The sequence below is a fragment of the Mesoplodon densirostris genome, chromosome 6 (assembly GCF_025265405.1).
Source record: "Mesoplodon densirostris isolate mMesDen1 chromosome 6, mMesDen1 primary haplotype, whole genome shotgun sequence".
Classification (NCBI taxonomy): Eukaryota; Metazoa; Chordata; class Mammalia; order Artiodactyla; family Ziphiidae; genus Mesoplodon; species Mesoplodon densirostris.
Window position 1 is genome coordinate 111,314,821 of NC_082666.1, and position 70,620 is coordinate 111,385,440.

Here is a 70,620-nt window from a genome sequence, read left to right on the forward strand (position 1 = left end):
TACCACACTTCACTTATTCATTCTCCAGTTGGTGGCCATTTGGGTTTTTTCCAGTTATGAATTATTATGAATAGAGCTGCTATAGACATTTGTGACCAGGTCTTTGTGTAGACAGATGTTTTCTTTTCTCTTGGGTAGACTCCCTAGGAGTGGAATTGTTGGGTCATAGGACAAATGTATGTTTAACTTCATAAGAAAATGCCAAGCAGTTTTCCAAAGCAGTTGTACAATTTTATGCTTCCACCAGCACTGTATGAGTTTTGTTTGCTCAGCATTCTTGTCAACACTTAGTATTGTCAGTCTTTTTCATTGTAGCCATTCTGGTGGGGCATGGTGTTATCTCATTGTGAATTTAATTTGCCTTTCCCTGATGACAGGTGATGCTGAGCACCTTCCCATGTGCTTTTTGCCCATTTAGATAACTTTTCTTAGTCAAGTGCTTCGTTTAGTCTTTTCCTCAAAATTTTTTTTTGTTAGATCATTTGTCTTTTTTCTTATTGATTTGTAGGGATTCTTTATATATTCTGGACACAAGTCCTTTGTCAGATAGATGTATTACAAATATTTGCTTTCAGTCTGTGGCATGCGTTTTCATTTTCTTAATGGGCACAGGTTTTTGATGAGCACAGGTTTTTCATGTTGATGAAGTTCAGTTCAGCAAGTTTTTCTTACATGGCTAGTGCCTTTTATAGCCTAAGAAATCTTTGCTTACCTCGAATGCATGAATGTTTTCACTTATTTATTTTTAGAACCTTTTTAGTTTTATTATTCACAGTTAAGACTGCGATTCATTTCCAGTTATTTTTATGTGTGTGGTGTGAGTGGAGGGTCAAGGTTCATTTTTCCATGTAGATAACCACTTATTCCAGCTTGTTGAGAGGGTTTTCCTTTCCCATTGACAAGTGTTGGCACTTTCACTGAAAATCAACTTGATCATGTGAATGTGAGTCCATTTCTGGACTCAATTCTGTTCCATTGATCTATTTCTCTATCCCTATGCTAATATCACACTGTCTTGATTTTTTATTTAATTTAATCTTATTATTATAGTAATGATTTTACTTAATAAATTAAATCATTTTATATTTTATAGTAAGACCTATGCTATGGTAATCTATTGAACTAGTTCTCTATTGTTGGACATCCAGAACACTTCCAATTTTCCCCTATTACAAATATGACTGTACTGTATGTCCTTGCTCATCTGTGTGAACATGAAGGATTGACACCTGGAGGGGCCAGAGCTGTATGGGAGGGGGTGACCTGTGTATTGTCATCCTTGTTTTGGTCGAGGCTCCAGACTGCCTCCCACCAGGTGGTGGGGGGTGGGGGAGTGGTGCACCTCAAGCACTACTCTGACCCTTTCCAAGCCAACCTCCAGTGTTTGGTGCCTGTGGAGTGCTATCTCATGTCTTGGCTCTGTGCTTTGTCACGGAGACAGCCATGAGAGGAAGTAGCATTTTTTTGTTTGTTTTAATTATCTTAGTCTTACAAAATGATTAAAATAAAATTAGGTAATATAGTTATATGGCTAAAAAACAAAAAGCTACAAGAGAAATCTCACTCCCACCCCATCTTCATTCACCCCTTTCCTCTTGTCCTTTATAGATAACCATTTTAAACTGTTTTTAAACATTTTCAAACTTACAGAAAAATTGTAAGAATTGATTCACCAAGTGTCAATATTTTCCCATATTTGCTGTCTCTCTCTGTATATGTAGGCAGATTTTCTTTTGTCAGAACCACTTGAAAAAAAAACCTTTCAGAGCTCACGGATGGAACGTTTTGTGGCTAGGTACTTCCCATTGTGTCACTCGGGCTCTGGTCATCTCATTTTAGTGACTAGCTGCATCATCCTTTGAGTTGGCTTTGCCAGATCCCCCCCATTGTGTAAATATCCCTCTGCAGTTAGCAGGTGGCCATGTGATTTATCAGCAAGTCCCCCCTAGGTGGGTCTTTGTTGTTTCCAGACTTGCTCTTACCAACCCTGATGCAGGGAAACACCAGGCACACTGTTGTTGTGTACCCGGGCAGGTGTGCCTGCAGAACTGATTTCCGGAGAGTTGAATTCAGGGCATATGTGCCCTTTCACCCTCCCATCCTCCATGTGGAAGGAACCTCTTCCCACAGCCTCACCTCCCCCCTCCCCCAGTCATTGCCAATCTGACGGGGAGAAAATGTATCTCAGTGTGGCTGTAATCTGTAGTTCTCTCATTATGTGTGAGGTGTTTACGAACCACTCACATTTCCTTTTCTATGATTATCTGTTCCTGCCCTTTGCCCAGAGTTACTGGCTTCTGGATCATTCCACAGTTCCACTCACCACCCCCCATGCCCAACACCCTTACTTGGACTAAATGATGGAGAGTGACTCATCTGATGGCAGATCAGCCATCTGAATCTTAAAAAAAAAAAAAAAAAACTGAACCATTTTGGAATAAAACCAAATTTAGGTTGTGTCAGATTAACTCATCTAACTCCACATGTATAAATCTGATAAACAGCAAACCAATTACTTTACATTTGGTAGCTGTTTTTATCATCCTTTTGTCCCTCATGCTGCCTCACTGATTGACACATGAGCCAGGAAGTTATTTAGAATGTGAAATGCTGTAAGAGACAAGATGTTAAGAGAAAGCCTAACTTGCTCATGGCCTCGCAACAGGACTGTTCCATCTCATTAAAATATTCAGTACTGAATTTATAATCCCTTTATTATGGAGTAATTTTAGATATACAGACAAGCTGCAAAGATAATACAAGTTCCTATACCCTTCACCCAGCTTGCCCCAGCGTGAGCATCTACAAAACTAGGTTCCATTTGTCAAGAAATTGGCATTGGTAGAATACCATAAACTGCAGTCTGTAGTCAGATTTCACAGCATCCAATCTGGGGTACCATATTATATTTAGTGTATTGTATTTAAAAAAATTTTTTTTAAGCTTTTATTTTTTAAGAGTAGTTTTACTTTCACAGCAATGTTAAGAAGGAAAAGGGATATTCCCATATACCCCTTGCCCCTACACATACATAGCCTTCTCATTAACAACCCCCGCACCTCCCCCAGAGTGGTACATTTGTTGCAATTGACTAACCTACATTGACAGATCATAATCATGCAAAGTCCATAGTTTACATTAGGTTTCACTCGTGGAGTATATTGGATTTTAATGTTATACATGCCCAGAGTTCTAAAAGATAGAAGAGAGAATTAGGTTCTCTCTGTATAAGTTTTTATGCAAGGAAATAGAACACCTTGTCTTAATGTTTCTAATGTCTTGTCACAGCATATTGAATAAATGTTGGTTTTACCATTTTTCATCTTTCTATATTTATAGCAACAGTGAGAGATTTTCAATGATCTGAAAAACATTTCTAAAGGTCCTGGAACAATGGTAGTTTTCTCCTTTGGTCAGGACCACTTTGAAGGCCATTTTCTTGGTTCCACACTGCTGTGCAGTGGGGACTGCCTGCTGCCTGGCCGGTGAGGAGGGATTTGTTGATGCCTGCTCTGGGTCATTGTGTTGGCACAGGATACCCCATCAGGGACACTGAAGCGGTGTTGGCCTGTGGTTTTGGCCTGATCCCCAAGGACACAGAGAGGACCGTGGGGCAGGGAGTGCATGCAGGGGCCAGCAGCAGTGCTGAGGGGCTCTGATGGGAGACCAGTGGGCTGACAGCTCTTGGAGGATCCAGAAGAGTGGCTTCTCCGTGTGTCTCCCAAGTTGCCCAGTACTGAAGCAGCGATTGCCCAACACCCTTGGTCCAGAGTGTCCACCTGATGGTTCACAAGAGTGTCCTGGGAGAGGTCGCTGGCACCTACAGTACTGAAGGACAGAAAGAGCTAGGTCATCTCAGATCAGCACAGGCAAGAAGACAGGACTACCCCCAGCCCTGCCACTTCCTGGTGACAAGGAAACTGGAGGCTCTGTTCTCTGCTCTGCTTAGAGCCAGAGGATTTGATGGGATCTCTGAGCATCCACTCAGAATGTACACAGGTGGGTTAGGCACCCCCTTTTCTAACAGGGGCTTTTCCATTGCTGGCGGCTATGAGTAAACTCTGAATTTGTCCCCATGGGAAAGAGTCTTAAACATCAGAGTCTCATACGGGGCTTAGATATGATCGCAAAGCTCAATGACACATACAGTATAAGTGAGAGGTGACTTTTGCCCAGAGCTAGTGCTTCTGATGTCCCCTGGCCTCTATGTCTGCAGGGAAACCTCAGTGAGGACTGGCCACACATTTGATTCTGCACATTCTGGGGCCATCAGATGTCCACGGCCAGGGACACCCTTGCATGACCAGAGGATGTACCCTGGTGGTTAATCTTATTCTGAGCAGCATTTGGGGTGGGCCTGTGGGTGCCAAGTTACCCCACAAATGCAGCCCAGGCATGTGCTTACTAAATACCAGCTGGGAAAGAAGCGTCCTACCAGCAGACCAGAACCATGAAGGGAGACTGGTGGAGATACTCAAGGAAGGCTGTGACCCTGCTTCTGGGGCTGGGTTGATGGTGGTTGTTGGGAGATGCGGAGTGCGACAGAGAGCAGAGGGGAATGGGGATGAGCTGGAACCTGCTAGCACTCCTGTTTGGGTCTCTCTCATCAAATCACAATGATTTTCAGAAAGGGAAGCACCACTTCACTTTCATCTCCCAGATCATGGGCAAATTTCCCTTGTGACCAGCCCTAACTCAGGTCCCCAGGGAGAATGGGCTCTGGGGGACAAAGGTCCAGCTTAGCTCATCGACAGTCTGGGGTCCAGGCCTCTCCATCTCGTGGCTCCTGGCCTGACTTCCACACATTTGCCTGGCAGATGGGGAAGAGGGAGCTGGAAGATTGCGTGGGCATTTTTTGAGAGGCCAGGCCTGAAGGGGGCATGTCGCTCCCATTGTCCAGTGCTGACAACATGGCCCACCATCATCAGGGGAGGTCGGGAGTGATAAGATGTGGTCACTTCACTCTCCAGAAGAACTTGGAGGCGGTACTCTCCTGTACTCCTCCTCACACTCAAGGAAGTGCAAATAAGAAACAACCAGATGTGGCCATTTCATGTTCAATATTTTATACTATAAAAATACTCATTTTGGAGCTTCCCTGGTGGCGCAGTGGTTGAGAGTCCGCCTGCTGATGCAGGGGACGTGGGTTCGTTCCCCGGTCCGGGAAGATCCCACATGCCACGGAGCGGCTGGGCCCGTGAGCCATGGCCGCTGAGCCTGCATGTCCGGAGCCTGTGCTCCGCAACGCGAGAGGCCACAACAGTGAGAGGGCCGTGTACCACACACACACACACACACAAAAAAAAAACCTCATTTTGGATGACCTCTGTTCCTCAAGCTGGGACACAGCACTCTCGGAGTGAATGGAGCACCAGGGAGTTCAGGGTTGGGCAGGAAATTAACGTACAGATGTACAGAGAGACAAACAAATTTATAGAGAGACTCCATAAACCCTGGACTTAACCCCCAAGGCCTCTTTCTTCACGCTTTCCACTGTTCTTCGTGCAGACCTGTTTGTGGAAGGGCACAACAGTAAAGTCAGGTAAGAATCACGGGATTGGAGATACACGAAACGTAGCTAACATTCAATTGGCGAATCACTCGGTTTATTGCACGCAATCGACACACAACAGAGCTTAGTCAAAGTAGGGAGAAAATAGGAAAGGGGGTAATGAACCATTCCAGGGACAAGTCCCAGAAGGAGGCACCAGCAACAGTCTCTGGTCCAGCAACGGGTGTCTTGACAAGTGTGAGTGGAAAGTCGCTTCTGCTCCAGCAGAGCCTCCGGCAGGTCCGTCTGGAACAGCTCTCAGCAGCGTGGAGCCGGGTCCTCCAGCAAAGAGCCTTTAAGTCATTTGGCTCAGTGGTCTCAACTTTTAAGGAGTCAGTAAGGTGTAATGGTTACACCCCAGGGGGTTTTGTCTCTGTTAGTCACCCCTTCTGTTCCCAAAATCTTTCCAAGGATGTTGCCATACAAGTTCCTTCTCTATATTACACTCTCAGTGTATTACCCGCACAGTCCTGTATTGGACATTTCAAAACAACTAGTATGGAAGTTCACATTCACCACTGTGACTCCATCTTGAATTACTTAATGTAGCTTAAATCTTATGTGTTTCACACAAGATGAGTAGGAATCATAACACAAAAGAAATCATATCACAAGACCTTCCTGGCTTCCGCGCCAGCCTGTCCCTTATTCCAAGAGACTGTCCCATACTCTCCTCTGTGAGGGCTGAGAGCTAGGCAGCAGCCCTACCTCGGGATGTGGGCTCTGCCCGATTCAATGTCCCCAAGACCAGTTTCTTATGGCTGGCCTGGGGCGCTCTCCCTTTGGATCACCTCCTGAGTGAAATGAGTGAACATTCCCCCAGTAGAAAGGTCTCTGCTCACCCGTTCTCTCCAGCCTTTGGTTCCACACAAGCCCCTTTTGGTGACTGCTTTCAGGGTTCTTCTGCCTTCCTCAGATGGGCTGCCCCTAGGTCCTTGCCAGCTGTCCTGGTAGGTGGGGCTGGGGGTTTCTGGGGCAGAGCAGGGGCCGTGGGGGGAGCCCTCCTGATCAGTGTTGCCCCGTGTGCAGTGAGCTGCTTTGGGGGAGGAGTGAGCATCCCCTTTGGAGGATGGATGGACAGAGGGATGACGGTTTGGGGCACTTGGCCTCCCCCTGAAGAGCCTCTGATTCGTGAAGCTATTCAGGGCCATCAGGAGTGAATGACAGAATCTTCACCATTGTTACCAGGGAACGCTTCAGGGTTGAGGAAACAATTTGGACCATTGGATCACTAATGAAATAATTGGATAGAGAAATAGGAATGTGTACCATTAATACCCTGTAGTCACCTCTTCACTTTGGGCTGATGTTCCCTGACCTTAAGGTGACGCCCATTTCCTGATGACCATATTATATCATTGCATAACAGATCTATCTATTATTGCATAACGAAATGTCCAAAACTTTAGTGGCTTAAAAAGACAGTAAACGCTTACCAACTCAGTTTTGGTGGGTCAGCAATTTGGGTACAGTTTATCTCTGGCTTGGGGTCTCTTGTGAGTCTGCAGTCTTACCCAGAGACTTGACTCTGGGTAATTCACTCCCTCATGGCAAGTTGGTGCTGGCTGTTGGCTGGGGGCCCAGCTCCTCCACACATGGGGCTCTCCTCAGAGATGCTTGAGCACTATCATGACATGGCCGCTGGCTCCCCCAGAGCAACTGACCCAGGAGAGAAAGGCAGAAGCTGCAATGTGATGCGTGACCTGGCCTCAGAAGTCACCCTCGATATTTCTGCAGTGTCCTATTGGCTGCATTACTGGGTCAACCCTATTCAAAGGGGGCATGGCTGCAGAAGAGTGGGATCACCAGGAACCATCTTGGGAGCTGACTGCCACAAGCATGCTTCTTGTTGGATGGTGTCACCTCCCAGTGGAGACCCCCATCTCAGGATGAGAGGGCACTTCACCCCAGTTCTGCTTTTTGGCCATGCCCCGCCACCACATGACCTTTTGGTCATTATACCTGGTCTGCTGCTGTGCTGCCAGGGTTCATCTCTGCTTTCTTAGGTCAGTTCTGTACAGCAGATGTCTGGGCTTGGGTCTCCATGTCCTGATGGAGTCCCCCTGCCACTCTCTTGTCTGAGGGATGTCAACAAGGGGAAGGGCTGTGCTGGAGGATGGTGGCAGGCACTGTCCTTCCCAGCCTGGGCTGGAAGCATTCCAATGGTCAATCTGCCACAGGCCAGGCTCTCGTTCCTCACAAAAACTCCAACCACGCATCCTGTATTTTCTCCATTTTATGAGAAGAATTGGAGCTCCGAGGGGCTCAGTGATGTGTGGAGGTCACACAACCTATGAGCCAGGATGTGAAACCAGGTGCCCCTGAAACACAGCCCACCCTGTCTTCTGTCACCTGCTGGCCAGGCTAGTCTGAGTCCTCAGCAATGGCTGGGGGCCAGATGGAACTCATCCTCACCTTGGTCTTCAGATTCCTGGAGGGAGATGCACCTGTGTATCCTAGAGCTGGGCCTGGGTCCAGGGTGGCCATACTCCTAGAGTCTGGCGCATGGTGGCTTTCACTGAAATTAGTCATGGAGGTGAGTGAGAGCTCATCAGTGTTCTAGTTGTACAATTCTTCAAATCTTTGGTTGAAAGGAAGACTATCTGGAGGTGCAAGTGGGTAGCATGTCTCAGCCTACCCCCTCCCAAACAACTGATAAATATTTAGTAGAACTGAGGGCGGAAGCAAGTCCCTTCTCCAGCTGGTGTGGGCATCACTTAGGAACTCGTGAAGAAACATGGCTGTGTGCTCTGCCAAGGGAAGTCAGGGTGGGCTGGAGAAATTATCTCATTAACTGGCCCTTTCGATGATTTCATTCGTTACACTCACATGATCCCTGTGTGTTAGGTACTGACTCTGAGGGGGGCTCTATGGTGACACCCCTGCAACAACAAGGAAACCAAGGCCCAGAGAAATTGCTTTGTTCTTTAAAAATCATGTAAGCCTGGATGAAGCATCCATCATTTAAATTAGGTCAGAATTCGTGGTCTGAGCCTTGTAGGAATCCTGTATCTTTATATAGTTACTTCCACCCTAGAAGTGATGGGGCCCTCCCTGTGGGTGCTGGGGGCGCTGGATTGGGCTGGAGCATCCGTTGTGGAACAGGTCTCCTCAGGAAGTGGCAGGGGACTGGCTTCACCCGTGGGAGCATCTTGAAATAATCTGTTTTCACTGGGACCTCTCAATTTTCCGTCTGCGGCCATTTTCACCGTTCCCACCAAAGAAGACCTGAAGAAGCCTCTGGGGGCCCACTGGGCCCTTTCTTTGATCTAGGGGCCACTGCCTGTATGGTCTGGGGCCAGCCCCACTGCTCAGGCACTGAACCCACTGACGACCCCTCTCTGAGGGTCTGAGCAACAGGCGCCTGGAGGTCTGCTTAGAAAAACCCACAGAGGCAGAGGCAGAATGGCTGAAGCTTCCACGCCCAGAACAGCTCAGGGACACCCAAGCAGCCTGTTAAACTTTAAACCAACACAGGCCAGGATGGCCTGGGCCTTGGACAGCATTCCAGCCGGTTTGGGCTGTATTTTTGCAAATAAGGCAGGGGGAGAACCAGTGAGCTTGGATGTGTGATAGTGCGGAAATGCAAATGCACTGTCGTTTAGTGACCCATATTGCGAAAACCAGCAAAAGGAAGTTGTGTTTTGCTGCTGCCTGAAGTCAGTCCTGGAGAGAAGTGTGTGTGCCGCAGAAGACAGGTGAGTGGTGCTGGCTTCGGGGTCTTCGCCAGCCCTGAGAGCCTGTGCTCGTCCTGTAAGGGGCACTTTCGGGGTCGGGAAGTTCAGAGCAGGAGCCATCTGGGGTCGGATGTTTTCAAGGCAGGAAGCTGCCGTGGTGGCGCTGAGTGGTGTCTTGTGTCCCTTTGTCTTCCTGTGGGGCCTCTGGCATGATTTGTAACAAGTCAGGTTATTGTGGGCATCATCGAAGAGCAAACGAGCACACCTGCCAGGACAGTGTAGGGTGTCATCTGGGGTGGCTTAGACTCTAGCAAAGATGAACCTGAGGCCAGGGTCCCTGAGTAGGCTGGGCCTACGGAGGAGGGATGAATGGTCCCAAACACAGTCCCTAGGGGGCTAGGCCTTTCCACACGGTGGGGCTCCAGAAGATTCCTCTGCAATCTGCATTTTAGGTACAGACAGACAGGGCCTGTCCATGATGGTGCTACTAGGAAGGAAGGCCAAGCCCATCAGGGCCTCCTCAGAATCCCACACTGTGCCCAGACAGTGCAGGGTGGTGGGCGGACCACCTGAGAGAGGTTCGCAGACTGGGGGAGCCTCATGGGCAGCCATGGGGTACCAGAGGCAGCCGTGTTTGTGCCCGTTGTACAGAGCAGACATGTTCTAGGGCACGACTGCACCCAGAGCACTTGGCTCGCAGGACCCTCTGGGGTTTGTAGCATGGGAGTCCCTGTGATTGCTGACCATCAGCCCATTTACAGCTTCTTGTGGTCGGTGAGGTGCTGTGGAGTCCCCTTGGGAGGTGGAAAGTTGGGCCTGGGGTTCTCTGAGACCCCACTGGAGAAGGGAAACTGAGCATGGGGCAGCAGGTGGCTGGTGCCCTGCTGATGTTCGTGGCCAAATGGGACGTTTGGCTTGCAGCCCCTCCCCCAGCTTGTGACTTTGGGCAGGTGCTTCGACCACTTAGCTTTCCTGTATGTGAACTGGGGTCTGAGTGGTGCCGGGCTCCGGAGGTGACCACAGCCCCCTGGAGGCTGGGTGTGCTTGGGGCAGCTCTGCTATTATTCGGATTAGCCCTCAGACGAAGCCCAGGGTGACCTCGCTCCTCCGTTCTTTCAGGAGAGGAAACTGAAGGCCACAGAGAAACTGAGGCCCACCGCTTGCCCTAGACCATGGACCGCAAGATGCCAAGCCGGGCAAACTCAAACCTTTGGAGCCTGACAGCTTGACTGGCAAGTGGCCCTGGGGCTGGGTGGGGCCGGGTGCGGAGGGGGAGGAAGTGGTTTGTCTCCAGCTGGTTGGTTGCAGGAGGCCAGAGGCCCTGGTTCCGCTCCTCGGGCTGATGTCTGTCTCCGCACAAAAACCAACACCTCCAAATAGACAGTGCCTCGCAAAGCTGGACAAGACTGTGTGCTCTCCACACACAGGAGCCTCGACTGTGGTAGGTCTGTTGGGGTTAAAGCTGAGATGTGGTAGTGAGGCCCCAGAGGAAGGGTGAGGCTTTGCTGCCCGGAGCCCCTTGAGAACCTAGGGTGGTGGGTGTCCCTAGACCCAGAACAGTGACCATGGAAGAGTCGCTGATCCAGTGCCAGGAGCACCTACCTTGCTGCATCATTGCCACCTTCTCCAGGTGGGCTCTGACGACCCCACTGACAGATGAGGAAACAGGTTCATGGAAAAGTGGGTGAACATAGGGGTAAAAATGTAACCTTGGGGCAGCATTAACCATTGCCGAGATGTGAAATCCAAAGCTGGGTGGGGTGTCACTCACTTGCATGACCCCCTGGCTACCCACAGCTATGAGATGCATCCTGGCTCCAACCACCAGGTCCCATCCCCTCCCTTTCTGGGCTCACCCACCTAGGCACACTGCCAGCTCTTCAGATGGCCTGGCTCACTCTTGTTTGCTTTGTGCCCTTCCCTCTGTCTGATGCTATCTGATGCTGTTCCCTCTGTCTGGGACACTGGTCTCTCTGCCTCAGATGCTGTTCTCTCTGTCTGAGATAATGTTCCCTCTGCCTGGGATATTGTTTCCTCTGTCTGAGACTCTATTCCCTCTGTCTGGGATGCTGTTTCCCTTGTTGGGACACTGTTTCCTCTCTCTGAGATGCTGTTCCCTCTGTCTGCAATGCTGTTCCCTCTGTCTGAGGCTCTGTTCCCTCTGCCTGAGAGGCTGTTTCCTCTGCCTGGGATGCTGTTTCCTCTGTCTGTAATGCTGTTCCGTCTGTCTGGGATACTGTCCCCTCTGTCTGAGCCCCCATGAGTGATGACTGGTTACCTAGGTCCCCAGTGAAGTGGATGGTGGCTGATCTTACACATCAGCTCTGGGGGTTTTAGTGGGGCCCACTTGGAGCCCTTCGGTGCCCAGGACACAGAGCTCTTGCTGGTGCAGGTGTGTGGCTTTAGAAAGGTGAATCCATTGTCTGGGTGTCCCTTTCGCTGTAATTACCTAACAGGGTCACTGTGAAGTTAGATGAGACGACGTGGGGCTGTCGAGTGATGGACTGTAGGAGGTGGGATTTGATCTTCTGTAATTTTTTGTTTGTTTGTTTGTTTGCGGTACGTGGGCCTCTCACTGTTGTGGCCTCTCCCATTGTGGAGCACAGGCTCCGGACGCGCAGGCTCAGCAGCCATGGCTCACGGGCCCACCCGCTCCACGGCATGTGGGATCCTCCCGGACCGGGGCACGAACCCGTGTCCCCTGCATCAGCAGGCGGACTCTCAACCACTGCACCACCAGGGAAGCCCCCGACCTTCTGTAATATTGATTTGCATTTTATATTTTCAAAATTTGGACTCAGCCAGAGGACATTTTTGTATGGTTATGTAAAAGTACATATTAGAAGGGAAATAAGACCGCTTGAGATGCTGATTCAAATTCATCTATTCACCGAACATGCTTACTGAGTCCTGCTGTTTGCCAGGTGGGGGACCACGTGAAGGAGGTGAGATTCCCACCTGTGTGGGCTGCAGCCAGTGGGGAGTGGAGGTTGGAGGTGTGGGTGAGCCTGGTGGGGTAGGGGGGATGGAGGAGGGGCGGCCTCATCTGGAGAAGGCCTGTCACAGAGCAAGGAGTGAGTTCAGGGAGCTGCGCCAGGCTGTTCCTCTAGAGGGAGCATCTTGCAAAGGCCCCTGAGGTGGCTCAGTGCGGAGGGAGCAGCAGTTACATCTGTGTTCAAGGATTTCAGTGTCAGTCGGAAGCTGTTGGAAAGTTCTTATCTGTTTTGTTTCATTACTTTTTTAAATAAAAATTTCAAACATAATCAAAAGTAGAGAGAAGTATGTAGTGAGCCCAGGGTGCCCAATGGAGGAGGTCAGAATGGAACAAGGAACCCCCCCTTGCCCCACCCCAAGTGTGGGCCTGGAGGTCTCGGGTACTGCAGAGATCAACTTTTTTCCCCCAAAACTTTATTACAAAACATATCAAACATACAGCAAAGCTCCAAGAATTTTACAATGTCCCCTCTTGAGATTCTACTTGCTTTAGCACACATCTACCTGCCTATGCAAGGAAGGATTTATTTTTTATTTCAAAGGTTGTGATTTTATTTTTAGAGTTGCTTTTCATGTATGGTAATGCACAGTGTCTGTAGTGTTTATATTTATACTCCTTCTAGATGAAAGTAAAATAAAAACAGAAACAAAATATGAAACAGAAATAAGTATAGAAAATTCAAAAATAGGAAATAAAGAAAAATATGAAGTAAATATATAAGTAAAAAGATTAAGTAGAAACAGTGCAGGGACTTCCCTGGTAGTCCAGGGGTTAAGACTCCACGCTGCCAATGCAGGCGGCATGGGTTGGATCCCTGGTCAGGGAACTAAGATTCCACATGCTACGCAGTGTAGCCAAAAAAAAAAAAGAAAGAAACAGTGCAGTGGTCTGTTTCCCAGGCACAGCCCCCCTGCGCACAGTGCAGCCCTGCATGTAACCCTTCTTGTCATAGCTCCTTACACTGCACCCCGTGCGTTCCCTGAGTTTCTGTCAATCCAGCTCTGGGCACACGTCATCACTACTGGGCTCGCTGTGTGATTTCAGCAACTCCTAGTGTAGCTGAGCAGGCCCTGTGACAGGGGACCTGGGAGCTTCAGGCGATGCTAATGGCTGAAGGCCATCACCCTGGTGCGGTGTCCTGCCCATGTTTGTCATTTAGGGCCACTAATGTACGACATGGCCAGTTGAGGGTAGAGTGTTGTGCAGTGCCTCAAGCTTTTAAGAACCTTTGCAGGACTGTTGTTGGATCCAATTTGACAGACAAGGAAACTGAGGTTTGGGGAAGTTGAGCTTACCTCTGGTTATCGGGTCAATAAGTGGTAGAAACTGATCACTCTGGATGCAGGGCCTCAGGCCCACTGTGCTGCTTACTCCCTGGATCCACGCAGGAGGGCCAAGGATGCATCATGCAATCCATGGGGGCTGTCATGCCCCCATAGGCCCAAGAAGACGGCCTGGGGTCAGAGCAGGGAGGAGTCCAGGCAGGGCCTCTACATAGCTGGAGTTGGCTGACCCTCCCTGGTGGGCAGGGGGCTCTAGCCCTCCCACCTCCCTCCCAGTGGGGCACCTGTGGTCTTAGGACTGTAATCAACCGGGAAATCATTCTGCATTTTCCCCACAATCATTTATTGAGCCTCTAATAATGATCCCCATGTTCTGTGCTGCGCCATGAGCTGTCTCTGAGCCTCACCTCGTCAGGTGGGGGACCAAAAGACGGTCTGGAGGCCGAGGCCAGAGCCAGAGCCACAGAGAGCGTGGGCCACAGTCCAACCATCCAAACACCCCCCAGGTCTGTTCGAGGCCCTGCCCTGGGGGCCACGTTTCCTGAGGAGTAGGGTGGGCAGTGCAGGGTGACGATGCATCAACAGCGGGGTGAGAGGTTTACAGGCAGCTCTTGCTCGGGGCCAGGCCTCTCCACAACTGCACGTCACCGTGGGCCTTGAGGCTTCCGGGTGGGTGAGTGGAGAAAAAGCCTGGGTTTGAGGCGCAGGGTGACAGGAATGCAGGGCAGGGAGTAAGTTTTCTGTGCTTTTGAGTCACTGTCACTTTGACCCTAATTTACACAACTTCCTATGCAAACCTTTCTGAAATGCATTCCTTTTTTTAAAAGTTTTTTTATTTTTTACTGTGGTAAAATACACATAACATAAAATTTACCATTTTAACCACTTTTAGGTGTACAGCCGAGTGGCATTAAGTACATTCACGTTGTTATGCACCATCGCCACTATGCATCTCCAGAACTTTTCTATCATTCCAAAATGAAAATCTATTCCATCCAATACTAACTCCCCATTCCCCAGTCTCAGCTCCACCATTCTTTCTGTCTCTATGATTTGCCCCCTCCAGGTACCTCATACAAGCAGAATCTTAATATTTATCCTTCTATGTCTGTTGTTTCACTCAGCACGTCCTCGAGGTTCATTCATGTTGAAGTAGGCTTCCACCTTTTGGCCACTGTGAAAAGTGCTGCTCTGAACCTTTGTTCACATGTGAACAGGGGGCAAACATCTGTTCGAGTCTCTGCTTCCAATTCTTCTGGGAGAAATGCGTTCTTGAGGACATAAGGGATTCATGTCGGAATTTGGTGTTGAAACAAATGCAGCTTCTCTAAGAAAAGCTGCAGTACACCTAGGAGCGTTAGGACCCCCACCTACCTCACACCCCCGCTGTCCAGCCTGCAGGCCCCTGCCCACTCACCAGTATCCCAGTACTAGAACAGGCAGGTAACTTTTGCTCCTTTTTTGTTTTTCCATAATATCTAAGTTTTCTTTAAAAAAAAATGACCCATCACTCATGCGGTTTAAAAAAATAACAGTAACTTTTTAAAGTGGCGGTGTGAACTGTTTGGGGAACATCTGATCAGGGCGGCCCAGCAAGCTGGGATGGTGCTGTGCTGATCCGTCTCCTTTCCTCCCCACTCTGCTGGCCCCATCCCGCCCCGAGGTCCCATTGACCCCAGCGAATTTTGAAGCATGTGGCACCTCACAGTACCTGTGTCCATCTCTGTGGTCTCAGCACACAGGATGGAGAACTCAGACTGTACCTGCTGCAGCCAGAGCACTTCCCGGGCTGAGGCCCCAAGGCAAGTATTGCGCTTCTGGATCCTGACACTGGAGTGCAGGCACCCCTGGGTCACGGGGCAGCTTTGCTGACATGTCATTGATTGTTACATCTGGCATGGCCAGCGCAGCCAGACCTTTGTCACTGCTAATACAGCCTTGTGGGTTTCTGCAGCCTTGTCTCCCAGCCTGCAACCTGAATGCAGGTGTGTGCCGCACAGCAGTTTCTGGTATTGCCCTATGGTGCTTTCAGTATTGTTTGGATTACCTCCTTCACGTAACCAATCACCTGGACATGGTATAGGGTAAAGAGAAACCCCACCAAGGATTGTCATCTCTCATGAATCTGGGGCTCGTGGGGTGCATCCCCATGGCTCTCACTCAGGGTTTCTCTGGGACTGTCGCCAGTGAGGGCTGGAACTGTTTCAAAGTCTTCTTCTCAGGCTCACACATCTGATGGCTGCTGCCAGCTGTCAGCTGAGGCCCCACGTGCCTGGGCCACTAAGCCATGTCAGTGACAAGACAGCCGAGGTCTCTGCCCACTTGGGGCCTCCAGGGTACCAGGTGACAGGCAGGAAGTGAGATGGGCATAATGGTGGTTTTAGTGGGGGTTCCTACAGTGTTTCCAAGGTGGGGGTTCCTACACTGTTTCCAAGGTGGGGACAGTGGCAGGTGGAGCAGACTTGTGGCCCATCTGTAAGACTATCCCTGCCCATCTCAGGCAGCTACCAAGTGGTTCAGAGACTCCAGGGCAGGCACCACATCATTCACGCTACCCCATCCAACTGGCTGCTGCGGATGGAGCCACTTAGCGGTCCACAATGCACTGGATAGTGGAGCACATTTAATTTCTCTGTACTTCTCCAGTCCCCACACCTCCCCCAATCCCAGGTTTGGGGCCTTCGATGCTGGGTGGTGGCAGCCTCGGGTGTCAGGGGCCCTGGGTCCTGAGCTCGGCAGCAGGCTCAACTCACCTAGGGTGGGCTCTCTCAGCTCAGGGCTTCTAAAGGGAGAGCTGAGTGGCTGGGAAGACAGAAATGACAAATGCTCCTTGGCTCCTCCATGATTACACGTCCCTGGCCTTGGGCATGTCAGAATGAGCCTGGAGCCCAGTCCAGGGGGTTCAGAGCAGCATGTCTGGGGGACCCAGCTCCTGGGTGCTGATTACCCCAGGCCAGCATGGCCAGGTTCAGCCTTGGCGTCCTTGTCTGAAACATGGAATGTCACCCACCTTGGTGACTGTGACTGAGCAAATGTACAAAAGCACTCAGCACATCTCCTGGCACATGGGGTGTGTGGGTGTGTATATATAATTGGATATATGTTTATATGTATTTGTGTATGTGTGCATGTGCATATGTGTATACATGTGTGGAGGCATGTGTGTGTTTATATGTGTGTATGTTGGGCACCCTTGAACATGTGTTCCCTCTCCCCCAACCCTACCCTAGCCCCCGGCTCCTCTGAGCAGTGTGGAGGGGAGGCTGGAACTGGACTGGCCTGCCCTGCACTCACTTTGGCTTTGGACAGGCAGCAGGGAGGCCAGTCCTGAGGTAAGCGAGGCTGTGGGCTGTATCCTGTGGCTTCCCAAATCAGATCAGAGGGTCGTCTGATCTTTAGGAAGGTGGCTCTGCAACCAGGACCTCCCTCCACCACATACTCTGCTCCCTGGAGGATGTCTTTATGCTGAGCCCTGGGCTGCCCAGTCTGGCCGAGCATGGCTCAGCTGCCCTTGCACTAAAACCCCTGGAAGATAAGATGGTCATGGCTAAAGGGCCTCCAGAGGAAAGGCACACTTCCTCCCTTTGAAAGGCATCCAGGCAGGCCAGCCTCCCCAGGCTCTGGGCCTGCCACACCCCTCACCACCCTCCTCTACGTGATTCATTGTCCCTTCTGTAACAAGGAAAATGACACTTGGTGAGTGTCGGCAACTCACCAAGTTTGCACAGCTCGGAGGTATCACCTTCCACAGGGTATAATCAACATAGAATTAACTGCATATGTTTAAAATGTACAACTTGACGTTTCAACATACACACATACACCTGTGAAAGTGTCGCCCCTGCCAAGATGATGAGCACAGCTGTCACGCCTTGAAGACTTCTCTGTGTTCCGTTGGAACCCCCACACCACACCTACCCCTCCTTCCAGGCAACATCCCTGTCTGCTTTCTGGCACCACACGTTAGTGTACATTTCTTAGAATTCTATGTAAATGAGAAAAATGTAGGTGCCTTTTCTTTTGTCTGTCTTCTTTCACTTGGCATGATTATTTCTAGATTCATCCATGTAGTTCAGAAGTATTCTCTTTTCCCCTCAGTGGTTGAAAGATTTGTGTAGAATGGGTATCAATTTGGGTCATTATTTTTCTCAACTATTTTTCAAGCTCACTCCTTTTTTGAGACTCCACATATATATTCTGGTTACACAGATATTATGCTGCTGAAAGTTTTTCCGCATCTCACAATTCATTCTCGCTCTTTGGTTTTAGATAGCTTCTGTTGTCTCTCTAAACTCACTAATTTTTCTTCTACAATATCTAATCTGCCATCAATCCCTTCCAGTGGGTCTTGATCACACATTTTGTGGTTTTCATCTCTAGAAGTTGGATTTCCATCTTTTTTTTTTTTTTTTTTTTTTTTTTTACGGTACACGGGCCGCTCACTGTTGTGGCCTCTCCCGTTGCGGAGCACAGGCTCCGGACGCGCAGGCTCAGTGGCCATGGCTCACGGGCCCAGCTGCTCCGCAGCATGTGGGATCTTCCCGGACTGGGGCACGAACCAGTATCCCCTGCATCGGCAGGCGGACACTCAACCATTGTGCCACCAGGGAAGCCTGCATCTTTTTTTTATTCTTCATGTTTCTACTGACCTTAAGTATAATGCGGGTAACTGCTGCTGCCTTAATGACCTTGTCTTGTCTGGTAATTCTAACATCTGTATCATATGTGGGTCAGTTTCAACTCATTGCCTTTTTCTCCTCACCATGGGCTGTGTATTCCTGCCCTCTGTGTCTGGTAATTTTTGGTTGGATGCCAGACACTATAAGTCTCACCTTACTGGATGCTGAATATGTCTGTGCTCTTATAATTGTCCTTAGGCATTGCTTAGGGAGGCCGTTAAGTTGTTTGTAAACAGATGGACTTTCCTGTTAAAATTCATCAGTATTTGTTAGGTGGGGAGCAGAGCTCACTGTGGGGCTAATTATGCCTCACACTGAGGCAAGACCCCTCCAAGTTCTCTAACTCCCTGTGGATCTTGGGGTTTCCAGTCTAGCCGGTGGAAACAGGCATATGCCCTGCCCTGTGTGAGCACCAGGTGATGTTCCCTCTGACCCTCTCAAGTAGATCTTTCTCCAGCATTGCAGTTTCCTCACACATGCACTGAGCCATCTCCAAGGGCCCTTGTCAGCTCTCTGCGCTCTCTCTGTGCAGCTCTCTCTCTAGTGCTCTATCCTGTGACCTCCAGCTGCCTTCGTGTTCCTGGACTCCCAACTCTGTCTCCTTACTCAGGGGTCTACCTGAGATCCCCTTCTCTGGGCAGGAAGCTGGGGTGAGAGAGGGATCACTGCACTTGTACCCGCCTCTCAGGAGCACCACGCTTTGCTGCCTGGTGTAAGGTGTCTCTCGACTGTTGTTTCGTATGTTTTATCCATGACTTGGTTGTTTCCAGTGAAAGAGTATCTCCAGTTTCTGTTATTCCATCTCGGCCAGAAGCAGGAATCCCTGAGGTGTGATTGCAGCAGGCTCCACCTGGCACCAGATGGTTGCACTGGACACGCCAAAGCTGAGTGCATGGCCTGCATTCCATCTGGCATATTTTGAACTGTTGTGTCATGTCTGATTTCCGGAAACTGGAGTTTATCACCTGTGCTATGAGAAAAATGTAGCAAAGCATGCATTTTCTGTTTAGAATTCTGTTTAGCATTCTTTAAGAATGCGGCAGTAGGGCTTCCTTGGTGGCGCAGTGGTTGGGAGTCTGCCTGCCGATGCAGGGGACGCGGGTTCGTGCCCCGGTCCGGGAGGATCCCACATGCCGTGGAGCGGCTGGGCCCCTGAGCCATGGCCGCTGAGCCTGCGCGTCTGGAGCCTGTGCTCTGCAGCGGGGGAGGCCACAGGAGTGAGAGGCCCGCGTACCGCAAAAAAAAAAAAAAAAAAAAAAAGAATGCGGCAGTAGCCAATACTAAATGTGCACCCGGCACTGGTTTTGGTGTCACTTAAAGAAAGGTTCAGGGCTTCCCTGGTGGCGCAGGGGTTGAGAGTCTGCCTGCCGATGCAGGGGACGCAGGTTCGTGTCCCGGTCCGGGAGGATCCCACATGCCGCGGAGCGGCTGGGCCCGTGAGCCACGGCCGCTGAGCCTGCGCGTCTGGAGCCTGTGCTCCGCAACGGGAGAGGCTGCAACAGTGAGAGGCTGGCGTACCGCAAAAAAAAAAAGGTCCATTCAGAAGAAATGTGACTGCACTGGAAGGCAAGAGCGCAGGAGACTATCACAGGGGCTGGAGTTGGTGCTTGACTCCTGGGGCCTCGGCAACCCTCAAGGCCACGCACGCACAGAGGTGGCTCATGCTTCTCTTCTGAGCACACTCTGACAGGAGGCCCTTCTGCTGCATGGGTGGCCAGGGGTCAGGCTTCAGGACACCTTTTTGGTTGTGTGTGTTGCGGGGAGGGGAAACTGCATCTCCACCGATGGTTCTTTATTTTGTTTAGCAAGGGAGGAAGGGAATGTGTGAAGAAGCCACTGGCAGCAGAGCTGAGTGAGTGCCTGTGTCTGGAAGGGCGCGTGGAGATGCCAGCCAGCTCTCCTTAGATACAGTGGGCACTGCACACTCAACGGGACCCTTTCTCCCTGAGTCACTGCATGACTGGGGACAAGCTCAATTCTGGCCCCAGTTTTAAGCCAGGGCCTAGAAGCTGCTGCACGGGGGCCAGGGACTCAGCCATGCTCCATCCATCCGCAGACCTCTATGACCTGCCCAGGGGTCTCCTGCACTGGGTGGTGGCATGAAGATGCTCTTCCATGTTCTCCCTTGAGCACTGGGTCTCTCAACCACGCTGCTCCAAGTGCCAGTGGAGAAGGTGGTTTTCATTCTCCTTTCACGTTTTTTTTTAGAACCTCCTGAACGGCTCCACTTCAAAATTGCTGGGCAAGAAAAAGATTTTCAGCGAATCCCCCCAGCCCCCCAACCCTGTGCAAGGCCTGGGCTGGCCAACTCAAACGACCTGGAACACAGCCAGCAGGGAGTCTGGCACCCAGCCTTCCATCTCAGCGTCCTTGCGGAGTCTGACCGCCTCAGGTAACCCACCTATTGCCCAGGAATAAGTGACTGCCACTCCTGGTCCCTGTCCTCCTCTGCAGCTCCACTGGGGGTTCAAGTGGAAATTTGGGGGGAATGTCAATCTCCTCCCAGTCTAGTCTCACCTTTGACCCTCTCTGTGCACCTAGACTGACACTTGAAGGTGCCTTTCCTCCACGAAGGTTTCCAGAAGAGGCACCGTGTGAGGGCATGAAGTAGCTCCAGTGCTTAGCAGGAAGAGGAATTGGGGACCAAGATCCAGCCTCCTCAGCCTCCAGGTCTCTGGAAATGACAGGTCACATGTCAGACAGAATATCGACAGTGATATTGAGGGCGGGTCTCGATGGGAATCCTGCCTCACCTCAGAGCTACATGGTAGGATAGAGTGCCACGGATGCCAAAGCACAGTACAGACCAGATTCACTGTGCTCATGACGGTTATTGCTATTCTTTTACACATATATTCTGAATTCATTGAGGGGCAGGTAGCTTCACGCTACAGAATTCATTCCTCCCTCTCCTTTTTTCTCTTTCACTCTCTCTTTTTTCTTTCTTTCTTTCCTTCCTTCCTTCCTTCTTTTTCTCTTTCTTTCTTTCTCTCTCTCTCTTTCTTTCTCACTCTCTCCCTCCCTCCTTCCCTCTCTCTCTGCCTTCTTTTTTTTAATGAAGAAATTTATTTTTAGAATAAAATGCTTTCCATTTGCCATTGCCCCAAAGCCTGCCTAGTCAGGACCCAGCTGAGGCTGACCAGGGTGTTCTCTTCACACTCAGTCCCAGCACCCCTCCTCCATGTTGATTATCTCCAGAGAGCCCCACCTGGGGGCTGGTCCATGGCCCAGCTGGCATTGACTACGCTCATTTCTCCTTGACAGGAAGCCCCCGGCCAGCCCCTCACAGAGCTCAGAGAACTCATCTTTGAGGATGGAGCCAGGAGGGGGGTCCTCAATGCCCCCAGCCTCCGTTGCCACCCGGGGGGAGCCAGATGCTGGGCCTAGCAGCTCCTCCCTGGAGCATCCAAGCACAGACCCAGGGAAGCTCCGAGCACTCCCTGTTGGGCCTGGAGCCCACTGTGGTGACCCTGGCTCCGGGATCCCCGGCAGCCAGGCCTCTGCGGGGGACATGGGCTCTGTGGGCGAGCCCAGCAGCAGCACTAAGATCCCTAACCGGGACAGCGGGATAGACAGCCCCTCCTGCAGCGTGGTCGGCGAGCACTTCTCCTGCGAGGACGGCAGCGAGGCGGGCCCAGGCCCCACCATCAAAGGGCTGCACCTGGAGACAGCCCCAGGTGGCAAGGCCCCACGGGAGGAGGCCGATAGCGACATGGGCGAGGGCAGCAGTGAGGAGCCAGACCCCGAGAATAGCCCCTTGAGGGCTGACGCGGATCCAGCCAAGGTAGGCCACCTTCCCGTCCCAAGTGTCAGGGGCTGCAGAGCTCTCCTCCGAGGGTATTTGAGGTCTACAGTGCCATCACCCAGACCTGGTGCCAGTAGCAGGGTGTACACTCAGACACCATGCTCAGAGAAGCCCCTGTGCTGTGGGTTGGTGGGCGGGCTCTGGGGAAGGACCACGCAGGCAGGGCTCTCCCTGACACATCAGACAATGATCTCACTCCCAAGCCTTAGTTCCATGGCCCCACAGCGGCACAGGGACCCCACCCCAGGGTGGCTGTGGCGGTCCAACTTAGTGGAAACAGTACTGTCACCACTCTTTGCCAGTGCTTGCTGCCTGCCTTGCAGAGCCCCCATGAGGAAGACAGCACGCTTGTCACCTTATTTTATGAATGGGGAAACCCCAGGGTTTCCAATGGGGTGTGGCAGTGGAGGAAGGGAGCCCAGGCATGCGAGGGGAGCCCCGTGCAGATGGCCCCGGGAAGCAGGTGTGCCCACCCATGGGGGCTCGGCCTTGCAAGGAAGCTCATCTGTGTCCCTTTAGCGTTTTGGGCTCTGGGCTCTACACTGGGACTTGTGGGGACATGGAAGTAAAGCCGACAGCCCCGGCTTAGAGAGACCGCCTGTGCACGGGAGGAGAACAGCGTAGGTAAGCTGCAAGTGACTGGGTCCCAAGACAAGCACAAGTGGCACTTGGCCAGGGTCAGACCTGCTGGCTCCTGGTAGAGATGGTATGGACTAACATGGCCGCATCAAGAGGCAGGCTTAGTGGGCAAAGGGCAGCCATAGGCCTGCACTGTTGAAAGCCAGATTCTCAGCGAGTGGGCTGGGGGCATGTTTTAATCTAAGTTTTATTATTATTCAGGAATGGTGAAGCCAACAAACCAGGAGATGACTACCATTTAAAGACAGTTTATTACTCATGGCTCCCGAGAGGAAGGGGAACACCACACCATGGGGAACCAGAGGGGAAAGCACCAGGGTAGGGCAGGAGGCAGAGGGAGTGGAAATTGTGAGCAAGAGTCTTTTTTTAATCACATAATGATTTTATCCTTTTAATTGAAGTATAGTTGATGTACAAATACTATATAAGTCACAGTAGAGTCTTTATTGTGGTTTCTGAGGAGAGGGATGGGTGAGACAGGGTAAGCAGGCTTAAGATTGGCCAGTTTGAAGAATTTCAGTGGGTTCTGTGCACAGGGGCTGTCCCTGGGTAGCTCGCACCTGGACCTGTGTAATTAGGGCAGGGGAATAGGGGAAAAGCAAGTATAAAGAAGGTGGTTGGGTGTGGGCTCTGGATGGGTTGGTTTGCACTTGAAAGACATTCTTGCCAGCGAATCCTTTACATCTCTAGGAATCAGCGAACCCTGGGAGGGACAGTCCCTCCAGAGTCAGCAAGGCCCCAAAGTTTTGGTATCAGGATAATGCTGGTCTCAGGGAATGAGTTAGGAAGTGTTCCTTATTCTTTAATTTTTTGGAAAAATTTGAGAACAATTGGTATTAATTTCCCAGTGAAGCTATCTGTTTCTGGGCTTTTCTTTGTTGGGAAGTTTTTTATTGCTTATTTAACCTCCTTACTTGTTATTGGTCTGTGCAAATTTTCTATGTCTTCATGACTCAGTCTTGGTAGGTTGTGTGTTTCTAGGAATTTATCTATTTCTTTTAGCTTATCCAATTGTTGGCATTTAATTGTTCAGAGCCGTCTCTTCTGATCCCTTGTATTCAACTGTGGTATCACTTGTAATATTTCCTCTTTCATATTATTTATTTGAGTACTCTCTCATTTTTTTGGTAAGCCTAGCTAAAGGTTTGTTAATTTTGTTTATCTTTTCAAAAAACAACTCTTAGTTTTGTTGGGTTTTTCCCATTGTTTTTCTACTTTCTGTTTCATTTATCTCTGTTCTAATCTCTATTATTTGCTTCCTCCTGACTGCTTTGGGTTTAGTGTGTTCTTTTTCTAATCTTGAGGTGTAAAGTTAGGTTGTTGATTTGAGATCTTTCTTCCTTTTACATGTATGCACTTACAGCTATAAACGTCCCTCTTAGCACTGCTTTTGCCACATTCCATAAGTTTTGATATATTGTGTTTTCATTTTCATTTGTCTCAAGCTATTTTCTAATGTCCTTTGTGACTTCTTTGACTCCTGTTTAAGTGCATATTGTCTAATTTCTACATATCTGTGGATTTTCCAGTTTTCCCTGTGCTGTTGATTTCTAGTTTCATTCTGTTGTGATTAGAAAAGATATTTTATATGATTTCAATCTTCTTGAATTTGTTAATACTTGTTTTGTGGCCTAACACGTGGTTTGACCTGGAGAACGTTCTGTGTGCACTTGAGAAGAATGTATGTTCTGCCATTGTTATATGGAGTGTTCTGCATATGTTTGTTAGGTTCATTTATTCTACAGTATTATTCAAATCCCCTGCTTCCTTATTGATATTTTGCACGTCCTATCCAGTATTGAAAGTAGAGTACTGACATCTCCTATTATTCTTCTGTTGCTATCTGTTTCTTGCTTCAATTCTGCCAAAGTTTGCTTCATATATTTAGGAGCTCTGAGGTTTGATGAATAAATATTTATAATTGTTATATCTTCTTGGCGAATTGGTCCTTTTAACATTATATAATGTCTTTCTTTGTATTGTGTAATGGTTTTTTTATTTAAAGTCCATTTGTCTGATGTAAATATGGCCACTCGTGATCTCTTTTGTTTACCATTTCCATGAAATATCTTTTTCCATCTTTCACTTTCAGCCTATGTATGTCCTTAAATCTAAAGTGAGTTTCTTGTGGGTAGCATATAATTGGATTTTTTTTTAACCTGTTCAATCAATCCATATCTTTTGATTGGGGAGTTTAATTCATTTACATTTAAAGTAATTACTGGTAGGGAAGGACTTACTATTGCCTTTTTCATTGTTTTCTGTATGTTTTGTAGTTTTTTTGTCCCTCTCTTACTGCTTTCCTTTTCTAAGTTTAATTGACTTTTTTGTAATAATATGCTTTGATTCCCTTCTCATTGCCTCTTGTGTATATTCTATATATTTTTTCTATTGCAATTACATAAAATAGTTAAAGTTATAGTATTTTATTTTTTTAAAGATCTTCCATCTGCTTTTTATTTTTTTATTGGAGTATAAAACATTGTAAAGCACTCCATTTTATTGGAGTGCTTTACAATGTTATCTTGGTTTCTGTTGTACAACAAAGTAAATTAGCTATATGTATACATATATCCCCTCCCTCTTGGACCTCTCTCCCAGCCCCCCATCCCACGCATCTAGGTCATCACAGAGCATTGAGCTGAGCTCCCTGTGCTATACCACATGTTCCCACTAGCTATCTATTTTACACATGGTAGTGTATTTATGTCAAACCTAATCTCCCAATTCATCCCACCCTCACCTTCCCCTCCCCCATGTCCACACGTCCATTCTCTACGTCTGCGTCTCTATTCCTGCCCTGCAAATAGGTTCATCTGTACCATTTTTCTAGATTCCACGTATATGCGGTAATATTTGATATTAGTTTTTCTCTTTCTGACTTACTTCACTATGTATGACAGTCCCAAGGTCCATCCATGTCTCTACAAATGACCCAATTTTGCTCCTTTTTATGGCTGAGTAATATTCCATTGCATATATGTACCACATCTTCTATATCCATTCATCTGTCGATGGACATTTAGGTTGTTTCCATGTCCTGGCTATTGTAAATAGTGCTGCAATGAACATTGGGGAGCATGTATCTTTTTGAATTATGGTTTTCTCTGGGTATGTGCCCAGTAGTGGGATTGCTGGATCATATGGTAGTTCTATTTTTAGTTTTTTAAGGAATCTCCATACTGTTCTCCATACTGGATGCATCAATTTACATTCTCACCAACAGTGCAAGAGGGTTCCCTTTTCTCCACACCCTCTCCAGCATTTATTGTCTGTAGTTTTTTTTCTTCTTCTTCTTCTTCTTTTTGGCTGCTTTGGATCTTCGTTGCTGTGCACAGGCTTTCTCTAGTTGCGGCAAGTGGGGTCTACTCTTTATTGAGGTGTGAGGGCTTCTCATTGTTGTGGCTTCTCTTGTTGTGGAGCATGGGCTCTAAGTGCGCAGGCTTCAGTAGTTGTGGCTCACGGGCTCTAGAGTGCAGGCTCAGTAGTTGTGGTGCACGGGCTTAGTTGCTCTGTGGCACATGGGATCTTCCTGGACCAGGGCTCGAACCCATGTCCCCTGCATTGGCAGGTGGATTCTTAACCACTGCGCTACCAGGGAAGTCCTATTGTTTGTAGATTTTTTGATGTTAGCCATTCTGACCAGTGTGAGGTGATACCTCATTGTAGTTTTGACTTGCATTTTTCTAATAGTTAGTGATGTTGAGCATCCTTTCATGTGTTTGTTGGCCATCTGTATATCTTCTTTGGAGAAATGTCTATTTAGGTCTTCCGCCCATTTTTGGACTGGGTTGTTGTTGTTGTTGTTGTTTTGATATTGAGCTGCGTGAACTGCTCGTTTATTTTGGAGATTAATCCTTTGTCAGTTGCTTCATTTGCAAATATTTTCTCCCATTCTGAGGGTTGTCCTTTCGTCTTGTTTATGGTTTCCTTTGCTGTGCAAAAGGTTTAAGTTTCATTAGGTCCCATTTGTTTATTTTTGTTTTTATTCTCATTACTCTAGGACGTGGGTCATAAAAGGTCTTGCTGCAATTTATGTCAAAGAGTGTTCTTCTTATGTTTTCCTCCAAGAGTTTTATAGTGTCTGGCCTTACATTTAGGTCTTTAATCCATTTTGAGTTTATTTTTATGTATGTTAGGGAGTGTTCTAATTTCATTCTTTTACATGTAGCTGCCCAGTTTTCCCAGCATCACTTATTGAAGAGGCTATCTTTGCTCCATTGTATATTCTGGCCCCCTTTGTCATAGATTAGGTGACCATAGGTGCGTGGGTTTATCTCTGGGCTTTTGACCCTGTTCCATTGATGTATATTTCTGGTTTTGTGCTAGTACCATCTGTTTTGATTACTGTAGCTTTGTAGTATAGTCTGAAGTCAGGGAGCCTGATTCCTCCAGCTCCAATTTTGTTTCTCAAGATTGCTTTTGCTATTTGAGGTCTTTTGTGTTTCCAAACAAATTGTAAAATTTTTGTTCTAGTTCTGTGAAAAATGTCCTTGGTAATTTGATAGGGATTGCATTGAATCTGTAGATTGCTTTGGGTAGTATAGTCATTTTCACAGTGTGGATTCTTCCAATCTGAGAACATGGTATATCTCTCCATGTTTTTGTGTCATCTTTGATTTCTTTCACCAGTATCTTATTGTTTTCTACATACAGGTCTTTTGCCTCCTTAGGTAGGTTTTTTCCTAGGTATTTTATTCTTTTTGTTGCAATGGTAAATGGGATTGTTTCCTTAGTTTCTCTTTCAGAACTTTCATTGTTAGTGTATAGGAATGCAAGCGATTTCTGTGCATTAATTTTGTATACTGCAACTTTATCAAATTCATTGATTAGGTCTAGTAATTTTCTAGTGGCATCTTTAAGATTTTCTGTGTATAGTATCATATCATCTGCAAACAGTGACAGTTTTACTTCTTCTTTACCAATTTGGATTCCTTTTATTTCTTTCTCTTCTCTGATTGCCATGGCTGGGACTTCCAAAACTATGTTTAATAATGTTGGCGAGGGTGGGCACCCTTGTCTTGTTCCTGATTTTAGAGGAAATGCTTTCAGTTTTTCATATTAAGAATAACGTTTGGGCTTCCCTGGTGGCACAGTGGTTGAGAGTCCGCCTGCCGATGCAGGGGACACGGGTTCGTGCCCCGGTCCGGGAAGATCCCACGTGCAGCAGAGCGGCTAGGCCCGTGAGCCATGGCCGCTGAGACTGTGCGTCCGGAGCCTGTGCTCTGCAACGGGAGCGGCCACAACAGTGAGAGGCCCGCGTACCACAAAAATAATAATAATAATAATATATAAATAAATAAATAAAATTTTTAAAAAAAGAATAATGTTTGCTGTGCATTTGTCATATATATCCTTTATTATGTTGAGGTAGGTCCCCTCTATGCCCACTTTCTGTAGAGTTTTTATCATAAATCAGTGTTGAATTTTGTTGAAAGCTTTTTCTGCATCTATTGAGGTGATCATATGGTTTTTATTCTTCAATTTGTTAATATGTGTATCACATTAATTGATTTGTGTATATTGAAGAATCCTTGCATCCCTGGGATAAAGCCCACTTGATCATGGTGTATGATCTTTTAAATGTGTTGTTAGATTCGGTTTGCTAGTATCTAGGATTTTTGCATGTATGCTCGTCAGTGATATTGGACTGTAATTTTCTTTTTTTGTGATATGTTTGTCTGGTTTTGGTATCATCTTCTTCATTTTTGAAAGATGGCTTTGCTGGTTACATATTCTTGGTTGACAGTTTTATTTTTTCTTTCAGCACTTTAAATATATCACCCCACTCCTCCCATCCCCCCCTTTTTTTATTATAATGTGTCCCAGTGTGGTTCTTTAGATTTATCCTATTTGGAGTTCTGTGAGCTTCTTGAATTCGTATGTCCATTTCTTTCCTCATATTTGGCACATTTTCAGCCACTAATTCTTCAAGTACGCTGTACTTGACTCCCAAAATGCATATATTGGTCCCTTGGGTAGTATCCCATAAGTTTCTTAGGCTCTCTTTGCTTTCTTCATTGTTTTTTCTTTTTGTTTCTCTGATTTATGATTTCAAATGACCTAGCTTGAACTTTTCAGTCTAGTTATTGCAATTTTCAGTTCTAGAGTTTCTGTTTGGCTCTTTTTTTTTAATAGTTTTTATCTTTTTATTGATATTCTCATTCTGTTCATGCATCACTTTCCTGATTTCACTTAGTTGTCTGTGTTCTTTTTTAGTTCATTAAGCATCTATATGACAGGTATTTAATATTTTTTATAGGCAGCTCATAGAGCTATGTTTCTTTAGGTTTGGTTTCTGGAATTTTATTTTGTTCCTTTAATCACACACACACCCTGTTTCTTTGTGATTTTTTGCTGGAATTTGGGCATCTGAAAAACAACCGTCTCTCCAGTCTTTGCATGCTGGCTTTGTGCAGGGAAAACCTTAGCCAATCAGGCTGGAATTTCTAAGACCTATTAAACTTTTTCTGATCTCTTGCTCCCCTGGCATCTGCCTGCAGAACATCAGCTCTAACATGCTGCTTGCCTCTGTTTTCAGACTCTGGCACTGGTCATGGCAGCATTCCAAATCAGGCAAGACAGAAACCAGTCCCTCAGGCAGCTTCCAGATGAGCCAAAACTTTGGATGCACAGTTCATTCCTTTGTTTCCATCCTGAGGGAGGAGCCCTAGTTGCAGGGGTTGGGGTTCTTCCCAGTTGTGCTGTGTTATGCTGCATGGGGGAGGAACACAAAAGGGTGTTCCAAACATGCCAATTTTCATTCTCTATTTGATAGAATCTCTTCTTAGTTTTACAATGCCTTGGGAGCTGTAGCTTCTCAGCTGGTCTCCAGAGTTTTCACAGAGGTATTCTTGTTAGTATATTGTTAACTCATGTGTGGGGGAAGGAGGGCCTATAACTTTCTTTTTTTTTTTAATATATTTTCTTGAAGTATAGCTTATTTACAATGCTGTGTTAATTTCTACTGCACAGCAAAGTGATTCAGTTATATATATACATATATATATTTTTAATATTCTTTTCCATTATGATTTATCACAAGATATTGAATATAGTTCCCTGTGCTATACACTAGGACCTTGTTGTTTATCCATTCTATATATAGTAGTTTGCATTTATTAATCCCAAACTCCCAATTCATCCCTTTCCCCCCTTTGGCAGCCACAGGTCTGTTCTCTATGTCTGTGAGTCTGTTTCTGTTTCATAGATAAGTTCATTTGTGTCATATTCTAGATTCCACATATAAGTGATATCATATGGTCTTTCTCTGTCTGGCTTACTTCACTTAGTGTGATAATCTCTAGCCCATGTTGCTACAAATGGCATTATTTCATTCTTTTTAATGGCTGAGTAATATTCCATTGTATATATGTACCGCATCTTCTTTATCTATTAATCTTTGATGGACATTTAGGTTGTTTCCATGTCTTGGCTATTGTAAATAGTGCTGCAATGAACATTGGGGTGCATGCATCTTTTTGAATTATAGTTTTGTTTGAACATGTGCCCAGGAGTGGGATTGCAAAATCATATAGCAACTCTATTTTTCGTTTTTTGAGGAACCTCCATAGCGCCTGCACCAATTTACATTCCCATTGTAGAAGGTTTCCCTTTTCTCCACACCCTCTCCAGCATTTCTTATTTGTAGACTTTCTAATGATGGCCATTCTGACCAGTATGAGGTGGTACCTCATCATAGTTTTGATTTGTATTTCTCTAATAGTTAGCAATGTGGAACATCTTTTCATGTGCCTGTTGGGAGGGCCTGTAGCTTTCTAATCTGCCACCTTGCTGATGTCACTCCACAATATATTTTGAGGTGGCTATTGCAGCTCCTCTGTAGTTAAAGCCCCTGAAAGATAGAGTTCTCTCTGGGCTGCAGAAGGTTTGGGGGGGTTGGTAGAAACTATTATGTCTTCCCCAGAAACCTCCCTGGAAATTCCATCTGCGAGAACTGAGCCCCACATCCCAGTCCGTAGCCTCCTCTGGTCTTTTGGGGCCCCTGGTCATCCCTGGCATACAGCGGGTAGCCTTTGTCATATGCTGCCTCCCCAAAACTCATCTTCCCCAGGTGAGCTATGGCTCTTCTCTTCACAGTGCTCTGAGCCCCAGAAGCTGCTCCACATTGCCCAGGAGCTGCTGTACACTGAGGAGACCTACGTGAAGCGTCTGCACCTGCTAGACCAGGTAGCCCTCCTGGCTTGGGCCTGCCTTTGTCCACTTCCAGAGTTTCAGTGGGCAGTTTCAGAGGCAAACTTTCTATCTTAGCATTGGCTAGGGCTTGCAGTTGGAGTATGACTGACATGAATACTAAAACTTGGACAAATTTAAGTCTCCTCCAGAAAGTCTTAGTTTTTGCTTTCAGAACTTGTGGCTCTGGGGCAACGGTCTCATCCAGTCACCTTGGGTTTTTTTTCTTCTTGGCAGTCAAATTATCTGAGCATGTAATGGCCTCTGGACATCTTTCTGCATAAATAGTTGGGACAGTGGGTGGCACTCTCCCTGTCCACCTGGCAACGTGGGGTTTATGAGCACAGGAAGTAAAACTCCAACAGAAACTGGGTTTTGACAGGTGCTTCTTCTGTTTGTAGCTCACAAAGCAAAGAAAGGAAATCAGGACCATCCATTTCCCTTGAAAGGCAGATGGAAGAAAGATGGCCTGTCCCCATCTAGAGGCGACTGTCCCTGCCTCACCCCCAATTCTTAGCCCTAAGTAAGCTTGCTTTAAGACCATAAGGTTCTTTGAGCCAGTTTGATGAAGTGGAAGGTTCACTAAGAAAACATAAGGCAATGGCAGCCTCTCTTGAGCTCCCATACCTGCAGCAGAAGCATGATCGTAACCATCTGCAGTGACCCACACTCAGTGACCACTGCATGGGCTTCTCCGTGCCCAGGTTTTCTGCACCCGACTGGTGGAAGCAGGGATCCCTTCGGAAGTCACCACAGGCATCTTCTCTAACATCTCCTCCATCTATTGCTTCCATGGGCAGTTCCTCCTGCCTGAGCTGCAGACACGGATCATGAATGAGTGGTAAGTGCCCCTCATGGTGCCCGGGAAGTGTGGGGCTGGCATCTCCCAGGGAGTTTGGCTCCAATGCCCCTAGTGGTTGAGGGTCCTGGTGACACTATTGCAGTGGTTTTGTTGAATACTCTTTGCCAAGCAGCCTCTAAATCTGGGGTTTGTATGCCCAAAAGTCAGGAGGCACCTGGGGAGCCTGTCTCATAGTGCCCTGGGCTCTCTTTCTGTAGGGTCCTGGGCCAACCCTGACCCCAAGCCCTCTCAGTGTCTTAGCTTCTTCATCTGCAAATTAAAGGGACTTTAATACCTGCTCAGGGCTTTGTAGAATTTAAATGAGGTTTGCCATCTGCAAACACCAGGGAATAGACAGTGCTTATTGGTTTATTTTCCCTCCTAGTGTATATTGCACCTCTGCTTTAAAAAATGAGATGTTTTTCTGCCTCAGCAGTGTCCCCAGAGGGCTGTCCATCTGGCTCTCTGCCGCTTCCATTCATTTGTAGCAGAGGGACTGCCCAGCTGTAAGAAATGATAATAAAACATTACAGGCATGGCCCCCAGCTTGCCATTCTCCACATTATGTGCTTCCCCCTCTGTTCTGGGTGCTGCTGCAGCTTTGCTTTGGGGTCTCTGCTGTCTCCCCTCTTCACTGGCCTGGCTTGAGCCAGTGTGTGGTTCTCCAGTGGTAAGAGGAGAAGAGGCCGTTCTCCAAGCTGCAGCCAGGCCAGGGAGAACACAGAGGCCAGGGGGCTTGACTGGGGGTTGTCCCTGCACCTGCTAGGCTCAGCAAGGGTCCAGGCCAATCTGTAAATATTTAGAAAGACATGCTCCACCTGCAGAGCAGGTTATACTGTGGCCAAGGCCATGAGGTTAAAGCTCAGGGCTAGATTGGCTTTCTGGCTGATGCAGTGCACACCTGCTAGATATGAGTTTTCTCCTCAAGGCCCTGGAGAGACTGTCAGCACACAGACACTCCTTGTATAATAATGGTGCGAGAGTCCAGCAGCTTGCCCATCCGTCTTCACAGGCGGTGGGCCTTTGAGTACACAGTCCTAGTAATGCTGCAGAGAATGACTTTATGCATATGCCTTTTTTTCTTCTTTTTGATTATTTCTTTAGGGTAAATCCCCCACAGTTCTAAGGTCAAAGGTTATTAATATATTTTCTGCTCCTTGAAATTTATTTCCAAATCCCTGTCCAAACCATTCATTATTACACAGTGCTGCTTTCCCATGACATTGCCAGTTAGATTGCCCCATTGTTCCTAATCTTTGCTCATACAGAAGAAGTATAATGGGGTTTTCTTGATTCTTTTTTTTTTTTTTCGGCACGCGGGCCTCTCACTGTTGTGGCCTCTCCCGTTGTGGAGCACAGGCTCCGGACGCGCAGGCTCAGCTGCCATGGCTCACGGGCCCAGCCGCTCCGCGGCATGTGGGATCTTCCCGGACCGGGGCACGAACCCGTGTCCCCTGCATCGGCAGGCGGACTCTCAACCACTGCGCCACCAGGGAAGCCCATCTTGATTCTTTTTGATAACTCATCATTAAAGTGATTCCATTATTACTAACAACTCCTGGTTTTGAGCAATCGTTCTACGACTGCACGGTTGAAGTACTTTACATGATCCTCTAGGTAACACACTATTTTCCATCCCATGTGATACAGGGGAGGAAAGTAAGGCTTGGGGAAGGTGACCAGTTTGCCCACCATCACACAGAGCTGGGAGTCAGGCCATTGTCCCATAGCTCCCTGGTGAAGTCCCTGTCTCACCCTGGCCCTTCACTGGAGCTGTTTGTCTGATGATCTCACTCACTCCCCCACAAAGGGACACAAACCCCCGGCTTGGAGACATCCTGCAGAAGCTGGCCCCATTCCTCAAGATGTATGGTGAATATGTCAAGAACTTTGACCGGGCCGTGGAGCTGGTGAGCACCTGGACCCAGCGCTCACTGGTATTTAAGGACATTGTCCAAGGCATCCAGGTAGGGCAGTCCCACCTCTGCTTCATGGGCACAGTGTTGGGTTTGTGTTTCAACATGGAGAAAATCAGTAAAATTGTGGGATGTGTCCAGAGGCTCTACTGATGCTTTGATCCTTAAAATAACGTCCAGAGACAAATCATCCTTCTCATTTCATGGGTGAGGAGATCGTGGCTCAAAAAGTTTGTGCGATCTGTGTCATCACAAACTATTATTCAATAGGACCTGGATCCAAACATGCTGGTCTCCCTCCACAGCATCCCTCAATGGCTAGTGGAAGCACTTAGGAAAATGTTGCATTGACCTTTTCATTCTCTTTTTCTGCAAACAGCCTGTTCACACCTCTGGTTGCTGTTGTCTACTGCCATGTTGGTCTTTTTCTTACTGATTCATGAGGTTTTTGTATGTTAAGAATGTCAGCTGTTAACTGTCAAATGTGTTGCAAGTTATTTTTTTCCATTGATGTTTTATTTTTTAACTTTATGTATGATTTTGTTTTCCATACAAAATTTTGGGGTTTTAATTAGCCACATTCACCAATTTTAAATAAAGTAATTCTTTAAAAAATATTTTAGGTATGTGCCACATGCACATACGTGCATACATGCACACACGTAATACATAGGCACATGTGCATATGTGTACGTACACATGTGTTCACACATGCATACGTGCACCTACATTCCTCACTGTACCCTGAAGGGTTAATGGGCACAGAGTCCCTCTGTGCGGAGGGTTTGGAGGCCAGGCTCGGATTTGGGGTGGCCCCTTGATAACTTTCTGTGTTTTCCCCAGATCCCACTGTAATCAGGTCACCATGATTTCTCAGCCTAGGGTCCTAGATCCCCCTGCATCTCTCAGCATCCCTGTCCCTCCCCAGAGAGGATAGCTCTGATACTACCAGAGTGTTTCCTTCTCTCATTTTGCCTGCACTCCTTGCACGCTCACCCCCTCACTTATGTCTGGGCCCTCCCAGCTGTCCCCACAGAACAGTCTCCAGTGAGGATGTGTATAAAAAGGCCAGCGCTGGGTCTAGAGCAGGCCTGCCTGGGGTCCAGCTCCTTACTCCATTGTTCAACCTCTGCAAGCCTCAGTTTCCTCTGCTGTAAGATGAGGTCTGTAAGTTGGGTATAGCACTCCAGGCAGCCTCCTGGGGGATCCACATGTGTGTCCATGGGTGTCCCACACTGCCTCTATCTCCCCCACAGAAGCAGGAGATGTGCGGAAACCTGACGCTGCAGCACCATATGCTGGAGCCCGTGCAGAGGGTCCCCCGCTATGAGCTGCTGCTCAAGGACTATCTGAAGAGGCTCCCAGAGGATGCCCCAGACTGGAAGGACGCAGAGAGTGAGCCAAGCCGGCCACAGGCTGAGGGGCTCCTGGGCAGTGGGAGCTGGGGCCCCTGCTGAAAACCCACATTGAGAGAGACAGAGGGTCAGAGACAGAAAGAGAGAGACAAAGAGATAGAGACGGGGGCTTCCCTGGTGGCGCAGTGGTTGAGAGTCCGCCTGCCGATGCAGGGGACACGGGTTTGTGCCCCGGTCCGGGAAGATCCCACATGCCGCAGAGCGGCTGGGCCTGTGAGCCATGGCCGCTGAGCCTGCGCGTCTGGAGCCTGTTGCTCCGCAGCGGGAGAGGCCACAACAGTGAGAGGCCCACATACAGCAAAAAAAAAAAAAAAAAGATAGAGACAGAGAGACAGATAGAGACAGGGAGATGGAGAGAGCTCCAAGTGACCCCTAAACAAGGAGGTGACCGAGAGTCTGAGTGTAAGGGAAAACCACCCCTGCCTCCACTTCAGTGCGACAGGTGGATGATGGTTCTGTGGAGGGGGCTGCTAAGTGTTGGCAGAGCTTAGACCTCATGGAGGACCTTATGGGGCTGGCAAGGCTGCTCCTGGTGCATGGGCAGCAGCTGGCAGGCAGCATGGGGCAAGGTCTGAACAGGGGAGTGGTATGCCAGCCCCGCGGACCTCCAGCAAATGGGATGCGTCTGCAGGGTCGCACCCGCACACCCAGGGCCAGGTCTCATGAGCAGCCTGGTACAGCCGTGGGAAAGGGCAGGAGCAGGGCAGAACCTGACATGAAGCCTCGTGGGGCGACTACCTGGGTGGAGCCACCGGGCGCCCTGCAGCTTGACTCTGTCTTCTTCCTGCAGGGTCCTTGGAGCTCATCTCCACGGCTGCCAACCACTCCAATGCTGCCATTCGGAAAATGGTGAGTGTGGGCGACCCTGGAAGATGCCCGAGGGACCAGTAGTTTGGAGCAGGGAGGGCATAGGGTGGGCCAGGTACTGTCAGCATGCATACTCACCCACCTGTCCCCCAGGAAGACAGAGGCTCCACTGAGAGCCAGACAGGCCTGTCCCTTACTAGCTTGGTGATTGCTGGTAAGTTATATAGCGCTCCATGCCTCAGTTTCCCCATCTGTAAAATGAGGTCACTGACAGGGGCTTCCCTGGTGGCACAGTGGTTGAGAGTCCACCTGCCGATGCAGGGGACACGGGTTCGTGCCCCGGTCCGGGAGGATCCCACATGTCGCAAGGCGGGTGGGCCCGTGAGCCATGGCCGCTGAGCCTGCGTGTCTGGACCCTGTGCTCCGCAACGGGAGAGGCCACAGCAGTGGGAGGCCCGCGTACCGCAAAAAAAAAAAAAATGTGGTCACTGACAGAATCTGTCTCATTGGGCTGTTGTGGGGATTAAATCACTCTACATAAAGTGCTCAGAACAGGACCTGGCATAATTTAGTGTTAGCTCTTGGTGTTAGCATCACTCATTTGTTCGTTCATTCACTCACTGAAGCTGTGTCAGCTGGGGCTGCTCTAACAAAGTATTGTAGACTGGACAGCTGAAACAGCAGACATTTACTCTCACCATTCCGGAGGCTGGAAGTCCAAGACCAAGGTGCTGGAGGATTTGGTTCCTGGCTTGTAGACAGCCACCTTCTCGCTGTGTCCTCACATGGCAAAAAGAGAGAGCAAGCTCTCTGGTGTGTCTCTTAATAGGGCTCTAATCTCATCATGCCCCCACCCCTCCCCCACCCCATGACCATGACCTCATCTAAACTTAATCACCTAACAAAGGCCCCACCTCCAAATACAGCCTGAAGGTGAAGGAGATGGTGTCCTCTTGTTGATCTAACGCCCCCGAGTAATAGGCTCTGCCGATGGGGAGGCCTCCTAGCCCATACCAATGCCTTTTGACCCAGTGGGCCCTGTCTTCAGAGGTCCTTGTGTGGCCTGCACACTGCCTGGACATGGTGTAAGAATTTCTAAATCCTTGCCCAGAATTAGAGATCAGGTCATTTCACAGGAGAATCCAAATTCCTGGCTTTACTGGAAAACTCTGAAAACCCCAGGCCCACACTCCAACCTGGGACGAGGCGAGGAGCCTCCTAAGTGGGCCGGCTCTCCAGGCCGCCACAGTCCCTACCCAGCCCTGGTTGCCTCAGTCCTGAGACCTATTTACTTTCACATGGACACTGTCGTTTTTTGAGAGGAAAAAGAAAGTGAAATATTTCTTTGACCCCACATCTCTCAAAAAGGAGAAATGAGGGACAGGCCGCCTGTTTGGGGGCAGCTCTTGCTATGTGTGGTCCACGTCCTGTGTCCGCATTACCTGCCTGTCCCCGGGATTGGGTGTGGAGCCCCCAGACCAGATGTGCCTGAGGTCAGGCCCACAGTGGGGCACCCATGGCAACCTAAACAGGTGACATTTCACTCTAGATCCTTTTTATCTCATTTCCCCTTTTTTTCCTCCCCAAGACTAAATCTACTGGAGGAGAAAGAGCTGCTTCATGGAACTCCGTGGTCATGAGCTCACACAGAGCCCATGGAGGAGCCCCCATGGGCCTACATCTCTGAGGGGCTTGGGGTGGACTCCTGTCCCACAGTAGCATGTCCACCGTGTGGCAGTTCTCGCTCCAAGTCTGGTGAGGCCTCTGTGACCGGCAGGGGGCTCTGGTCAGGTGTGGGGGAAGGCTTATCAATGTGTGTTCATGGGACCGCCTTCATGCTTCCACCTGTCCATCCCTAATCCCCTCAACCTGGACCACCACCCCAGCCTCCCCACCTCCAGTCTCCCTGGTGTCTGATCTGTACTTCTCTACTCAGAGCTTTCTATGGGTGCTTATTTTGTCACTCCCTGTCCAGAAGCCTCCTGGTCTGTCACTGCCTCACAGGTACACACGTAAGCTCTCCTACATGCCCACTGCACGCCCAGCCCCCAGTACACACAAGGCCCTTTGGCCCTGCCTTGCCTGCTCTTCCTCACTCTCCACGCTGGCTCCTCCTCCTGCTCCCATGCCCACATCTACCGCCTGTTTCCATACCAGAGGCAGAAGAGCTACCAAACCAGCCTGCTTCCAGGGAGTGCAGGCTAAGATGGGTCAGGTCCAAGGGCAGTGGCCGCTGTAGCATGGTGGATCCATGCTCCTTGTTGCTGGGTTAAGGTTCCCGTAGGCTCAGCTCTGCCTTTTGCTGAGTTCACTCCTTCATTCCTGGCTCAAGCCCCTGGTCAGGGCCTATGGCCTCTCGGCCCAGAGCTGGAGCAATGAGCTGCCTACCCTCTCCCCTCACACCACAAGGGTGCTGGTTGGCCATATGACCACACAACCAGCCTCGAGAACAGAGGGCGATGACCTGTGGATAGGCAGAGGTCTGGTCTCATCATGGCCCTGGGCCATCTGAGGGTGGAGCAGGAAACCAGGTAAGGCGACCACAAGAGGGGATGACTGTCCAGGGCAAAAGCTGCAGCTGCCCAACGTATCTCCTCTGACCCAGTGCCCTTCACTGTGGAGGCTAAGAGAGCCAGTCCCAGTTCTCTAGCTGAAACATCTCCAGCAACTCACTTGATTTCTCTGTGCCTCAGTTTCTCTGTCTACAGGTTGAGGAGAGTAATGGCATCTGCCTCTTAAGGCCCGTGCTAGAATTAAATTAATTAATACCCACATTGTGTTTAGAACAGGGTGTGGCACATAGCAATGGTGCTAACTGTTGTTATTATTTATTACTCTCTGCAAGGTGAACCTCTGTTCTTCAAGGTCCGTGTTTTCCCTCCCACCGTTGTCAGCAGGATCGCGGTCCCATCTGGGTTCTGGACCACACTTGCAGGGCAGGGTTCCATACACCTCTGGGTCCCCAGCCCTGGCAGGCCTCCAATCCCTGAGGTTGTGCAGCTGCCTGAGCCCCGTGTCTCTCTCAGGAGAAAATGCACAAGCTCTTGGAGGTGTACGAAAGACTGGGTGGGGAGGAGGACATCGTCAACCCTGCGAACGAGCTGATCAAGGAGGGCCACATCCAGAAGCTATCAGCCAAGAATGGCACGACCCAGGACCGCCACCTCTTCCTGGTGAGCCCCCATCCGGTCACACCCAGCCCTGCCCAGTCCTGCCCAGCCCAGCTGCAGAACCACACCCCTGCCACGCCACACGCAGCCCAGGGGCAGAGCCTGGGTCTACCCAGCCACTCAGCCACACCCTCACCCAACCCAGGCCCAACCAGCTGCAGAGCCCCGCCCCACCGCTAAGCCACTCCCCCAGTCCAACCCCCAGCGTGCCCTCACCACGCCCACATTCAGCCCAGCCCCGCCTAGCCCTGCCCACTCCTGCCAGAGCCACACCCCACCTCCTCCCTGGGGTGCTCCTCTGTGGAGTCAACCGCCCCTCCCCCCATACCTGCCCGTCACTATCGCAGTTCAACAGCATGATCCTTTACTGTGTGCCCAAACTGCGGCTCATGGGCCAGAAGTTCAGCGTCCGGGAGAAGATGGACATTTCCGGCCTCCAGGTGGGTGAGCCCCTCCCACCGACCTGTTCCCCTGAGAAAGCACAGAGCAGGTGTGGGGACACAGCTCTTTAGCCACCAAAGCACTCACTGCTGTGCAACTGGTTGCCTGCCTTCATGCTTCCCTGAGCCTTGCTTCTATCCTGACCCAGGCATGGGGGAACATCTCTGAGGGCGCTCTGGCCTAGCATCCTGGGCTGAATGGGCAGGACCCCCTGTCCCTCAACTTGGCCTACCGGCCAGTGCGCTGCTGGCTTCATGTTGACAGGATGAAGGACAATGTCAGGACCTGGGCCATGTCCTGTCCCCTGTGAAGTCAGCCCTAAGGGCCCCATTTACAGACTCTAAGGGAAACTTGGGGTAAATGCAGATGGGGTGCCCATCCTGCCTGTTCCCTGGTCCTTGGTCCCATGCTCTCTCCACTCCTGCACCAATCTGGAGCCCAGATGAGGTTCTGCAGGCACTTGTACCCAAGGTCCACATGACCTGTTGTCCCTGCTGTCCCTATGCCTTGAGTCCATCGATGTCTCGTGCTGTGGGGCTGCTGGAGCTGGAGTCAGTCCCCCTCTCCTGTGGGAGAGTGCTTTGAATTAACGGGCACTCCAAAAATACTGGCTAAATCAAAGTATTTCTTTATTCTAAAAAGTGAAGGGTTGCATCAGCGATACAAAAAAATCCCTTCTGACAGCGGCCAGCCTGTGGGCCACATCCAGCCAAGGGCTGTGGGAGTGGGATGTCGAGGGGATGAGGGAAGGCTCCCTGTTGCAGACACCTGCAGATAGAAGGTACCTGCCCATGGGGCCTCCGAAACCCCGGCAGAGTAGTGGAGATCCTCCTGGCTCTTCTCCTAAGATCCCCATCCCTGTGTCGGGAGTGCCTGTGGGTACCTTTGTGGGGAAAGGCACTGGGGCTGACTTCCTGGGAAGCCCTGAGAGCAGGCAGATTTGGCCGGCACAGTTCCAAGAACAGTGGATGAGTGGTCCTAGCCCTGCCTGAGCAGGTCGGTGGTCCACCCTCCACCATGGACTGACTCATGGAGTGGCCCGCAGCAACCATGACCCTAAGCCGAGCACTTCCCTACAGACTCACTGGGTCACCTCTGCCCCCACTTCTCAGGGAAAGACCTCCAAGTCTGAGAGTGTGAGTCCACAGTTCAGGACCAGCTAAAAGTGACCTACTGCTTTTGTTTTGTCCTTTGTTGTATGCCTTCAGGTGCAGGATGTCGTCAAGTCAAATGCAGCCCACACATTCATCATAACTGGAAAGAAAAGGTCCCTGGAGCTACAAACTCGGTAGGTTTCAGCTGCCTTGGTGTCTGCTGCTGTGTGAATGTGTTTGACCTGAAATTTTAGAAGACAGCTTCCTTTTCTAAACTGGATAAGCTTTCGATGTGTTTTTCTTCATTTTACTTGCTTATTTGTGGTTTAAAATGTAACAGTGCTAAGGGAAAGTCAATGAAAATTAAGCCTCTGCCCACCCCCTGTTCCCCACCCCCAGCAGACATTCTTAACCATCTCTGAAGTATCCTTCTGGAATTTCTGTCCCCGTACATATGTATCTATTTTTTATTTTTTATTTTATTTATTTATTTATTTAAATAAATTTATTTATTTATTTTTGGCTGCGTTGGGTCTTTGTTGCTGCGCGCGGGCTTTCTCTAGTTGCAGCGAACAAGGGCTACTCTTCGTTGTGGTGTGCAGGCTTCTCATTGTGGTGGCTTCTCTCGTTGCAGAGCACGGGCTCTAGGGCGCATAGGCTTCAGTAGTTGTGGCACGCGGGCTCAGTAGTTGTGGTTCACGGGCTCTAGAATGCAGGCTCAGTAGTTGTCGCGCACGGGCTTAGTTGCTCCATGGCATGTGGGAATCTTCCCGGACCAGGGCTCGAACCCTTGTCTCCTGCATTGGCAGGTGGATTGTTAACCACTGTGCCACCAGGGAAGCCCTGTATCTATTTTTTAAATCACAGATGACCATTTTCTATCTAGTCTGTTCTGCATCTTGCTTTTTTCATTTAATTTATCAGAAATCATCCCATATATGAGCACCATTTTCTAAAGCAGCATAATTTTCCAATATGATCATTGGCTGGTTCCCATTGATGGGCACCTAGGTCCTCTGGGGTCTTGCTGTTGCACATGGTGCTGCAAGCAGTGTCCATGAACCAAGTTTTGTACATATGTGTCGTTACGTCCATCTGGTAGATTCCTGAAGTAAAATTGCTGGCCAAAGGGTAGCATGTCCACTTTAAATTTTGGTGGCTATCGTCACACTACCCTGTAAGATGGTGCGTGACTTGTGGCAGGGCTTGGGAGAGCCCATCTCTCACTTCCGCCAATGACGTGAGATCTTTGCAATGACCCATCGTGGCCCAGGGAAGTGTTGGTTTACGTCCACTGCAGAGGGCTCTGCATACCAAGCTTACCACATCTAGCCACATCTAACTTCATCTGGCCACACCTGACCCCACCTGCACCCACAAGGCCACACTTAACTCCACCTGGCCACACTTGACCTCACCTGACTGCACCTGGTGATACTGGCCACAGTGATCCAGAGCCTTTGGGGCCACTCTCCCAAGCCTTGAGGTGCACTTCCAGGCAGTGAGCAGCACAGGCATGTACTGCAGGGCCGAGAGGAATCAGGTGGTTTAGAGTCAGTATCCAAGTCTAAATGAATAAAATACTCTTTTGGCTTTTATAGGACAGAAGAGGAAAAGAAAGAATGGATTCAGGTGAAGCTCCTAAAGTTTTAAAGTAACCAAATGACCAAATTCTTGAGCGGTATGGCCATTTCATGTTGGAGCAAGGGATGGGGTGGCCCCGTGTCCCCCCCAGGTATTACCCACCCATCTATCCACCTTGAAGTGATGGGGTGACCAAGTTTATCAGCACCTTCAGACTCCACAAACCTTTGAATCCATTCTCTTATTTGGGGCTCCCCAGTAAACAAATAAACATAAAGGCCTGGAGGTGGGCATGCAGGGAGGTGCCCTCACCCTGGGGAGGATCTCCACTGTCTGGCAGCTCCAAGGTGGGTCCACGTTGTCCTTCTCTCCATGGCTGGCAGGAGCAGTGGGTCTTGCAGGACGAGCAGCTTCACTTCCGGGACGGAGCCTGTGCTTCCAAAGACAGGCCAGGCAGTGTCCTGGGGCAGCCAGAGCAGACTCAGCTCAGAACCAGCCATGGTCGGGACACAGGTCAGGAGGGCCACGTCAGAGCGGAGGCCAAGGCAGTGACCGGGGTTGGCAGACCACCACCAGGCCAAACGCTAACCATTAGTGATTTGTGGCTCCCAAAATTTGTAAGACAGAAATCTGAGTGAGAAGAGAAAAAGGAAATTCAAACGGATATTAGATGGGAATGCTGTTGCAGGAAATGGAAACATGGCCTCGAATGCATATAAAATGTTCCGAGAGCATCTGCCCTTGGCTTGGAGTACTGCATGTGGGGTGGCATTGGGACCCAAGGAGATTGGAATGGGGACCTGGTCAGTCACTGATCACATCCCTGAGCCTTGTTTCCTCATCTCAGAGGACATGTGAGGCTGTTGGTCAGGGGAAAACGCAATGACCACAGGACCCTTGTCCTCACCCTCCTGGAATGCTCTCTGAGGGCCCTTGTTCTTTGTGGGTTTGTTTCAGGTCATTGAGGCCACCATTGAGAAGCACAAGCAGAACAGCCAGACTTTCAAGGCCTTCAGTGGCTCCTTCAGTCAGGATGAGGATTCCTCCCTCACTCCAGACCCGCCTGTGAGTGCCAGTGTCCCTGGGGCAACCCAGGCCCTTTGCACAAGGACTGGTGTCTGGGAGGGAAGCTGGTCCCCATGCTCTCCTCATGCCCACCTTTATTGAGCATCCATGTGGGGACCCCTGTACCTTGTAGCTGGGGTGGTCAGTGCTTGGACAGGCGGGAGAGAAGGACAGGCCTGGATAAAGCTGCAATATGAGGCATTGTCCTATCACATGCACCTAGGGGCTGTGATCTTCTCAGCAGGGGTAGCTTGCTCTCCATGGGAAGCTGTCCCCAGGCCTGGGGGGAGCCAGGAAGCAGGATCCCCACCCAGAGCCAGATGGGTCCTCCCTAGGCCTTGGCCATCCCCTCTGTCTGGGTACAACCAAACATGACTTCACAGTGAGGGTCCCTCACTCCATGCCTCAGAGACATCCCTGAAGCTAAGGGATACCCAGCCCAGCCTGGCTGAGCAGCCCTGAGTCCCAGACACCAGGGCTGGTTGGCCCTCCCTGTGGTCTCACTGGTCTGTGGCCCACAGGCCACCTCATTATCCACTTAATATTTGCATCAAATCTCCATTTCGTCTGCTTTCTGGACTATTTTAGAAGAAAACTTTGTGTTGTCCCCAGGCAGGGAAAGTACTGTCCCCTACCTTGAAAAGAGGTGACCTGGAAACAGAACCCCCCGCCCCATCCCATACCTGCCGTTAAAGTTGGTGCAGAGACAGAGCCTGACCATAGCAGTCAGGGCACCGAGCTCTCCATAGATGCCTGAGGAAAGCTAGAGGCCAGGGCCACCTCACATGGTGTGATGCAGCTGGTTAGGCCTGGTGGGCCTCAAGGAGGTTCATACCTGCCCACCGCCCTCCACCCCAGCTGGGAAATGATAACTCTTCTGAGATGCCTTCAGGCCAGGGAGGACAGATTCCCAAAGTCACAGCAAACACTAGGCCCCGACAGTCTTCCTCCTGACCCTGGGACCAGACAGAAGGAATGGTGCCATTCCAACACTGCATTGGATGTCAGCATGTGGCCACAGAACCTCTGCTCATCAGCTGTCTTTGTCCCCTCCAGATGGTGAGCGCCAACTCAGAGGTGCCTGCAGTGGTAGCCACTGGTGGAGGGGGTGCTGCAGGGGTGAGTGACGCCCCCGGCTTTGACAGGGGTGGGAGGTGGAAGTTGGGGTCAGTCCAGGGTGACCTAAGGGTGAGGGTTTAGCCTCCCCCTTCCATGTGACCTGGGTCCTCACAGTGATGGCCTCTGGGGCCTGTTGGTGGAGGGCTGGGGCAAGCCCGCTGGGACCCAGATGTCCATTTCCTTGGGTGGGTGAAGGTTACACAGCTGAGTTCTTCTGAAGACTTGTGCTCTTTACCACAGGTAAAGTATACCTGGCCCTCAGGAGGCTCAGTCAATATGGGCGGAGAAGGCACAGTCCAGGGTCAGATAGCCTGTGTCCATGTCCCCACCCTGACAGGGCCAGACCACGGGACTATGCCCGAGTCCCCCCTGCTCTGTCAGTTTGGGAGATTAGTAACAGGGTAAATGTGTGCACCTTGCATGCAGTGAGTATCCAGTACAGGGAAGCATCATTATTAACCACTAGGCCTAATAGTCGTGAAGTCTGCTGACAATTATAAGCCTAGACTACCAAGGAGGTGCTGTACCCTGCATCCTGAGAGGGGATTCTCCTGGGCATCTTCGCTTTGCCCTATCCCTCAGTTTTCCGGGCTCAGAAGGAATGAGTGGAGGCCTGAGCCCCAGCCTGACCCCTAACAGGGGGTTTGCTCCTAAAGCGGAACTTCTTCCATGGGTAGGTCGGTACTGCCCCCACATTCTCTCCGCTGGGCTTGCCTCTCCTTCCCTCCCCACCACTTCTCTTTCTCACATCCCCCATCTGGGCCAGCACTCCCTTGGTGGCAGGTGCTCCCCAGTTGGACAGCAAAGTCTGCCTGAATTTAGCACCAACTGGCAGAGCTCCTTCTTTTCTGGCTACAAGGGCCACCCTGCTGGTCATCACAGCCATTCTGGGTTGGCACTTGTTAGGGTCAACCCATTTCAGGAACAGGAAACGGGCTTGATAGGTGAGGAGACCTAGCCTTTGGCTCAAAGGCCTTGTGGTGGGACTTGACTTTCCTGGGACAGCAGCAGAGGGAGGGTCGGATGTCTAGCTCATCATGGGGAGTAAATGTCCCTGTCCTGACTTAGATTTTTAGTAAGAAAACTAGTCCCGGGCTTCCCTGGTGGCGCAGTGGTTGAGAGTCCGCCTGCCGATGCAGGGGAGGCGGGTTCGTGCCCCGGTCCGGGAAGATCCCACATGCCGCGGAGTGGCTGGGCCCATGAGCCACGGCCGCTGAGCCTGCGCATCCGGAGCCTGTGCTCCGCAACGGGAGAGGCCACAACAGTGAGAGGCCCGAGTACCGCAAAAAAAAAAAAAAAAAAAAAAAACTAGTCCCCTCCTCCCACACAATCCATGCTGCTGGGTAGCACTGAGCCCCTGCTGAGGCCCCAGAACAGATGTGCCCAGATGCCCCAGTCCCCTGCTCTGTTACAAGAGCAGAAGCTTTGCCAGGTCACCACACGACCCCTGACCCGACGTGTCTCTGACTGCCAGGCACTGGGAAAACCTTGAGGAGTTTTTGGGCTCCCATGGAGGGATGGAGCATTTCTAGGGCAGGATGGGCTTCAGGGACCAAGTGAGAGGAGGGAACCCCCTTATGTGAGTGCTACTGCTGCTACAGGGTGGCACTGCGAGAACCAAAGGGAGCCTGTGCTAATCTGTTTGAACTCAGAGTCAGGAAATCTGAAAGCAGCACCATCAGCAGGGGAGAGATGGTCTCATCACAGCCCCTCATACTCCCTGAGGGGCTTCCTGCATTGTGGCTCTGTCTGGTCTTGCCTTCCTTCCAGCCCACCCTCCCCCACCATGCCCTGGCCTCCCTCACTTGGCCACGTCCCAGGGCCTTTGCACCTGCTATATCCCCTCTGTGCAGAATGCCTCAATTATGCCTACTGTGCCCCAAGGCCTCATCCGTGAAGCCCTCGCAGCTGACCCCAGAGTCACTGACAAGTGTTTCTCACATGAAGCAACCCACCATCAGCTTTCTGAATCACCAAACTGTGCGTGTGAGGCTGGCAGTGTGCTATTGGGCTCCTTTCTGGAACATCTAGGAATGTCGTGAAAAGCAGCTTGCACACTCAAGCGTCATCTGTGTAACTAACTGCCCAGAGAAAAATGACAGATGGGGCCTCTTCAGCTTTCCAATCAGCTCCAGGGTCCCTTGGCCAGGGTCTCTGACAACCTCCATGATGGCACTTTGCAGGAAGCACTGCTTCTCCCTGTCTCTGCACGGGAGCTGAGCTGGACCCCCTGCAGGGCCCTCTGCTATCTGACCCTTGGCCTGGGGCATGCCGGAAGGCATCAAGGGCCGTGAGCAACCCCCATTCTTTGTAGGGTGAGTCCACAGGCAGGCCTCAGTCCGTGGATGCAGGGAAAAGTGGAAGTGGCTGCGGGCTGTGTGGTCAGGGAGACAGGGCTGAGGAAGATCCAGTGCCAAGGCAGAGAGAGAGGAGCAGGAGGTGAGGCTGGTACACATGAGAGGCAGTGCCCATCCGAGAACGTTCTAGCTGGAAGGGACCTGAAGGTCACATGTTTAATGTTTTAACACGTGGAGTGGGTCCTGACATGAGGCTTGGGGCAACTCCTCCCCCTCTACCCTCGCCTTCCCTTGGGTGGGGAGAAGAGAGAGAGAAGCTGTGTCAGGTGTCTGTTGGCCACTCGGGTGCCCCTTCGATTGGTTGCCCCACTCCTTTGACAGGTGAAAAGGTAACTGAGAGCCCCTGAGGCTCAGGGCCTCAGCCCAGTCCAGGGGTCTGCCCAGGCCAGGCTGCAGACTTGCTGGGCATCGATGACGACGCTCAGCCAGTGGATATGCAGGCCACCCCACCTTCTTCTACCCAGGGGCTCAGCCTTCCAAGGGCTCTGCAGCATCTTTGACTTGCCAAATGCTCGGGATCACAATTCAAGTTCAGGCCTCCTTGTCCCAGTCCCTTTATCCACCCCAAGCCAGGCCCAGGCCCTACAACAGACAAACGCTTGTCAGCAACAGACCTGCAGCTCCGGCCCCGGCACCCGTGGCCCGGCCATAGTCTTTCACATCTGTGTTTCTGATGAGCACAGGTTTTGGTGGACCCAGGAGGGCAGCTCAGTGAAGCTCCTGCCATAGAGGGCGAGTCCGAGATGTGCTCAGTGGATATTTGTGGAAAGTACCTCAAAGTGGGTTTTAATTCTTGCGCTAGAAAGAGTGATCTTTGCTATAACATACCAGATGTTAAGCTTTTGGAGAGGAAATGTAATCTCACTCTTGGTGTGCTCATTTGATTTCCTGGTGGTGTCCTCAGACGCACAGTTCCCACAAGGCCCTCTTTCCTAAGAAAAGCTATACCCAAACCAGGAAGTTTTGCAAGGGAGTCTTGCAGAATCCAAAGACTTCCCCGTTCAGCAAAAGTTGCGTCTCTCTTCAGGAAGCACAGAAATGTCAGAGTCCAAAAGGCCTCCCAGGGCTCCAGAGCCACCATGGCAACATACGGACCCTTCCACGATGTCGCGAAAGGCCCCATCCCTGCCACCCGTCATTCAGCGTGCACAGACTTAGTGCCGCCCTCCCACCCCAAGCCCAGGACAGGGCTGCCCGTGAAGGGAAGAGGGCCTGGGCTGCACCCACCACAGGGCCAGGCCTAAGACCCAGGCCTATGTCCACACCCTTTAGGACCGATGATAACTGTGTGGCTCCATCTTCTGAGGCTGGTTGTCAGGGCCACTGTTTGGGCCCCGATTCTTACCTGAATTTTCCTCCTGCTTCCCTGCTTTGTAAGTGAATCTGCTAAAGAGAAAACGCTGAGTGAAACAGGCCCTCAGCACAGACCTCCCAGGCCCACGCTTGTGCATTTTGAGCGCTTTGGGTGAAGTCACTTGGCTGTTACTAGGGAAGCCACGGTTCCACACCTCCCTGGTTAGACTTGGCCCAAGCCTTTCCAATGTCTCCACGTCCAAAGAGAAAATCTGAGCCCCTCCCTTTGGTTGACTTATTCTATATCCTCATCCAAAAAGGAAGTATGGTTGGCCAGGAAGACCTGTCCTCAACGATGCAGGTGGGCTCACCTCAGCCACCTGGTCACCAGCCCTCGGTGCTGGGAACTGCCTGGGGGAGCCGCATCAAGTGTGGGCCATGGTGGCTTACAGTCTTCAGCACCGAGGAAGCTGGTACCCAGCCAAGAAAGCTGGTACTCAGACCCTGTCTGATCACCGGACTGCAGCCTAAGAAAAGGAAGCCAGGATGGGTCGCTCTTCCAAGCCCCAGCCCCAAGATGCCCGGCTCTAGGAACTGCTCTCTGGTCCCTCTGGCCAGGACGGGGTCCCTGCTGACCTTCAGCAGCTGAGCTCTTGGCCACATACCCCTGGCCCACTACAGCCTCTCCTCCATCTCATGGGCAGCCCTGCCCCTCAGGGATGCCCCAGTAGCCCCCATGGCCTCCCTGTGTTTTCAGCAGTTGTGCAGCGCTGTTCGCAGCGTCTGGAGAGCCCAGGTTCTGCAGCACATGTAAGTGCTTGAAGTCAAGACAGCGGATCCAGCCACCCTGCCGCTGACCACTCCCACCTCGAGTGCCCTTGGTGTCCTCACCTGGAAAACAGGCATGGCAGGGTCACCACGAAGGTTGGTAGAGGGCTGAGGCTCCTGGGCCACAGCAGACCCAGGGACGGCCCCTCCTCTCTCTTCTCATGTCTGAGCCCCAGCAGTCCTGAGAGATGGTCTCAAGGGAAGGAGCCCTGAGTGGGGCAGACAGATGTGCCTCAGGGCTAGAGTGTGGCTGGCAGCCAAGGCCGGGTGACAGGGGTGGCCTCCAGTAAGGCATGTGGCTGTGGCGAGTGTCAGTATTGCTTGTCCGGCCTGTGCCACCCATTTTCCACCCACAGGGCTCTGTGGTCCTGAGCTGCATGGAATAAACTGAGAGGGGGCCCAAGGTTTTCTTACACCCAGTGTCCATGGGGTCAGGGGTCATGAGATGGAGGAGGAGGGTGATGGGGTCTTGGGCAGAGCAAGTGTTCCTATCACCCTCAGAGGCACCAGCTGGTCCCAGGGCTCCTTGTACCAGGGGGCCAGCACTGGCCTCACAGTGGTGGGGCCCACAGTGGGGTCTATGAGCAGAGGCAGCGGAACTTGGAAGCATAGGCCAGAATTAGTGTGCTCAGGCTACTTAACCAAGTGCCACAGACACTTATTCTCTAACAGTTCTGAAGGCTGGAAGTTCAGGATCAAGGGGTTGGTAGGGCTGGTTTCTCCTGAGGCCTGTCGACTTAAAGAAAAACACACAACTTAGAGCTGAGTTTAGGTTTTATTCAGGATCTTACTGAGGACTATAGCCTGGGAGACAGCTCTGAGGGACTGCTTGTAAGAGGGAGGGGAGGAGCCAGTATATGTACGAATTTTTTGGCTAGGAAATACATGTAGTCAAGCATACATTTTGGTAAAAGATTCCTGCTGTATCACAAAGAACAGATATCTTAAGTTAATACTTTTTTTTTTTTTTTTTTTGCGGTACGCAGGCCTCACTGTTGTGGCCTCTCCCGTTGTGGAGCACAGGCTCCGGACGCGCAGGCTCAGTGGCCATGGCTCACGGGCCCAGCCGCTCCGTGGCATGTGGGATCTTCCTGGACCGGGGCACGAACCCATGTCCCCTGCATCGGCAGGTGGACTCTCAACCGCTGCGCCACCAGGGAAGCCCTTAAGTTAATACTTTTAAGTGTTTTTCTCTGCATGGGAAGATGCAAGAATCTGGGGTCACTGAAATTCTTTCTGAGATGTGCCTCTATCTCGGGGCCTGTTTCTCCAACACACAGAATGCCTCATCTTGATTTTTCATCCTGAAGTCCCTCCAGGGTGCACGGTCGTGGGTGACGGCAGTGGGTGCATCTTAACCCTTATATAACTGGATGAGGAGTGGCACTCTTTGTTCTTTTTTTGTTCACAGGCATCTCTCCTTGGCATGTAGACAGTCATCTTCTCCCTGTGTCCTCACATAGTCCTGCCTCTGTGTGTGTCCATGGCCTAATCTCCTCTTCTTATAAGGACACCAGTTGTATTGGACTAAGGCCCACCCTAGTGACCTCATTTTACCTTAATCACCTCTTTAAAGGCCCTCTCTCCAGTCACATACCGAGGTGCTGGGGGTTAGAACTGCACATTATGACCTTTGGGGGATACAATTCAGCCCGTAACAGCCTCCATTGCCCAAGCCCCTCCCTTCTGTCCCCCTCACCCCCAACCAGTGCATCTCTTTCTCCTTAAACGTGCAGAGTTTATATGGAACATATTTTTAGCTTATTTTGTTCACATTTTTATTAGGGAAGCTTTGGACACACACAAGTAGAAATAACAGACAGCGAGACCCCCACACCAGCCTGGAGCAACTTCAACTTTGTGCTGTTCATGTTTTATCTGTCTTTCCACCCCTATCCTCACCCCACCCCCACATACTCTTCTTTCTTCTGGAATATTTTAAAACAAATCTCAGACCTCATTTTATTCTGCTCAGAAACACTCATGTTAAACTTATTTTAAGTGTTTCTCTTTTAAACCGAAAAAGTGTCTCTGGGCCTCAGTTTCCCCATCTGTGCAGGGGAGAGGTTGAGACAAGCACCTCCAGTAGCCATTCTGGCTCTGACATCCTGGGGAATTTGATACATATCTGTGGCATTTCTTAAAATCTTAAGTTTGTGGTGACTTGACTGTGTTTTCTGCTGGGACCCCAGCGCCCCCTACCCACACAGAGAGGAAATGCTAAGGGGCTGGGGCTGTTCAAAGCTAGAAAGCTGTTTCATCAAATGATGGGGCATTTCCTGAGAACCATGGTAACATGTAAAGGCAATCAGCAAAACCAGTCAGGATTCTCGTGATGTGACGGGGTTCAGGGCCAGGGGCGATTCCTCACCCCACTTTACAGATGAGGAAACCAAGCTTGGAGAGGAGAAGTGACTTGTGCAGGGTCTCATGGCTGATGAGGGGCAGGGCAAGGGCCTGGGAGCTGTCCCCCAACTTGCACCACTCCTAATCATATGGGGAAACCTAATCAGACAGCGCTACTGGGCCCCCACCCCAGCCTCACCCTGCATGGTCGGTGCCCACTCCCACCTTCACTCCCTCCTGCCTCCTGCTCACCTCCCAAGCCCTTGCATCTGGTGGGGCTGGGGTCCTAGACACGACTGATGTCACTATGGCCAGGGGTAGGCAGCCAGAGCGGACCACATAGGTTCCCTCACCCAGCTCTCAAACCACTGTCCACAGTGCAGAGGGAACACAATCCTCAGTGGAAATGTGAGGCAGGAGGTGGGGGGGGTTAGGGGGGCTGGTCAGTGAGTGGCTGGTTTGCTTTTCTACGTGTCTATTGGTTTTCTTCCTCTTTCACAAGCTGTTCTCGGTGAACACCTGAGAAAATCCAGATAAGAGAGTCAGATAAGAGTAACTCTACCCCAAACAGCGAATGAGATCATCAGGGTGTGCTTCCTTCCCGTCATTTTTTCATGCACGTACTCTTTTTGGTATAAACATTATACGCTACTGTACATTATTTTGCAACTTGCTTGTTTCCCTTAGCAATGTAACTTGACACCTTTAAACAGTCTTCCAACATGTCGCCTTGACATCTACCTCCCATGTATGATTTGTATACCTGTCCCTTAATTTTAGACTGCATCAGACTTTTTTAAATTTGTAAATATGTTTAACTAAAAAAGGAATAAATACTTTTTTAAAAAAAAAAGTAAAGTGATAGAAAGTGATAGAATAAAATGAAAACCTCTCTCCCACTGCTGCCTGCCTGCCACTCTCCAATTCCTCTTTGCTCCAAGGAGTTTGATGTGGTTCTTGTAAAACTTTTTGAGAAACCTTACACAAAACAGCTTGTTTAAATGTAAAAGCAAACAAACAAACAAACAAGAAGTAAAAGCATTTTTTAAAAAAAATATCATGGGTTTAATCTCAAAACCAAAGGATAAGCAATGAACATAAGTATCGCAAGCAATGCAGGGACATTGGTCTGGTTTTGGCATAACGGTTGTTGCTGTTTATGGAGAGGGACTTTCCCGTGGGGAATGGCCAGTTAACAGGCCCAGAAGAAGAGGATTTGTGCTTCCTGTGTCGAGGCAGAGCTTCCCAGAATTCTGGGGGTTTTGCCAGAGTCCAGTTGGTTTTCAGATAGGGTCATCGGACTCCTCAGCGGGGCCTATCAAAGGCCCCTTCTTTTTTTTTTTTTTGGTGTATTAGTTTCTGCTTTACAACAAAGTGAATCAATTATACATATACATCTGTTCCCATATCCCTTCCCTCTTGCGTCTCCCTCCCTCCCACCCTCCCTATCCCACCCCTCCAGGCGGTCACAAAGCACCGAGCTGATCTCCCTGTGCTATGCGGCTGCTTCCCACTAGCTATCTATTTTACGTTTGGTAGTGTATATATGTCCATGCCTCTCTCTCGCTTTGTCACAGCTTACCCTTTCCCCTCCCCATATCCTCAAGTCCATTCTCAAGTAGGTCTGTGTCTTTATTGTGTTCTTGTGTCTAGTCTTAAAGATCTTCTAACCTCTTTGAGCACACACCATGTTTCATGACTTCCCGTTGTCTTGCAGAAAGGACTCATCACTGCCCTCTTTTGTGGGGAATTCAGGCAGCGTCGGAGGAGATAGAGAGGGGAGTCCAGCCCCTGACCCTGCTCCCACCCCAGGAGAGTGCTCTCGCCCGTGTTGGGTGGGCAACTGCACACCCCTGAGTGCCTGGCATGGAGCAGGCACCATGCTCTGGGGTCAAATAAAGGACAGAGCGTGGAAGCAAGGGCCACCTGGCTGCATGCTGGGTGCGGACACCCCAGTCCTTGGCGTCTAGGCTCCTGTGCAGAGCAGCCACCGCTTCCCCCAGTGTGGGTTCCGGTTGTTATCTTTGCAGACACGCAGAGTCACTGACCTCCGTGGTGGGACAAGCCATTCCAAGCATAGAGTTCCTGTTCCCCTTGGAATCTCACCCCGTGTAACAGCAGGGCAGCTGCTGGGGAGTGAGGCTTGGCAGGGGGCCATGGCCAGTGGCTCCTGCTTAATTCCCTTCTGCACGTCCGGCCTTCTTGCCCTGCATGTGCATTGCCTGTGTATCGCACAGCTGCCACTCCACGTGCCCTGGGAAGCTGACTGCAGCCGTTTGCCTCCCACAGCTTGAGCCCAAGAGGGGGTCCTCTAAGACCAGACGTGACAAGGAGAAGCAGGGCTGCAGCAGCTGCGGCGAGACCTTCAACTCCATCATCAAAAGGAAGCACCACTGCAAGTTGTGCGGGGCGGTGAGTCCAGGTGGGAGGAGGCCAGCTGCGGGGGCCTCCATGTGCTCAGTTCCTCCTCCAAATCTTCTTTCCATGCACACAGACCCTTGGATCCTGGAACTTCTGAGCAAGAAGGCAGGCTCTGGAGGCCCAGCAGGGGCCAGACTTGGGGTGTCTGCCCTGTGGACAAGGCTCCCGACTCCCATGGCTCACAGACAAGCCCTTCCCCTCCACATGCCGTTACACCTCTCCTTCCAGCCTCCTTCTGGATAGTCTTCTGGCCCTGGGCATTGGGGTCACAGGTGCCCTTGTCTTGCAGGTCATCTGTGGGAAGTGCTCCGAGTTCAAGGCCGAGAACGGCAGGCAGAGCCGAGTCTGCCGAGAGTGTTTCCTGACCCAGCTGGTGGCCCCCTCGAGCCCCAGCCTCGAGGAGCCCTTGGAGCCCAAGCAGAGCACAGAGGTGAGTGGGCTGGGGCTGGTGAGCCTTCCAGACACAAGACCCCAGAAGCCTCGACAGACTGTGCTCCTAGAGCTGTCGCCTTCCCTGGGACCAGGACTGGTAGGGCTCAGTTGGGTCCATAGGCCACTGAGAGCAGCTAGCAATTGAATGCCAAATATCACGTGTGTGCGTGTTGGGCTCTTAGGATCCAGTCATGGCTGAGAGCTTGGGAAGCATTTGCACTCAGGAGTTAGATGGTGCATTAGTCAGCTCAGGCTGTATAACAAATACCACAGGATGGACAGCTTAAACAACAGAAACTTATTTCTTCATAGTCCTGGAGGATGGAATTCTGAGATCAAGGTGTCAGCAAGCTGGTTTCTCCTGAGGCCTCTCTCCTTGGCTTGTAGATGGACATATTCTCCCTGTGTCTTCACACGGTCTTCTCTTTGTGGGTGTCTGTGCCCTAATCTCCACTTCTTATGAGGACACTAGTCATGTTGGATTGGAGCCCATATATATGACCTCATTTGAACTTAATTACCTCCTTGGAGGCCCCATCACCAAACACAGTCACCTGGGGGGTTAGGGCTCCAACATATGGGTTTGAGGGCAAACAATTCAGCCCACAGCAGATGGGAACAAGTGTCATCTTCACTCATGGTCACTCTGATTGAAGGCCTGGAGGCCCTGCCAAAAGGAGATGCTGCTCCTGCCTTGCCCAAGCCACCGGGGGCTAGGGAGCAGTCAGGACACCAGCAACCTTCTCACCTCCTGTCCTCCTGAGCATGGCTGCTGCCTTCCAGGCCCTCCTTCAAGGGCAATGTGCCTATTTGTTGAGGGAACAGGAAAGCTGGCAAAGTGATAATGTGGTTTCCAAAAAAGAGCATTTTTCCATTCTCTCCACGTAACATAGAGCATAATTCATTCTCAAGGCCAACTGCACATCGGGGTCTTCTGGGAAGCTATTTATAATGTCAGTTTCCCTGCCCAAAGGTTCCAGGGAGGGTCATCCAGGTTGGCCAGGACTCTGGTTGGAGCCCCAATTAGGGTCTCTGTATGTTAGAGGTCAAGTGCATCAGTATATTAGAACTGAGTGTAGGATTATCTCCACAGAGGAGAGAGGAGCCCCTTGCTCAGCCCCCTTGGCCCCCTCATCCATGCACTTTAAATGCTGTGTTTGGGAGACCCAGGTCTCAGGTCCGAGCAGGGACCAGCTTTGCCAGGTGTGACTGAGGGGCTTCCTGGTGACCTAGGGGTTGTGTCCATGACTGCTCTAAACACATCAGAAGAAAGGGAAGGGTGGGTGTGTGGTGTGTGTGTGTGTGATGTGTATGTGAGTGAGCGTGTATGTTTGTGTGTACTGTGTGTGTGGTGTGTGTGAGGTGTGTGTGGGTGTTGGGGGGGTGGTATGGGTGTATATGTGTGTGTGAATGTGTGTGGTGTGTGTGATGTTACGTGTGAGAGGTGTGTGTGTGTACAGGGAAATCATCAACAGCCGCCACGTTCTGGTTCCCTGCTGTTCCATTTTTTCCTACCTTATCTTTATTTCTGTCCCGACCCTTCTTGTGGTCTCACTGCCTAGAAGGTCCAGCCCAATCCCAAGTGGCCTTGCAGTGGCCCTGGGGAAGCTCAGGCTGGCCCAGGCCTTGTCCAGTCTGTCTCCCCCTCCTCTCTCCCCCCAGAGCTTCGGCCTTGGTGCTTCCTGGAGAGTGGCTCTTACAAGGGAGACTCCACCTGACTTGTCCTCTGTGTCCCTAGAAGCCAGCCACTGTGGACCCCCCACCCAGCCTGCTCTGTGGCCCCCTGCTGGCGTCGGATGGCGGCACAGCCTGGAGCAAGGTGTGGGCTGCCATCTCTGAGTCGGACTCCCTGCAGATGGTGTTGCACCTTCGAGAAGGCAGCCAGGTGTGTCCTCTGTCCGCTGGGCCACACTGGGGCGGGGAGGGTCCACCCTGCTCCGGCAGCCCACAGCCTCAAGCCTGTGGCGCCCAGATAGGCCTGGGCCATGCAGCCTGGGGCCAACCCCACGTGGTGGGTGGCTCATGTGACCCTAGGGCCTCAGTTTCCCCGGCTGTCCAGAATCACCCTTCTGCTGCCCACTTGTGGGAGATGGTATTTAGTGATGCCAAGACTCCAGAGGCCGGGGTGCTGAGGCTCCTCTCCTTTTCTGCAGGATGGCCAGCTGCTGCATGCCATCCCCCTCTCTGGCTGCAGGGTGAGTGTGCCAGACCCCGCAGAGAGGCTGCATGTTGGACACACGTGGCAGCTGCAGCAGGCCCAGCAGTCTTTGTACCTGAGTGTCCCGTCCGCCGAGCTGCAGCAGCAGTGGTTGGAGGCCCTGAGCTCAGCAGCCCACGGGCGCCTGGCCAAGGCCAGCCCAGGGGCCCAGCAGCCCCAGGCCCCAGCTGCCCCATGAGCTGAGTCTCTGCCGCGTCTCCTAGCTGTACAGCCACCGTGGCAGGGGCTGTACTCATCTGAGAGGTGGCATCAGGCCACATGCAGGCATGAAGGGAGCCTGGACTGCTGAGGGACCAACAGGCCACATAGCACTTGGCCCTGGAGGGCTCCTCCATGTCAGAGAGGAGAAAAATGAGGCCCAAACAGGGGCAGCCAATTGCCCAGGGTCACCCAGCCCGTCCCTCAAAGACCCGGGCCTCTGCCCGCAGGCCCAGCAGTGTGGCCCAGAGTGGGGCGTGGGGTGACTGTCAAGAAAACTCCATCTGAGTGGGCAGTGAGGGGTCATCTGCGCCAGAAGACAGAAGGAGCTCATGGGTGGTGCCCAGGGACACCTGGTGGATGTCTGCAGTCATGCCACCCCTCCTGATGGTTGCCCACCCATCTATACCATCTACATCCATGTGAGCTGAACCATACTGGCCCCCTGGACTCCACCTCTCTCCTCTTTCCTCTCCCGGGGACTGGGCACACCCTGTGCCACCTCGTAGCTCGCCACCCCATTTGGAGATGCCCAAGGGAGTGAGTGGTGGGTTCCTGAATAACCGTGCTGCGAAACTACAGGGGGACCACACAGGCGTCGTGTGGGGGCCTGAGATTTGTGCCTGCCTTCCCTGGTCGGTGGTGAACAGTGCTTATCTACATAAATAAATGCTGGCAGCCAACAGGTGGACACAGCCTTGGGGCAGGGTCTCCCCAGGTGATTGGATGGAGAATGAGGGTAACAGATGGGCACAGCCGGTAATGAGGCCCTGGACCCCAATCCAGGCCTGCAGGGTACAAGTAACACCCCTGCGGTTGCCCCAGATGCAGCAGCGGGGCCTCAGACAAGGTGCCATGCCTGGAGACCTGCTCTGTGTCCCTGCTAGTGAGGTAGACAGGGCCATTTGCCCCTGTAGCAAGTGGAGCCAGACTTAGATATGGGATCGTGGGAATGCTGGCTACTCACAAAGATGTCAGGAAGGTCTATTTGCACCAGAGCCCCGAGGGCCTTGAAGGAGAGCAGAGGGACTTAGGGACTGATGACCGAGGGGTGTCCAGTCCCTTGGGACCCCCATCCCTCTAACATCCGCAAGGCACCCTGCAGGGATGCCTGTCACTGCCCAGCCATGGGCAGACCTGCAGGGCACATACCTGTGGTCCGAGAGGGCCATTGTGGGAGCCAGAAATGGATGACTGGTCATTGGTGAGGCAGGGGTGGGGCCCAGGCAAGGAGTGACAGGGCACAGGTGAGGTGCTCAGGGCACAGGTGAGTTGGGACCCAGGTGAAGTGGGCAGGGCCCAGGTGAGGTAGGACAGGACACGGGTAAAGTAGAGACCCATGTGAGGCGGGAAGGGCACAGGTGAGCTTAGGCATGAGTCAGCGCCGTCCCCCACATACCCACCCTGCTATGCCTGGATGCTGCTGCAGCCGTATACCTGCTGCATACCTGGGCCTCAATCCTGCATCTGTGAGAGCTCACCACCCTGCAGTGGGTGTTCTGAAGCTGCTTGATACCAGCAACTTGCCCACTGGGAAGGGGAGGCCAGGCCCTTCCAACTGTGCTCTTACTCAAGGAGATACAGCAAAGTCCCTGCCCATGGAGCCAAGGCAGGGACAGCAGGTGTCAGAGGCATTGAAGGGACCTGGAGCCCAGCCGGCGGCCTCTTCCCGCTGGTCCTGCCCTTTCTCCCTCGGAGCTCTGCTTTCTCTGCCTCATGCAGTGACTGAGCGGGCCTAGTGGGGCTCCTTCTCAGGGTCAACTCTGTAATACTCCAGTCTCACCTCAACCCCAGGATGTTCCCACTTGACAGTTGAGGAAACAGTCACAGAAAGGATGCCCCCAAGAGTCCCACCGTTCCAGACCAAGTGGGCAGCTGGAATTGACCTGCTGGACATGGTGCCACTCTGCTGGGGTCTGACGGGGCAAGACTGGGCCCCCCATCCAGGGTCCTCACCCGCAGCTCCCACTGTGGGTTCCTGCCCAGGGTCCCCGTGGCCGGTTCCCAGTGAGCTCTCTGTGCCCCAGGGCAGAACTGAGCCCTATCCTCTCCCACCCAACAGCCTGGGGAGCCCGGCACGCAAGCTTCCACAGTAATTTCAGGAGGGTCCTGTCCTCAGTCAGCACATCGGAAGGCTGGCAAGGTGGGCATTCTGTCCCTAGCAGCTCGGGGTACACCAGGACATTATATTCCATCACGGTCCATATGTCCTGGGGCCAGCTACAAGGGTGAAAGCAGGAGGCGTCCCAGCAGGGCCCGGAAAAATGTCCTCGCTGTCCATTTTGGACAGTGCTGGGCCCTGAGAACGCAGAGGAAAGGAAATCCCTCTGTTTGGAGTCTATTCCCATTGAGACATTGAGAAGATGTGCAGCCACAGGAGAGGAACAGAAGCAGGGAAGGGGAGTGGGCATGGCAGGGGGTATGGCAGGAGGTCCCTAGGAGCCCCACCCCTAGCCAGGACACCCTGGGGGAGGGGTTGCAGGAAGGGTGCCTAAGTTGAGTGCAGGGCCACCAAGGCCTGGAGGAGCCCGTGACACACAGCGAGGAGCAGAGGGAGCATGGGGGAGACAAGGCCTGGTCGTGGGGTCTCCACGGGGTCTCATTTGGTGATGCTCCAGGAGGCACGGGGCAGGCTTGGGGGTCTTAACAGATCCAGTTGGCTGCAATGGGGGCAACCAGAGCAGAGCTGGAGACAGGGCCTGGTGTCATCAGCAAGTCTCAACACAGACCCTCATGACAGGCATGCTGGAGGCCAGCAGTCATGGGGATATAGGGGAGCCTCTGCCAGCTGTCCCCACGCAGGCATGGACCTGTGTGGCGAGAGCTTCCAGCTTTTCAGGAGATGAAAGAAACTCAGATGTTCTTGTGAAATATCCTGATAAATGTTAATAACTATTGTGGAGTCTGAAGTCATGGGGGTGGGTGGCCGGTGCATGGCCCCAGAAGGCAGGTCTGTCCCCAGGGACCCTTCCGGCTGGGGCATCTGGCCTGGCCCTCTGGATGCCCCAGTAAGGACTGTGAGAAGCAGGCTGCCTGCCTGGAGTCTCCACACCACGTGTGTGGGTGATCCTCGGGCCTGGGTTTCTTCCTACCTGCACACTGCCCACCTCTGTCCCCCTTCATCTTGCTCCCATAGCCTGGGGCCTGGGCACTCTGCACTGCCCACCCACAGAGGGTGGAGGCTGGACGCACACTGGCTTTCAGCCTCTCCACTCTCCTTCCTTTGCTGTCCCTCCTCTTCCTCCTCCTCCCCAAGTCCAGCCCCCAACCCTGCAGGACAGGAGGCCATCCCCTGGACAGAGGGAGAAGGGAGGCCAGTGGGCTGAGCAGGAGGTGGGCCCTGGGGCCTCTGGGGTCCTAAAGAACGCCAGACGGGGCAGGAAAAGGGTCTGAAGTATCCAACTGTCACAGGAGACAAAGGCCTGGGCTGGGGGTCTTCTGTGCCCCCAAGGGTTGCTGCCTCTTCAGCCTGGGGAGCACACATTTCCCACTAGGCCCAGGGGGGATGCTGGCCGTGTCCCTCACAGTCCTGGGAAGAGGAAGGGGCCAGCATACACAGGGGCCTGCTGCAGCCAGGCACCCAGCCCAGCCACTCGCTGAAAATAATAACTCAGGGTGTCTTACTAGCAGTGAAACTAAGCCCCAGGGAGGGAAATACACTTGCCCAAGGTCACACAACGAGTTAGGGACCCAGCCAGGAGTCACTCATTCACTCTTTGTCCATTTCTTCATGCAGCAGGCGCTGCTGGCATACCTCCTGTGTGCTGGGCACTGGTGTGCCGGCCACTTGGATTTCTGGGACTCAGGGGTTGGACTCAGGCCCTGTAGCCTCTGGCCCTGGTCACACCTCCAGCCTCATTTTCTCCTGTCCGGCGCCCCCGCACTGCTTCTTTCCCACCCCAGGTCACCAGACCCCAGCCACTGGACCTTCAGAACACACCAGTCTCCTTCCCATCTCAGGGACTTTGCACATGCTGTTCTGTCTGCCTAGGGTTTCTTCCTGCAGGACTTTGCAAGAGTCTGCTCCATGAACCTCAACAAAGAGCCCTTGCCCCAGGCTTTCTACTTTTTGTTGGGGGGTATTTGCTCTCTTGTTTAACCTCTGTCTCCTCATCTAGAACAGAAGTTCTGAGAGCAGAATGAAGCACCTACAATAGTGCCTGGCACAGAGTATGTGCTCAGTTAATATTTGCCAACAGCTTGGGTGAAAGCTCAGAGACTTTGTTCTTGCCATGCAGCCCCAGAGCACTTTGGGTCTGGAATCCTCTTTTAACAGATGGGGAAATCGAGGCTCAGAGGGAGACAGAGGCTGCCTGAGATCATAAAGGCCCAGTGCTCTCCTGCCTCCTCTGAGGTCCCCAGGTCTCCAGGACATAGAGCCAGTTCCTCCTCAGATGTCTGGTCCCATTGCAGAAACCAGCACACAAGACCCAAAGGGGCTGCCATGCCCCAGGAAATCAGCAGAGGGACATTTGGACCCAGGTGGGTCCACCGCACACCTGTGCCCATCCCTCACACCACCCTCCAAGGGGACAGCGGACCACTGTGCACGTGGAAGTGATAGGATCAGCCCCTGAAGTCCCTGCTTACCCTAAGCCTCAGAGCCCAGGCCTTGGGGGGCTCTAGCCCTCATCCCCCAGATGCTCAAAGGGCCTCCCCACCTCCTGGGGTCTGACAGGGTCCTGGAATCCAAGCCCCTGTGAGCAGCTAGTCCAGGTGCTTGGCATCTAGGAAGGAGGGTGGGCTCACCTCCCCAAGAGCTACTGTAATGTGTCTGCAGATGAGCTCTCTCTGAATGACCCTTCTGGGAGGCCCAGCTGGCAACAGAGGGTGGCTGCACTATGGACCCCCCACCACCCATTCCTTTCAGTCACCTCCCCCTCCTCATGGGGTCCCCAAGGGGCTCTTGGCGGTCCCAGAGGGCTCCGGGTGGTCACAAGGTGTTCCAGGTGGTCCTGAGGGCCTCCAGGTGTCCTAGGAGTCTCCAGGTGGTCCTGAGGGGTTCCAGGTGTTTCCGAGGGCCCCAGGGATCCTTAAGGGTCTCCAGTTTGTCTCAGGGGGCCCCGGATGGTCCCCAGGGGCTCCAGATGGTCCTTGTGAGGCTTCAGGTGTCCCCGGGGGGCTCCAGGTATTCCTAAGTCCTCCAGGTGATCCGAGGAGCTCCAGATGGTCCCAAGGCAACCAGCTGTGACAAGAGGCCAGGTTGCTCCCTGGTCACATACCCTCCCACACCCACCACTGCCCCCCATTTACAAGAGAGAAAACTTGAGAGGGCCAGAGAAGTAGGTGGGGCTAGGGCAGGCCATGGGGGAGCAGCCAGGTTCCCACCCTACATTCTGCACATTCCGTCCTAGAAAGCTGGCCTCCCCTGCCCTCCTGGCCACAAGGCCCACCAGGCCTGGTCTTGCTGACCCAACAAATTTCTGGGCTTGGTGCCCTGCTCACAGATGCAAAGCTCTGACGGAGGCCCTTGCAGCCCCAGGAAGCCATTGTCCCATGGCACCCGCGCCATCTCGCAGCCTGCAGATTTCTTTCCCTCAAAGCCCAGGTGTGCTCAAGCTGCTGTCTGCTGGGCCCCAGTGGCGCCCCCTGATGGGAGCATACCAGGGATCCCTGAGGATGGTGGCACACCCACATTGCTCTCTCAGCCTTGTCTTACCTTCCTGATGGCCCCTCTGTGCTGTCCCCAAACTGGACTTGGTCCTCTCTGACCAGCAGGATGGCAAATACCAGGTAGTGCCTAGGGAATTTCCTGCCAAGGAGAAGAGCTGGTGGCTTGGGTGGGCCATCTGGCCCCAAGATCCTAGAAAGTGAAGGTTACAGAGGAAGGATTCCAGCCAGCCCTCCTGTGGCACAGGCTCACTGACCAGCTCTCCCTCTCCCTCTGCTGGGGTTGGTCCAAGATGGCCACGTGACCTAAGATAGTCCCCCTCCGTTGAGGGTGGAGGGGGGCCACCCTGGAACGGGATGGAAGGGCCTCCCGGGGAGCCCAAACCAGGATGGGAGAACAGAGGCAGGAAGAAACCCATCTCTGACTTCACCTGAAGCAGCCATGAGAGAATACAGTTCATTTGGAGTCTGATTTCTTCTATGGCCCTGCCCCACCCCGCAGACCCCATCTGCAGGGACCAGCCTGCACCCTCCAACAAGTCCTGCCTTGACCCTATCTCCCCAGCAGAATCCAGGCTGGCAGTATCCCTGAGAGGGACAAAAATCTTCCATTTCCTGCCAGGGCCAGGCCTGCCCCGGGAGCCTGGTCTTAAGCACTCCAGTTCTGCCCACTGAAAATGCACATACCACCATCCCTCCCATTAATCTCCATCTTGGAGAGGGAGCTCCACTTCCTTGTGCCCTATCAGAACTCAGAAAGCACATTATAACCCCCCAGAACAACATCTGCCCCCAAGGGGCACTGGAAAATTGACAAAAGAGCAGCCCATCCACTTCAAGGAAAAATATTGGGGTCATTCCCAAAGCACCCCACTTCCCAGAAGTAGGGAGTGGCCATTCCCTGTGTGTGGTCCTAAACCCAGAGCCCTACAGCATTCTCTCCCCTGTGCTCCCAAAACCTCAGAGGAAAGGGCCATTATCTTCACTCCACTCACAGAGGGGGACATTGTATCTCAGCACCAGGAGTTATGTCTTAAATGGTTTGCCGGTAGCTCACGGGGTGGGGGCGGGCATGTCTTAGGTGGGTCTCCATTGGCTCACAGCAGGGGGCCTGTGTCTTGGGTAGTTTTCTCCCAGTAGCAGATCCTGCTACACGGATTGAATGCAAGGAGTTTATTTGGGAGGCAACCCAGGAAGAATAGTAGGGGAATGGAGACTAAGGCAGAGAAGGGAAGAAAGCCCACACAAGTTGGCTTCCTGGGTTGAATGGTATCCCCCACCCTAAATCTATGTCCACCTGGACCCTCAGACTGTGATTTTATTTGCAAATAAGTTCTTTGCAGCTGTAGTTAGTTAAGATGAGAATAGAGTGGGCTCTAAGTCCTATGACTGGTGTCCTTATAAGAAGAGGAGGGAACACACAGGGAAGGCCTTGTGATGATGGAGGCAGAGATGGGCATGCTTCAGCTGTGAGCCAAGGAACACCAAAGTTCACCCAGAGTGGCCAGCAGATGGAAGAGGCATGGAAGGACCCTTTCTTAGAGTTTCCAGAGGGTGTACGGCCCTGACCACATCTTGATTTCAGACCCTTGGCCTCCAAAACTTTGAAAGGATACATTTCTGTTGTTTTAACCCACTAAATTTGGAAATTTGTACAACAGCTCTAGAAAACTAACACCGATTTTGTACCAGGAAGGGGGATGCTTCTAGAACAGATACCTAAAAATGTGGCTGTGGAACTGGGTAATGTACACATGCTTGAAGAGTTTTGAGGCACATGATAGAAAATGCCTACATTTCCTTGAAGAGATTGTTGGTAGAAATACGGACAATAAAGGCAATTCTGGTGAGAGAGAGGTCAAAATGAAGTGAGGACTCCTGGGCCTATAGCTGGAGAAAACCATAATTTGAAAAGATACATGCACCTCAATGTTCATTGCAGCACTATTTACAATAGCCAAGACATGGAAGCAACGTAAATGTCCACTGACAGATGAATGGATAAAGAAGACGTGATACACACACACACACACACACACACACACACACACACACACAGGAATATTAGTCAGCCATAAAAAAGAACGAAATAATGCCATTTGCAGCAACATGAATGGACCTAGAGATTTTCATACTGAGTGAAATAAGTCAGACAGAGAAAGACAAATATCATACATTAACGCTTATATGTGGAATCTAAATAAAATGATACAAATGAACCTATATACAAAACAGAAATAGACCCCCAGACATAGAAAACAAATTTATGGTTACCAAAGGGGAAAGTGGGAGAGAGGGATAAATGAGGAGTTTGGGGTTAACATATACACACTACTATATATAAAATAGATAAACAAAAAGGACCTACTGTATAGCACAGGGAATTATACTCAATATTTTGTAGTACCCTATAAGGGAAAATAATCTGAAAAAAATAGATATATACGTATGTATAATTGAATCACTTGGTTGTATACCTGAAATTAATGCAACATTATAAATCAACTATACTTCAATAAAAAAAAAGAACCTCCAAAAAAGAAAAGAAAGAAGTGAGGAGAATGTAGAGAAAGTTTCTATTGTCTCAGAGAATACATGTATGGCCATGAACATAATGTTGGTATTAAGTATGAACATGAAAGGTGCTTCTAGTGAGGTCTCAGATGGAAATGAAGAGCCAATTATTGGAAACCGGAGGAAAGGCCATAAAGCAGTGGAAACTTGGCTGAATTGTATTCTAGCGTTGAGTGGAAAGTAGAAATTGTAAGGAATGAACTTGGATATTTAGCTGAGGAAATTTCTAAGCAAAATATGAATGATATGACCTGGTTTCTCCTCGCTGCTTGTAGTAAAATCTGAGAGGAAAGATATAAATTGCAGAAGGAACTGTTAAGCAAAAGGAACCAGCACTTGATGATTTGGGAAGTCCTCAGCCTGTTAAAATTAGGAAATTCACTGTTCAGAAAGTGTGGTCTAAAGACAGCACCAAAGATGTTGTGGCAGAACCTACTGTTGAAGAGGTTAAATTTGTGACTTGCGGGTATACTCCACCATCTTAGAGGAACGCAGGAAGAGAGATGGGGCTATTCAGGAAAGATCTGTGGAGCCTCTTACCTGATGGTGTAGCTCCCTGTGAATTATGCAGAAGACCAACAAGGCTTTTGAGACTGTTACATTAGTGGAAACTCTGCCAGTCTAGATTGAGAGGCCCAGAGATGAAATGAAGTGGAGAAAGAATGGCTTGGAGGGCAGAGCCATGAATGTAGAGGCAGAGACCAGAGAAGGTGGGATGCAGCTGCTGCCAAAGCCCCAGAGAGCAGGGCCACCTTCATGCACCCAAAGGACAGAGCATCAAGCCACAGAGGGTTATTTGCAGGCCTTGAAATCTACTGGAATGTGCACGCTGGGCTTCAGACTTGCTTTGGACCAGTGACTCCTTCGTTTCTTCCTTTTTCTCCCTTTAGGAATGGGTTAAGACTTTGGGAGATGTTGGGATGGGGTGGATGTATTTTGAAAGTGGGACCAAAGTGACTTTTGAGGGGGTCAAAGGGTAGATTAGGATGGGTTAAATAGTGTCCCCCACCAAAATTCATGTCGACTTGGAACGTCAGAATGTGACCAAGACAGAAGGTCTTTGCAGATGTAATTAGTTAAGATGAGGTCCTACTGCATGAGGGTGGTCCCTAAATCCAATCACTGGTGTCCTTATAAGAAGAGGGAAAGACTTATTCAATATTTCTCTATTATTTTGGAGGTATAATATTTCCAGATTATTTTTTCAAGACAGAAGCAGGAAAATTGCAAAATTATTTAATGATTTATTTAACTGATTTATTGGTGTATAATTAATGCACAATAAACTACATATATTTAAAGTGTGTAACATAAAAAAAGAAAAAAAGAAGAGGGAAAGGACACACAGAAATGTGATGGTGGAGGCAGAATTGCAGTGGTGCAGCGACAAGCCAAGGAAGGCCAAGGATTCATTTGCTGTTTTAAGCTTCCTGATTTGTGGTACTTTGTTGTAGTGGCCCCAGGACACTGATACACAGAGTGTGGTATCAAGCAACTTAGGTCTGGAGGCCACTGAGGCTTGGCTGTCGGGGAAGCCTGTGTGTCCCTCACCCTGTCCCAGCAGAGACCCCAGGACGATGCCGGTGTTTTTAGACCTGCCATGATGAGGTGAGGTGAAACACTTGCCACGCGAAATCATAAGGCGTCTCAGTGCAATGGTGTTAGGGAGGACTTGAGTAGGCTTTGGGCTCATGTAAGGCAATTTTGAAGAGGTTCAAAGAAGCAGAGCTGGACTGGATGCTGTTAGGAAGTGGGGCTTGTTCTATGTTTGAGTATCAATAAGTTTTATTAGGAAGTATAAGGAATAAAGGGAAGCAAAAGCTGGAGTTGGTAACAAAGCAGCAGCCACTTGTATCACCAGGATAGGTACAGTTGATTGTTTCTTTGTCTCAGAGTGACCTTGTCTGACACTGATGTTCTGTGACCATTTATGTTCAACAGGAGAGCCCCAGGGCCCGGCTTTCTCACTGTATAGAACCAGCACCTCAGAGCTAACCTGCCTGAGGGGCCAGGGGGCTGGGAGCACACTGCACCATGTAGGGCCACACAGGGAAGCACCAGGTTTGCTCAGGACGCAGAGGGAGAGGGGGACGTGTGGTGAGAGCCTTTACTGTGGTTTCCATGGGAAGGAACGAGTGAGCAGCGTGAGCAGGCTTAGGATTGGCCAGTTGGAATCATTTTAGTGGACCAGGGCACAGAGGCTAGCTGTCCGGTACCTGGTCCTGGGGTGACTAGGGCGGGTGGACACTGGTCTGGAGTGTGAGGTGGTTGTGGTGTTGGCTCTGGATGTGTTGGTTTGCATATGAAAGATGTGCTCATGGCAACTGCTTTACTCTCTCTAGGACTTGGAGGCCGTCCCTCCAGGGTCGGCCTGGCCTGTGTCAAAGCATCAGAACGCAGAAAATAAAAGACGTGACTAACACAAGACCCCAGAGGGATACTCAGGCAGCGGGGAGTTGGGCCTAGGGCCCTGAGTGAGCTTAGCAGAGGAGACATGGTGGACACAGGCAGCATCTGTCACAGATGACCTGCCCACAGTCACCACAGCAGTGCCAGGGTTTGAGCTTAAGGTCACTGATGCCAAATTCCACAGTCTGATCCACAGCTCAATTTGGTGAGTGGAGAGAAAGGAATAGCAGGAGTTTGCCCAAGGTGTCACCAACATTTTCTACCTGGACCATCTCTCGTTCTCAGATTCCTCCAACAGTTAGTGACACCTGCCCTGTGCTCAGCCTGTGCTGGGTTCTGGGGCCAAGGAGATGAACCAGGTGTGGTTCCTGCACTCCAAGTACAATCTGTCTATTGGGTGGGAGAGAAGGAGTTGCAAGCCTATGGTCTGCCTCAAGCCAGCCTGGGTAGGCAAGGAGTCCTTCCTGGAAGCAGTGGCACCTGAGTGTATTGTGGAAGCACGAGGAGAGCCACAGGGCTGGGTAGACTGCAAGGAAAGTCAGCTTAACTGAGGGCTTTATTCCTGGGCCCTGGGGACCCAAGAGATCACAGCGGTCAGCAGCATGGGGCACAGAGCCAGGCAGGAGCAGGTATTTGATGACTGGATGGAATAAGATAAGGGAGTCAAGGAAGAGCTGGGCAGGGACCTTTAAACCTAATCACCCTTTGAGTCTAGTTTTAAGAGGTGGTGGCCATCAGCAAGGGAAGGCAGGACCTCTGCGCTCACAGTCCTCTGAAGGCTGAAGGGGCATGTTCCCCACCGAGGATCACAGTTCAGTTGACAGACTGTCTGCTGCACAGGGGCCCCAGTGAGCACAGAGACACAAAGAGATCCAACCTGTGGCACTACCCTCAGCGTCTTGGCCTTCACCAGATGGGCTAGCCTTGGCCTCCCCTGGCCCTCCTTGAGCTTCTCAAAGGAGCTGAGAACAAGGTGGTCTCCAGGAGAACTGGGACCATGGGGGTACAGAGGACAGGGGAGAAGATACAGCAATATCCAAGATCTACATGAGCTTGAACCCACCTGGGCTGAGCTGGGTCTCGATGGGAAGGAAAACTCCTGGGCACCGTAATCAGGACTCCACACGTGGGTACGTGAGAGATGACCTCGTCTCTGGTTATAGGCTCTGCCCGCCTGCCCTCAGATAGCATCGTTACAGCCCAAGGCCAGACGAATAGAGTGTACATTCCTCTGAACAGTTCAGAAAATGTGGACAAGCACCAAAAACACAGACATTGGGGCTTCCCTGGTGGCGCAGTGGTTGAGAGTCTGCCTGCCGATGCAGGGGACACGGGTTCGAGTCCTGGTCTGGGAGGATCCCACGTGCCGCGGAGCGGCTAGCCCCGTGAGCCACAATTACTGAGCCTGCGCGCCTGGAGCCTGTGCTCCACCACGGGAGAGGCCGCGATAGTGAGAGGCCCACGCACCGTGATGAGGAGTGGCCCCCACTTGCCGCAGCTGGGGAGAGCCCTCGCACAGAAATAAAGACCCAGCACAGCCATAAATAAATAAATAAATAAATAAATAAATAAATAAATAAATAAATAAATTTTAAAAAGGCAAAATTCCTTTAAAAAAAAAAAAACACAGACATTACTTATATCCCCTGTCAGCACTTAACACCATGCACCAGTGTCCTCCAGTCCTCCTGTGTTTGCATCCCCTTGTGCATGTTTTATCAGAACTCAGTAAGGTCACACCTGCATTTGGGGTCTGAATCTGATCTAAGTTCTCTAATTTGGAATGGCCTGCTGGCGTGCAGGTGCACATCAGACACCCAAGAAGAGTCTGGCCTAGTGCTTGTGGCCCTCAAATTTGCTGAGGGTCTTCCCTATGAAAGGTGAGGTCTGTCTCCACTCGTTGAACCTGAGCTCCATGGCTGCTTGATGAATAGAATACAATAGAAGTGACATTCCAGGCCAAGGCCTGGCTAAACAGGCAGTTTCCACTCCCTGTCTTAAGGAATGCTTGCTCCTAGAAGACAGCACCATGCCATGAGGAAGCTCAAGCAGCCCTGTGGAGAGGTGCCAATGCCCTGGGATGCCTTTCCAGTGGAGTCTCACCATGGATCAGAGCCAAGGTGCTGAGCCCTGCCTGGACTGCAGATTCATGAGCAGAAATGACTGTTGCTGTTGTAAACAGTATCTGTGGTTATGCAGCCACAGGTTCCTGGAACCCTGGCTCATCGAGTGCCTCTGCCTGGCACAGCGATTGGTCCAGGGATGAACCCGTGGTCCAGTGCATCTCTGGGATGAGGTGTTGGGATGCTGAAAAAGTTGCTCCCCTGCTCTGGGATCCTGAGCTTCAAGGACTTCCCTCCGAACTCTGAAGCTGCCAGCAGCCATCTCCTCTGGGTTGACCCTGGGTTTCTACCCCTTGCAGCTGACTAAAGCAGCTACTTAGCAAATGTGTGACTCACAGGCCTGAGCCTCAGTTTCTCACCTGTAAAATGGGGACAGCAAAGCGCTCCTGATGATTACTGGAAAAGCACAGCTGTCAGCACAGGGAGTGAGGTGGTGAGAGCAGGTATACAGCCTGCAGGACTCAGAGCAGCCCCTTCCTGCTCTCTGCTGTCCTGACCCCCCTACTAGCCCTGACTATGGGGCTCACATGCTGGACACACTTGGACTTGCACTGTACATCTGTCTCATCCTTCCTTTGGCCCTGGTGTGAGGAGTGCTAACACGTCCATGTCAGGAAAACTGAGAGGCAGAGAGAGCCAGAACGTCAAGCCCCAGAGGCTGGGCCTTGGGGATGAGCTGTGTTGCTAGGGACAGACCCTTTCCCCAGGCCTCAGACTCCCCATCTGTGAAATGGGAGCCCTCCAAGCACCTGTCCCAGGCCAGGTCTCTCCAATCTGTCCATGCGGATGGCCTTGGCCAGGCTTCCAGGCCTTGTGAGAGACCAGCCCCTAGGAGGCCCAGGGAATGCCTTCCCACGAGGCATGTGCCAGGCCGCAAGCCTGGGCCTCTGGGGTACCCTTGAGCCATAGCCTCAGCAGGTGTGGCTTGGGAGGAGGTGGGGAGGACACAGGAGCCCAGAGAGGGGGCAGGGCTCACCCAAAGTCCACCAGCAGGCTGCAGAAGTAGCTAAAAGTAGCTAAAATGCCCTGAGCCTGAGGGGCTGATGAGGGCCAAGAGGCTACAGGGTCTGTGTTAGGCAGGGGGAGGCAGGCTCTCATACTTCTGTGACTGGGGACTCAGGCTCCCTCCAAGCTGGCTGGGCAGGTGCATGGCATCAAAGACGCTTAACTGGCTCATAACCACTAAGCCTCTGGATTGCCCTGGACCCACCTATATAGTTCTTACCCCAGGCTTACCTAGGAAAACTTCTGGCTGTGAAAACATACCCCTGCCCCCACCCGTCAGGGGCGGGGGCACAGCCAAACCCTCTCATATGAGTAAGCCCTCAGACCACAGTCATGAGGCATCATCGTAGCTGGCAAATGGCCTTAGATGGGACAGTTCCACTTCTCTGAGCCTCAGCTTCCCCATCTGCTAATGAGGGGCCAGTCCAGATCTTTTCTGACAGGTAGAATTCAGAACCGTCCTGTGAATGTGTGTTATCATTTACATGTATCCCACCCTTAAAATCTTTATGAGTTTCCTGTTTTCTGATGA

At 51.0% G+C, this 70,620-nt stretch overlaps 1 protein-coding gene across 1 annotated transcript; it reads left to right on the forward strand.

Moving 5' to 3' along the window:
* Positions 1–21,489: 21,489 nt before the first annotated feature.
* Positions 21,490–56,347, forward strand: FGD3 (FYVE, RhoGEF and PH domain containing 3). The gene is made up of 16 exons (XM_060101266.1): positions 21,490–21,984; positions 30,739–30,819; positions 31,527–31,663; positions 33,474–33,630; positions 34,836–34,974; positions 35,785–35,843; positions 38,828–38,974; positions 39,319–39,411; positions 40,621–40,700; positions 42,108–42,138; positions 43,048–43,155; positions 44,212–44,274; positions 53,388–53,510; positions 53,809–53,949; positions 55,690–55,836; positions 56,105–56,347. Exons 1-16 carry the CDS (start codon positions 21,499–21,501, stop codon positions 56,345–56,347), a joined length of 2,235 nt encoding a protein of 744 aa, XP_059957249.1. The 5' UTR covers positions 21,490–21,498.
* Positions 56,348–70,620: the final 14,273 nt, after the last annotated feature.

Bases quoted from the DNA above. Each gene is read 5' to 3' on its own strand.
- FGD3 (XM_060101266.1), top strand. From the start codon at position 21,499: ATGGAGCCAGGAGGGGGGTCCTCAATGCCCCCAGCCTCCGTTGCCACC. The intron at 21,985-30,738 runs GTCCCAAGTGTC...CAGTGCTCTGAG, and splicing joins CCAAGGTAGGCCACCTTCCC to CCCCAGAAGCTGCTCCACAT. The intron at 31,664-33,473 runs GTAAGTGCCCCT...TCCCCCACAAAG, and splicing joins ACACGGATCATGAATGAGTG to GGACACAAACCCCCGGCTTG.